The sequence below is a fragment of the Ranitomeya variabilis genome, chromosome 5, assembly GCF_051348905.1.
Source record: "Ranitomeya variabilis isolate aRanVar5 chromosome 5, aRanVar5.hap1, whole genome shotgun sequence".
NCBI lineage: Eukaryota > Metazoa > Chordata > Amphibia > Anura > Dendrobatidae > Ranitomeya > Ranitomeya variabilis.
The window spans coordinates 673818281-673878854 of record NC_135236.1 but is presented as its reverse complement, the minus strand read 5'-3'; the positions used below and the strand labels follow the sequence as shown (position 1 = coordinate 673878854).

Sequence of the window (60574 nt, the reverse complement as noted above, 5' to 3'; positions counted from 1 at the left end):
TTTCTATCAGTGAATCCCACTCACGTGGTGGGTACCAGTGCTGAGCGCCAGTGGTAGTGTTTTATTTAACTCATAGATCACTTGGTTTCAGTCATTTGGGGCATGAGCATCTCAGAAGGTTGGGTCCACACCTTAGTATGTACATTTGGCATGGTGAACCACACTCGTAGTGGCATAGCATTGCAGCCATATCAATCAAATTGGGTCTAGCACCTCACCTCTCTCTCTAGACGAATTGTCCCAGCCACTATGGCAACTCCTCCAGCCTGTTACAATCTTGAGACCTGCACATGCACAGTCATAACAGCTCTTCGACCAAATAGGAGCAGAACTGCAGTTCTTGGCAGTGACCTCTACCTGGTGTTTTTAGCTGTGCAGTTCTGCTACATTTACATCCAGCGGCGCTGACAACAGATGATCAGTAGAACTGATGGACCCCTACTGTTCTGATATCAAGAACTTATCCTAAGGATAGTATTTAATATTATAATAAGGTGTTTTCCAGGTTTGGGATAAATGTCTGCAGTCACTCTCTATTCCCGGGGGTTTTCAAGTGTCAGCATGTATGCGATTTGCTTACTTGCGGTCACCTGCCAACTAGATACTTTGGGCTTTTCTCAATATAAGTGAATTGAGAAGCTGGATGAGACTAGTTGGCATGTGACCGCAGTCACAAGACCGCCGGCTCGTACTGGCAATACCATGGAATTATCACAACATGCGCACTATAGAGTGACTGCAGATTTTTACCCCAATTCTTGACAACCTCTTTAAGGCTGAAACCCCCTTTAACTATTTCCACTTTTTCTTTCCTGGCCCAGATACAAGATGTCAGTATATTTCTGCAAGGGCCACAAACAGAACCAGTTCCAGACTTCGCTCTGCTATAATCTTAGAGATAAGATTTGACATTGAATTGTGCTGGGATCTACTATACAAAAGTCACGCAAAAGGCGTTTCCTGTTGAGGTTAATAAAACTACTAGGCAAACAAAAAAGAAATCAGCTCTCCGTGCCGTAAGCAAACAATGTACAGAGGAGGACCAGATCAGCTGAGTACACCATGTAGTGAGCGAATAGGAGCGACTAGTAGATGAGCGGCAGTATCCAAAAACAGCCACTCGACAGTGGATGGCGCTGTGATATCCGTGCACCGTACACTCCGTCCAAACACCGGTGGACTCGACAATAGCTAAATGGGGTGGCGGAACCCAAGTGATTTGATATCTATAACCTATCATCATCAATATCGACAGTGATTATTATAGCTAAATTATGCAAATTAGCTAAACTATTGTAATATTTGCATATCGTGTTAAAATTAATGTTCTAATTTTCATATGCTTTGACCCAAATAAGCGGTTTGGATGGTATGTGGAGCGCCCCCACACCGCCGCTGGGCCGAGGGGTACCCGGTACCGGGCCTCTGAGTCTCTGCTCTGGGATTGTCACGGTGGCTAGACCCGGTCCGTGGCCCTGCCGGTCAGTGGGGGACGTCCGGTGTAAATGAGTGGTGATAGTGGTGCAGTTGTGGGGTGCAGGTCGCGGTAAATAACGAGGACACCAGGTTGCAGTCTCTTTACCTCTTTACTGAAGATCTCTGGGTCCTCAATCCAGAATACGGTTCACCAGGCTGCGCAAGTCCGGCCGGTCCAATGGCACCTCCAGAGTTCTCTTCACAGGTGGAAATCTGTGCCTTCCTGCTTGCGCTATGTGTTGTGGTCCTTCCCTGCTGTGCTTACGGAAAGTCCCCACGACTGTTGTGTCTGTTTCTTAAGTTCCCTCACAACTCGATTAGATGATGTTCTGCTAATCCTCCGTCCCTCCCTGATGTGCTGGTTGGGACGGCACCCGTTTGACGGGTAGGCTCGGAGCTCTTCCGGGACCCTAGAGTCGCCCCTCTCCACAAGTTGCCCCCCAAGACTACATAGGTGATTTGTGTGAGACAGCCCGCCTGAGACTGACTGTCCTGCCGCTGTTTAGAGTATTGCTTGAAGCTGAACGGTATAATACTCTCTCGGCGTTCCGGCCACCGGTTGTGCGCCTCAGTAGGATGTTGCCTCGATCTTGCAGCACGACTCCTACTGGTATTCTCCTATCGCTTTGATCTCGTTTCTCACTCAGCACAATCCATCTCGCTTCTGATCCTTCCTTGGGCACCGCCGCTATGCTGAGCAGGCACGGTCCCGTTACATTCGCTCCATTTTGCCAAGCCTCTGTCAGGATCCCACCCCTGACAGAGACCCTACTGTCTCTTCCCCCACAACACCCTCTGCCACAAGGTGTTGTCTGGTCTAATCCAGTCAGCTTTCTCTTCTAACTTCCTGCCTGACCCCCAGTTTACCCACAATGGTGGGGAGTGGCCTAGTGAATAGCACCCTTAGCTCCCCCTGGAGACCCGGCTGTGAAATGTATTGGTGTCTGTGATACCTGGTCAGATGAACTCCTTCAGTGCCATCAGACGTACCATAGCTCCCCTTAGCGGCGGAGCCACAGTACTGCAACGACCAGGACTCTGGGGCGCTGCATATGAAAAGATGATAAATGAGTAAACTAAACATCATCATTTGACATGGTGTACTTCTTCTGATTCCGGCAATTACTTTATTCACCTCCTCTTACGGGCCACCAGGGCTTCTGCTCTCTTCTTTCCTATCCAATTGCCCCACTTTCATGTGGTCCCGCTGCTGCTGCTGCTCGTGGATGATTGTGAGTCCAATTTTATTGCAGCTTCCACACCAACTGGTCTAAGGGGCAGGCTAACAAATGGGCAACCAGGTAGGTGTAGGGCTAACAGGAATTCCTCTCTTCCCTCACTGGTGGCTGGCAAGAGAAGCTGCAAACTTCTGCCTGAGGTGAGATGCTCATCTTGCCTAATGGAAGATGTCCTCTTGCTCAGCTCTCTTGCTGAGGTCCTGAGAGTTCATTGCGTGGCAGCAGGACACATCCTAACTGAGCCCAACTTACACAGCTTACACAGCCTCTATACAGTGAAGAAAATTACAACTATTGATGTGTCAGCAAGTCATGTTCAGGGGTATCACACTTTACAGGATGGTCAACGTCTCGGTCCTCCTGGAGCTGTTAGGAGAACTGTGGTGGTTGCTTGTTGCTCAGTGGAGAGGTTCACGGCACACTCAATGTGAATGGTCTCTCCAGACCACATGACATAATAACATAAAATGTAAAAAAATAAAGACGCGTAATACTCCTATCTCCACGACCCTCGTCTTTTCTGCTACAGTTTTCTTTCACACACCACTGCTCTTTGATGTGCCGTGTGTCCAATAGACCTCAAAATATCATGACGCCTACAGGACTCACAAAGTGTAGTAAGCGCTGGGTCATGTTGGTGAAAGGCGAGGGCTAGGAGAGGTGAGTACTAATATTTTTACATTTTCTTTCTTACACTATTGTGTCTGGAGAGAATGCAGAGGATAATCGGAAACAATTGATTTGTAGATCAAATTTCTTGGCCAAATTTGAGCAAATTGACAAAATTGAAATTTGGAAACATCCAGATTCCTGCAGCTTCTTCTGCCAGGTGAGGACATTCTGGTGGCTCAGCCTCCGAGTGTCTATGAAGCTTCTACTGTGTTACTATCTGATGAGATTTATTGCCGCAGGTGCAGGAAGGAACGGCGCTCCATCAGGTTGCGTGCACCCACCGAATTTTCATTTTGACTCCCCAACATATTGGTTAAAATAAAGATAACGCTGCCATACACTTTATTGTTTTTCTTCTGGTAGGTCGTACAGTATATCTCCCACACTCATGTATTCTAGATGTAGTGCTTCCTTTAGTACATTTTCACCATCTAAATACTTTCTCGTCCTTCATGTAGATAAGTCGGAGGATATTTTTATGGCCTTCGAATCGCCAAATAGATGTGTTTTAGTATTCTTCATGGAATGGAAATTTGGGGTGATCTTTCCACCTGCGAAATCAGAAAGAATAAAGTTACAATTGTAGATGTTTGAACTCTACTAAAGCTTCTTCTATGATCACTTAATTCTATATTCTAAGTTAGCGCCGAATGACAGATTGTGTGTCCAGGAGACGTGTACGCCGAGGTTCCTTACACATGACAGGAAACGCACCCCCAGCAAGAAATGGACATGGGCCCTTGTGCCTTAAAGGGAAACATGACCCACACACTGCTGTCAAATCACACACACACCGAACACATGCCGTTTACAAATCACACCGAACACATGCTGGATACACATCACACCGAACACATGCCGTATACACATCACACCGAACACATGCCGTATACACAACATACCAAACACATGCCGTATACACATCACACCGAACACATGCCGTTTACAAATCACACCGAACACATGCTGGATACACATCACACCGAACACATGCCGTATACACAACATACCGAACACATGCCGTATACACATCACACCGAACACATGCCGTATACACAACATACCAAACACATGCTGTATACACATCACACCGAACACATGCCGTTTACAAATCACACCGAACACATGCTGTATACACATCACACCGAACACATGCCGTATACACATCACACCGAACACATGCCGTATACACATCACACCGAACACATGCCGTATACACATCACACCGAACACATGCCGTATACACATCACACCAGTAGGTAAGAGATTCGCGAACCTCCCGTCCAGCGGCCAGAGACTACTGACCTGACCAATGGGCCATTGTCCTGCTAATCAATCCAGCGAAAGCTAAGTTGTATTGCAAAATCACGGTTTTATTTTTCCAAGCTGTTAATCTTTGCGACACAGATTTAATAATACTTCGAGCCGAAAGCAAAAATAAGGAAACAGAAATCCGGATTTGGCAGCCTGATTTTTTCCCACTGGCAGAAACCCTTATACTTCTCACAGTCACAAAAGATCTTCTCATTACTGCAGAAGCTTCTGGATGGAGGAACGCCAAAGCCATCCTCTCCTCGTCCCTTCTTTATCCCCCTCGCCCTACTTTCTACTAGACCCTTCCAGGCGATATATGGCGGTATTATTTAGCCTGTTCACTTACTTGTGATCCACGAAGCGTCTGTTTTGGTTCAGTCCATTCAGAGTTTTCATTTCCTCCTCGCTCAACTGGAATTTAAAAACCTAAAATATCAATCACCAAAGACAGAAGTCAACTTTTCCAAATGCCAAAAGGACGATTAAAAGGTCACAATTGTTGAAATACGGCAAGAAACTAAAAAAAGAAAAAAGAAATATGGCGAATCTATCATTTTATGTATACAGCTCCCATGCCGAGTTATGTGTGTTCCATGGCTATAAATCACAAACCCTGTATAAATGATCAAGGAAAGAGACACAACGCTACGGCGTACAGCTCCACGGCTCTTGTTGACGGCTGTACCTGCGTCTGGGTCACTGAGACCTCGATGTGGTCTGAACCTAAACATCTTTTTGAGAATTTGAAAGAGAACCAGACCCCACAAAACAACTTGATACGGCTCAGTTTTGATGTTGAGGAATTCATCGGCAGATAACGGCTTGGGCTATGTGCACACGTCAGGATTTCTTGCAGAAATTTCCTGAACAAAACCGGACATTTTCTGCAAGATCTCCACATGCTTTTTTTTCCGTTTTTCTCACATTTTCTTGCGCGTTTTTTTGCGCATTTTTTTGTGCATTTTTCTCCGGAGCTTTCCAATGCATTAAATAGCGGCAGAAACGTGAAAAATCCGCTAAATTAATGAACATGCTGCGTTTTTTACCGTGATGCCTTTTTTCTCGCAGGAAAAAAAAGCATCATGTGCACAAAAATTGCAGAATGCATTAAAAATGATGGGATGCTTATGTATGCGTTTTCTAAGTGCTTTTTCCGCGGAAAACGGCTGAAAAAAACGTGAGAAATCCTGAACGTGTGCACACAGCCTTAAAGTGTAACCGTCGCTTTAATTTTTATTTCATAAATCCATTGTACACATGAAGACAAGAAACTTTGTGATACATTTTATCAGAGAAATCAGCTTCTTTCTTTCTCCTCCTGGAATGATCTTTCATTCTCAATTCAGAGGTAAAACCTGTATTCAGAAGAGACAGGAGATAGGAGATGACGGTTGGTGCTTTTAAAATTTTATGGAGAGAGGAGGAGCTTAAGACAGAAACAGACATTCTAGGGGGAGCTAGAGACAGACAGACATTCTAGGGAGGAGCTAGAGGCAGACAAGTGCATTCTAGGGGGGAGCTAGAGGCAGACAGACATTCTAGGGAGGGGCTAGAGGCAGACAGACATTCTAGGGAGGAGCTAGAGGCAGACACAGACATTGTAGGGAGGAGCTAGAGGCAGACACAGACATTCTAGGGAGGAGCTAGAGGCAGACAGACATTCTAGGGAGGAGCTAGAGGCAGACAGACATTCTAGGGAGGAGTTAGAGACAGACACAGACATTCTAGGGAGGAGCTAGAGGCAGGCACAGACATTCTAGGGAGGAGCTAAAGGCAGACACAGACATTGTAGGGAGGAGCTAGAGGCAGACACAGACATTGTAGGGAGGAGCTAGAGGCAGACATAGACATTCTAGGGAGGAGCTAGAGGCAGACACAGACATTCTAGGGAGGAGCTTGAGGCAGACAGACATTCTAGGGAGGAGCTAGAGGCAGACACAGACATTCTAGGGAGGAGCTAGAGGCAGAACAGACATTCTAGGGAGGAGCTAGAGGCAGACACAGACATTCTATGGAGGAGCTAAAGGCAGAACAGACATTCTAGGGAGGAGCTAGAAGCAGAACAGACATTCTAGGGAGGAGCTAGAGGCAGACACAGACATTCTAGGGAGGAGCTTGAGGCAGACAGACATTCTAGGGAGGAGCTAGAGGCAGACACAGACATTCTAGGGAGGAGCTAGAGGCAGAACAGACATTCTAGGGAGGAGCTAGAGGCAGACACAGACATTCTAGGGAGGAGCTAGAGGCAGAACAGACATTCTAGGGAGGAGCTAGAGGCAGACAGACATTCTAGGGAGGAGTTAGAGGCAGACAGAGACATTCTAGGGAGGAGCTAGAGGCAGATACAGGCATTCTAGGGAGGAGTTAGAGGCAGACACAGACATTCTAGGGAGGAGCTAGAGGCGGACACAGACATTCTAGAGAAGAGCTAGAGGCAGACACAGGCATTCTAGGGAGGAGATAGAGGCAGATACAGACATTCTAGAGAGGAGCTAGAGGCAGATACAGACATTCTACGGAGGAAGTAGAGGCAGACACAGACATTCTAGAGAGAAGTTAGAGGCAGACACAGACATTCTAGGGAGGAGCTAGAGGCGGACACAGACATTCTAGGGAGGAGCTAGAGGCAGACAGACATTCTAGGGACGAGCTAGAGGCAGACACAGACATTCTAGGGATGAGCTAGAGGCAGACACAGACATTCTAGGGAGGAGCTAGAGGCAGACACAGACATTCTAGGGAGGAGTTAGAGGCAGATACAGACATTCTAGAGAGGAGCTAGAGGCGGCCACAGACATTCTAGAGAGGAGCTAGAGGTAGACACAGGCATTCTATGGAGGAGTTAGAGGCAGATACAGACATTCTAGAGAGGAGCTAGAGGCAGATACAGACATTCTAGGGAGGAGGTAGAGGAAGACACAGACATTCTAGCGAGGAGTTAGAGGAAGATACAGACATTCTAGAGAGGAGCTAGAGGTAGACACAGACATTCTAGGGAGGAGCTAGAGGAAGACACAGACATTCGAGGGAGGAGCTAGAGGCAGACACAGACACTCCAGGGAGGAGCTAGAGTCAGACACAGGCATTCTAGGGAGGAGCTAGAGGCAGACACAGACATTCTAGCGAGGAGTTAGAGGCAGACACAGACATTCTAGGGAGGAGCTAGAGGCAGACACAGACATTCTAGGGAGGAGCTAGAGGCAGACACAGACATTCTAGGGAGGAGTTAGAGGCAGATACAGACATTCTAGAGAGGAGCTAGAGGTGGCCACAGACATTCTAGAGAGGAGCTAGAGGCAGACACAGGCATTCTATGGAGGAGTTAGAGGCAGATACAGACATTCTAGAGAGGAGCTAGAGGCAGATGCAGACATTCTACGGAGGAAGTAGAGGCAGACACAGACATTCTAGAGAGGAGCTAGAGGCGGACACAGACATTCTAGGAAGGAGCTAGAGGCGGGCACAGACATTCTAGGGAGGAGCTATAGGCAGACACAAACATTCTAGGACCGAGCTAGAGGCAGACACAGGCATTCTAGGGAGGAGCTAGAGGCAGACACAGGCATTCTAGGGAGGAGCTAGAGGCAGACACAGACATTCTAGGGAGGAGCTAGAGTCAGACAGAGGCATTCTAGGGAGGAGCTAGAGGCAGACACAGACATTCTAGGGAGGAGTTAGAGGCAGATACAGACATTCTAGAGAGGAGCTAGAGGTGGCCACAGACATTCTAGAGAGGAGCTAGAGGCAGACATAGGCATTCTAGGGAGGAGCTAGAGGCAGATACAGACATTCTAGAGAGGAGCTAGAGTCAGATACAGACATTCTAGGGAGGAGGTAGAGGCAGACACAGACATTCTAGGGAGGAGTTAGAGGCAGATACAGACATTCTAGAGAGGAGCTAGAGGAAGACACAGACATTCGAGGGAGGAGCTAGAGGCAGACACAGACACTCCAGGGAGGAGCTAGAGGCAGACATAGACATTCTAGGGAGGAGCAAGAGGCGGACACAGACTTTCTAGGGAGAAGTTAGAGGCAGACACAGACATTCAAGGGAGGAGCTAGAGGCAGAAACAGACATTTTAGGGAGGAGATAGAGACAGACAGAGACATTCTAGGGAGGAGTTAGAGGCAGACACAGGCATTCTAGTGAGGAGCTAGATTCAGACACAGACATTCTAGGAATTAGCTAGAGGCAGACACAGACATTCTAGAGAGGAGCTAGAGGCAGACACAGACATTCTAGGGAGGAGCTAGAGGCAGACACAGGCATTGTAGGGAGGAGATAGAGGCAGACAGACATTCTTAGGAGGAGCTAGAGGAAGACACAGACATTCTAGGGAGGAGCTAGAGGCAGACACAAACATTCTAGGAAGGAGCTAGAGGCAGACACAGGCATTGTAGGGAGTAGCTGGAGGCAGACACAGACATTCTAGGGAGGAGCTAGAGGCAGACACAGATATTCTAGGGAGGAGCTAGAGGCAGACACAGACATTCTAGTGAGGAACTAGGGGCAGACACCAACATTCCAGGGGGAAGCTAGAAGTAGATACATTCTAGGGAGAACCTAGAGGAAGACACATACATTCTACGAAGAAGCTAGAGGCAGACACAGACATTCTAGGGAGGAGCTAGAGGTAGAATCAGACATTCTAGGGAGGAGCTAGAAGCAGACACGGGCATTCTATGGAGGAGCTAGAGGCAGACACAGACATTCTAGAGAGGAGCTAGAGGCAGACACAGACTTTCTAGGGAGGAGCTAGAGGCAGACACAGACATTGTAGGGAGGAGCTAGAAGCAGTAACAGACATTCTAGGGAGGAGATAGATATTCAGACAAAGACATTCTAGGGAGGAGATAGAGGCAGACACACACATTCTAGGGAGGAGTTAGAGGCAGACACAGGCTTTCTAGGGAGGAGCTAGAGGCTGACACAGACATTCTAGGGAGGAGCTAGAGGCAGACACAGACATTCTAGGGACAAGCATGAGGCAGACACAGGCATTCAAGGGAGGAGCTAGAGTCAGAAATAGACATTCTAGGGAGGAGCTAGAGACAGACACAGACATTCTAGGGAGGAGCTAGAGACAGACACAGACATTCTAGGGAGGAGCTAGAGGCAGACACAGACATTCTAGGGAGGAGATAGAGGCAGACACAGACTTTCTAGGGAGGAGTTAGAGGCAGATACAGACATTCTAGAGAGGAGCTAGAGGTGGCCACAGACATTCTAGAGAGGAGCTAGAGGCAGACATAGGCATTCTAGGGAGGAGCTAGAGGCAGATACAGACATTCTAGAGAGGAGCTAGAGGCAGATACAGACATTCTAGGGAGGAGGTAGAGGCAGACACAGACATTCTAGGGAGGAGTTAGAGGCAGATACAGACATTCTAGAGAGGAGCTAGAGGAAGACACAGACATTCGAGGGAGGAGCTAGAGGCAGACACAGACACTCCAGGGAGGAGCTAGAGGCAGACATAGACATTCTAGGGAGGAGCAAGAGGCGGACACAGACTTTCTAGGGAGAAGTTAGAGGCAGACACAGACATTCAAGGGAGGAGCTAGAGGCAGAAACAGACATTCTAGGGAGGAGTTAGAGGCAGACACAGGCATTCTAGTGAGGAGCTAGATTCAGACACAGACATTCTAGGAATTAGCTAGAGGCAGACACAGACATTCTAGAGAGGAGCTAGAGGCAGACACAGACATTCTAGGGAGGAGCTAGAGGCAGACACAGGCATTGTAGGGAGGAGATAGAGGCAGACAGACATTCTTAGGAGGAGCTAGAGGAAGACACAGACATTCTAGGGAGGAGCTAGAGGCAGACACAAACATTCTAGGAAGGAGCTAGAGGCAGACACAGGCATTGTAGGGAGTAGCTGGAGGCAGACACAGACATTCTAGGGAGGAGCTAGAGGCAGACACAGATATTCTAGGGAGGAGCTAGAGGCAGACACAGACATTCTAGTGAGGAACTAGGGGCAGACACCAACATTCCAGGGGGAAGCTAGAAGTAGATACATTCTAGGGAGAACCTAGAGGAAGACACATACATTCTACGAAGAAGCTAGAGGCAGACACAGACATTCTAGGGAGGAGCTAGAGGTAGAATCAGATATTCTAGGGAGGAGCTAGAAGCAGACACGGGCATTCTATGGAGGAGCTAGAGGCAGACACAGACATTCTAGAGAGGAGCTAGAGGCAGACACAGACTTTCTAGGGAGGAGCTAGAGGCAGACACAGACATTGTAGGGAGGAGCTAGAAGCAGTAACAGACATTCTAGGGAGGAGATAGATATTCAGACAAAGACATTCTAGGGAGGAGATAGAGGCAGACACATACATTCTAGGGAGGAGTTAGAGGCAGACACAGGCTTTCTAGGGAGGAGCTAGAGGCTGACACAGACATTCTAGGGAGGAGCTAGAGGCAGACACAGACATTCTAGGGACAAGCATGAGGCAGACACAGGCATTCAAGGGAGGAGCTAGAGTCAGAAATAGACATTCTAGGGAGGAGCTAGAGACAGACACAGACATTCTAGGGAGGAGCTAGAGACAGACACAGACATTCTAGGGAGGAGCTAGAGGCAGACACAGACATTCTAGGGAGGAGATAGAGGCAGACACAGACTTTCTAGGGAGGAGCTAGAGGCAGACACAGACTTTCTAGGGAGAAGCTAGAGGCAGACACAGACATTCAAGGGAGGAGCTAGAGGCAGAAACAGACATTTTAAGGAGGAGATAGAGACAGAAGCAGACATTCTAGGGAGGAGTTAGAGGCAGACACAGGCATTGTAGGGAGGAGCTAGAGGCAGACACAAACATTCTATGGAGGAGATAGAGGCAGACACAGGCATTGTAGAGAGGAGCCAGAGGCAGACACAGACATTCTAGGGATGAGCTAGAGGAAGACACAGACATTCTAGGGAGGAGCAAAAGGCAGACACAAACATTCTAGGGAGGAGCTAGAGGCAGACACAGGCAGTGTAGGGAGGAGCTAGAGGCAGACAGACATTCTAGGGAGGAGCTAGAGGCAGACACAGACATTCTAGGGAGGAGTTAGAGGCAGACACAGACATTCTAGGGAGGAGCTGGGGCAGACATAGACATTCCAGGGGGAAGATAGAAGTAGACACATTCTAGGGAGGACCTAGAGGAAGACACAAACATTCTACGGAGAAGATAGAGGCAGGCACAGACATTCTAGGGAGAAGCTAGAGACAGAAACAGACATTCTAGGGAGGAGCTAGAGGCAGACACGGGCATTCTTTGGAGGAGCTAGAGGCAGACACAGACATTCTAGGGAGGAGCTAGAGGCAGACACAGATATTCTAGGGAGGAGCTAGAGGCTGATACAGACATTATAGGGAGGAGCTAGAGGCAGACACAGACATTCTAGGGATGAGCTAGAGGCAGACACAGACATTCTACTGAGGAGCTAGATTCAGACACATACATTCTAGGAATTAGCTAGATGCAGACACAGACATTCTAGGGAGGAGCTAGAGGCAGCCACAGACATTCTAGGGAGGAGCTAGTGCAGCGCCCCAGAGTCCTGGTCATGCAGTATTGTCGCTCTCCTACCAGGGGGAGTGATGGTACGTCTGATTGTACTAAAAGAGTTCACCTGACCAGGTATCAACAGTCACACACTACACTTCACACTCCAACCACCAGGGGGAGCAAAGGGTTCTATGTATTAGGCCACTCCTCACACTCGGGTAAAACTGGGGGTTGGATAGGAAGTTAGACAGAAAGCTGACTGGGGAGACCCAGGGAGGACCCGTTAGGGGTGGGATCCTGACAGCGGCCTAGCACGAGATAGAACGTTACAGAGCTGCGCCTGCACTACATTGCGGCACCATCCTAAGAAAGGACACGAAGCGAAGTATATTGTGGAGAAGTGAGAAACGAGATCACAGCACAAGGAGATAACACCAGGAGGAGTCCTGCCTTGAGATCGGCAACATCCTTCTGAGGCGCGTAGCCGGCGGCCGGAACGCCAAGGGAGTGATTGGCTCTATGCATTACTCTGAACTATTGCAGGGCAGTTAATTCCAAGTTGGTTGTCCAACCTTTACACCTAATGAAGACAACGGAGGCAAATTGTGGGAGAGGGGCATCTCTAGGGTGCCTAGGACTGTCCCCGCCGACCGGAAGCGGATCCGATCCCACCGCCGCTGGAGGATCCGTGCCTCTTGGAACCGCGGGCAGAGGAGCCAAGTCAACCTATTCCGGATGCGGAATTGATCACAACAAAGAAATGGAAGTCTGAGCTCTGCAGGAAGGTCGCCTTGGAGGACCCGTGGTCCGAGCCGTGGTCCGAGCCGCAGCCGATTCCAGTGTCCTCGTCAATGGAACAGATCGACATAGTCCCCGACGTCCTGGAGAAGATAGTGCCTCCGCTACCAACCACTATGGGGGAACCACTAGACGTGAGGTGATATTCAGATGGGACACCCCAAAAATTAGACCAGACGGGTCCCGACAGGAAGGGACCTATATTGCTGCGCTCACCTGGGAGCAGTATAAACAATGCTTAATTTCACATTGGAAAAACCGAAAAGAGGCAGAACAAAATGATCCACCAACAGTACCAAAGCCACCGACCGAACGCGGTAATAAGAACTGGGTAAAACAAGGAACTGTACTAGCCTTTCACCCGAAAAGGGGTTGGGGCTTTATACAGGAGCCGGGACTGCCGACTGAAGTCTTCTTTACCAGTTACAACGTGAAGGCTCAGTCCCACGACGGATATGATAACCGAACCTTACGCAGGGGAGACCAGGTGACTTACACTCGCCATCGGAGTGCGCAAGGTTGGTGCGCTCGGAATGTAAAGCGATGCACGCCTACAGTAACGCCACCTGCTGTCCTGACTATGACTAACCCCGAACTGACAAATTCTAACACCACCACCACTGTATATATTATTGCTACTACCGAACTTCCTACCAAAGCTGACATTCGAATCCAGGCTCCTGGTGATTTGACCGCACCTGAGAAACGACCCAATGATATTGACACTGCATCAGACGAGAGCACGGGATCAAAGTTTCCCCGGTCAAAGAGTGTTCATTACCGACTGATGTCTTTCATCCTATTATAAAAGTAAACCTTGGAACTATGAGTATGTATGTAGTTCTTCAAACTGTTCTTGTTTTGCTGCTCAAAAACCCGTCCAGGGTTAATTCTTAAAGGGATCCCTTCGTTTACTCGGGATCCCTATTGTTTGCAGTTTATTGCACAAGTTCACCATTGTTGAAAGACTACCGAATCATGGACGGTGAATGATTCACAAACTGCCTGTAAATAGTTTGCACCTTCTTAAAGGTGCTCCCTACTGGTTTTACAAAGAAGAGCTTTTTGAAGAGACTGTTCCTGATTACAGCGCAGAAGTTTTGCTTTTAAACTGACTTGCAAATTGATGGTTTGCACTACCTCAGGAGAGACATGGTTTCCCTTAAAGGGGATGTTCATTTGTTGCACTTAGTCGAAACCTGATAATGTTGCCTTAAATAGTTAAATAGTGATAATGTTTTACATAGTGATAGTATGTAGCTAGAAATAGAAATGTCTTATAATGTTCTTGAATAAAATCGAAGTTAAAGTGATTATTAGAACTGATGAGAGAAAAGCTGAGGAAAGATGCAGTAGGCCAGTAGGGGTAGTAGACAGATAGTCCTGCATATGTGAAGGTAAAAGTTAAAGAAGAAAATGATGACTTATGCCTTAAAGTTATATAGCATACCTTTAGTGGGTACACGCCCTTAAAGGAGAGGTACCGTTTTGTATTTGCACTTAGTAGATAGTATGCCCGGCTGGGTAATGATGGTTATTTATAGCTAGTTATTTAACAAGTGTTATTTAAAATCTTAAGCACCATGTAAATATGTTCTTATTGTAACGTTCAAGTGTTCTCACCTCCCATAAAGGGAAGCCTTGTTATATTTAATTGTTTACAGCATTTCAAAAATTTTGTATGTCTTTTGCTAACATGTATTGTTGTTCTTCTTTTCCCAGTCCGGGAGTACTAGATTTAACGGGGGGGGGAGTGCAGCGCCCCAGAGTCCTGGTCATGCAGTATTGTCGCTATCCCACCAGGGGGAGTGATGGTACGTCTGATTGTACTAAAAGAGTTCACCTGACCAGGTATCACAGTCACACACTACACTTCACACTCCAACCACCAGAGGGAGCAAAGGGTTCTATGTATTAGGCCACTCCTCACACTTGGGTAAAACTGAGGGTTGGATAGGAAGTTAGACAGAAAGCTGACAGGGGAGACCCAGGGAGGACCTGTCAGGGGTGGGATCCTGACAGCGGCCTAGCACGAGATAGAACGTTACGGAGCTGCGCCTGCACTACATTGCGGCAGCATCCTAAGAAAGGACACGAAGTGAAGTATATTGTGGAGAAGTGAGAAACGAGATCACAGCACAAGGAGATAACACCAGGAGGAGTCCTGCCTTGAGATCGGCAACATCCTTCTGAGGCGCGTAGCCGGCGGCCGGAACGCCGAGGGAGTGATTGGCTCTATGCATTACTCTGAACTACGGCAGGGCAGTTAATTCCAAGTTGGCTGTCCAACCTTTACACCTAATGAAGACAATGGAGGCAAATTGTGGGAGAGGGGCGTCTCTAGGGTCCCTATAAAATAGCTCCAGGCCTACCCCGTCATACGGGTCGTCCTATCCATATCATCTGGGGGACGGAGAGAGAAACAGAAACATACACGACAGTTGTGAGGACTATACCGTGGTGCTCAGCAGGGAAGTACTACAACACACAGGCGCTAGTAGGAAGGCTACTGATTTCCACCTGCAAAGGGAAATCTGGATGTACCTTCGGACCAGCCGGATTCAGCCAGCCCTGTTAGCAGTGCTCTGGATTGTGGACGCTGAAGTCTACAGTAAAAGGTAAAGAGACTGCAACCTTGTGTCCTCGTTATTTACTGCCACTTACACCATTGCCATCTATCTTACTGGGAAGCCCTGGGGACATACTTCACCTGTGGGAAGGTATACCATCTAGCTGTCATAACATCACCTCAGCGGACCCCTAAGCAGCGTCGGTCACCCTGACCGAATACCACAGGTGGCGTCACGAACACTTGACAATCAACACCTTTAATTGGGCGCCCCTTAGCAGGGCCACGGACCGGGTCGGGCCACTGTGATATCCCCAGAACCGAGACCGAGGGACCCGATACCGAGTACCCCACTGCCCTGCGTTTGGGGGCGATCCAACTTTGGCGTCACGAACAGGATCTACTTAAGCCTGAAGAATCAGGTCATGTGTGCCTAAGAACTGTGTCAGAATCATGCTTGAACTGTGATTTATTGCAAGGACTGTGTATCGCCATTTGCCGCCAAAAAAAAATTCCTTCCAAAACCGCCATTACAGCGCCACGAGGAGCGCAGGAGAAGACGAAGGGCGTGACATGGGAGGGAACTACCAAAGTGGCGCCGAAAGTGGTGACTGCCCCCTCCGACTACTGTTGCAAGAGGACGACGTGCCCAGAGGCGGAGGAGATCCACCCCCTTGTTTGCAGCCGCGGGAAGGAGGGGAAGGAGCACCACCCCGAGAAAATGGAGGAGCCATGTGCGAGTGTGGGCACAGACCTCGGAGCAGCGAGGGCGACCAGCGAGTACCTGAATGACGACAAAGTGATCCAGGATTTTCCCCGCCGACCGGAGGCGGATCCGAACCCACCGCCCCTGGAGGATCCGGGCCTCTTGGAACCGCGGGCAGAGGAGCCGAGTCAACCTATCCCGGACGCGGAATTGACCACAACGAAGAAATGGAAGTCAGAGCTATGCAGGAAGGTTGCCTTGGAGGACCCGTGGTCCGAGACGCAGCCGATTCCAGTGTCCTCGTCAACGGAACAGATTGACATCGGTGGAATCACATCAGACGCAGGTATGGAAAATGCCCCTGCTCCACAGATCGATCCTGCTCCCGCGACCGCTCCCCGTCCCAACAATAACCGACCCGCCGCTGAGCTCGTTACGGTAGCCCCCGACGTCCTGAGAAGATAGTGCCTCCGCTACCAACCACTATGGGGGAACCGCTAGACGTGAGCACCGACGGGGTGATATTCAGATGGGACACCCCCAAAAATTAGACCAGACGGGTCCCGACAGGAAGGGACCTACATTGCTGCGCTCACCTGGGAGCAGTATAAACAATGCTTAATTTCACATTGGAAAAACCGAAAAGAGGCAGAACAAAATGATCCACCGACAGTACCAAAGCCACCGACCGAACGCGGTAATAAGAACTGGGTAAAACAAGGAACTGTACTAGCCTTTCACCCGAAAAGGGGTTGGGGCTTTATACAGGAGCCGGGACTGCCGACTGAAGTCTTCTTTACCAGTTACAACATGAAGGCTCAGTCCCACGACGGATATGATAACCGAACCTTACGCAGGGGAGACCAGGTGACTTACACTCGCCATCGGAGTGCGCAAGGTTGGTGCGCTCGGAATGTAAAGCGATGCACGCCTACAGTAACGCCACCTGCTGTCCTGACTATGACTAACCCCGAACTGACAAATTCTAACACCACCACCACTGTATATATTATTGCTACTACCGAACTTCCTACCAAAGCTGACATTCGAATCCAGGCTCCTGGTGATTTGACCGCACCTGAGAAACGACCCAATGATATTGACACTGCATCAGACGAGAGCACGGGATCAAAGTTTCCCCGGTCAAAGAGTGTTCATTACCGACTGATGTCTTTCATCCTATTATAAAAGTAAACCTTGGAACTATGAGTATGTATGTAGTTCTTCAAACTGTTCTTGTTTTGCTGCTCAAAAACCCGTCCAGGGTTAATTCTTAAAGGGATCCCTTCGTTTACTCGGGATCCCTATTGTTTGCAGTTTATTGCACAAGTTCACCATTGTTGAAAGACTACCGAATCATGGACGGTGAATGATTCACAAACTGCCTGTAAATAGTTTGCACCTTCTTAAAGGTGCTCCCTACTGGTTTTACAAAGAAGAGCTTTTTGAAGAGACTGTTCCTGATTACAGCGCAGAAGTTTTGCTTTTAAACTGACTTGCAAATTGATGGTTTGCACTACCTCAGGAGAGACATGGTTTCCCTTAAAGGGGATGTTCATTTGTTGCACTTAGTCGAAACCTGATAATGTTGCCTTAAATAGTTAAATAGTGATAATGTTTTACATAGTGATAGTATGTAGCTAGAAATAGAAATGTCTTATAATGTTCTTGAATAAAATCGAAGTTAAAGTGATTATTAGAACTGATGAGAGAAAAGCTGAGGAAAGATGCAGTAGGCCAGTAGGGGTAGACAGATAGTCCTGCATATGTGAAGGTAAAAGTTAAAGAAGAAAATGATGACTTATGCCTTAAAGTTATATAGCATACCTTTAGTGGGTACACGCCCTTAAAGGAGAGGTACCGTTTTGTATTTGCACTTATTGGATAGTATGCCCGGCTGGGTAATGATGGTTATTTATAGCTAGTTATTTAACAAGTGTTATTTAAAATCTTAAGCACCATGTAAATATGTTCTTATTGTAACGTTCAAGTGTTCTCACCTCCCATAAAGGGAAGCCTTGTTATATTTAATTGTTTACAGCATTTCAAAAATTTTGTATGTCTTTTGCTAACATGTATTGTTGTTCTTCTTTTCCCAGTCCGGGAGTACTAGATTTAACGGGGGGGGGGAGTGCAGCGCCCCAGAGTCCTGGTCATGCAGTATTGTCGCTATCCCACCAGGGGGAGTGATGGTACGTCTGATTGTACTAAAAGAGTTCACCTGACCAGGTATCACAGTCACACACTACACTTCACACTCCAACCACCAGAGGGAGCAAAGGGTTCTATGTATTAGGCCACTCCTCACACTTGGGTAAAACTGAGGGATGGATAGGAAGTTAGACAGAAAGCTGACAGGGGAGACCCAGGGAGGACCTGTCAGGGGTGGGATCCTGACAGCGGCCTAGCACGAGATAGAACGTTACGGAGCTGCACCTGCACTACATTGCGGCAGCATCCTAAGAAAGGACACGAAGCGAAGTATATTGTGGAGAAGTGAGAAACGAGATCACAGCACAAGGAGATAACACCAGGAGGAGTCCTGCCTTGAGATCGGCAACATCCTTCTGAGGCGCGTAGCCGGCGGCCGGAACGCCGAGGGAGTGATTGGCTCTATGCATTACTCTGAACTACGGCAGGGCAGTTAATTCCAAGTTGGCTGTCCAACCTTTACACCTAATGAAGACAATGGAGGCAAATTGTGGGAGAGGGGCGTCTCTAGGGTCCCTATAAAATAGCTCCAGGCCTACCCCGTCATACGGGTCGTCCTATCCATATCATCTGGGGGATGGAGAGAGAAACAGAAACATACACGACAGTTGTGAGGACTATACCGTGGTGCTCAGCAGGGAAGTACTACAACACACAGGCGCTAGTAGGAAGGCTACTAATTTCCACCTGCAAAGGGCACTCTGGATGTGCCTTCGGACCGGCCGGTCTCAGCCAGCCCTGTTAGCAGTGCTCTGGATTGTGGACGCTGAAGTCTACAGTAAAAGGCAAAGAGACTGCAACCTTGTGTCCTCATTATTTACTGCGACTTACACCATCGCCATCTATCTTACTGGGAAGCCCTGGGAACATACTTCACCTGTGGGAAGGTATACCATCTAGCTGCCATAACATCACCCCAGCGGACCCCTAAGCAGCATCGGTCACCCTGACCAAATACCACAGGTGGCGTCATGAACACTTGACAATCAACACCTTTAATTGGGCGCCCCTTAGCAGGGCCATGGACCGGGTCGGGCCACCATGACATCCCCAGAACCGAGACCGAGGGACCCGGTACCGAGTACCCCACTGCCCTGCATCTGGGGGCGATCCACTAGAGGCGGACACAGCATTATGGGGAGGAGCTAGATGCAGACACAGATATTCTAAGGAGGAGCTAGAGGCAGACACGGACATTCTAGTGAGGAGCTAGAGGCAGACACAGACATTATAGGCAGGAGCTAGAGGCAGACACAGACATTCTAGGGAGGAGCTAGAGGCCGACACAGACATTCTAGGGAGGAGCTAGAGGCAGACACAGGCATTCTAGGGAGGAGCTAGAGGCGGACACAGACATTCTAGGGAGGAGCTAGAGGCGGACACAGACATTCCAGGGAGGAGCTAGAGGCGGACACAGTCATTCTAGGGAGGAGCTAGATTTGGACACAGACATTCTAGGGAGGAGCTAGAGGCCGACACAGACATTCCAGGGGGAAGCTAGAAGTAGACACATTCTAGGGAGGACCTAGAGGAAGACACAGACATTCTAAGGAGGAGCTAGAGGCAGACACAGACATTCTAGGGAGGAGCTAGAGGCCGACACAGACATTCTAGGGGGAAGCTAGAAGTAGACACATTCTAGGGAGGACCTAGAGGGAGACACAGACATTCTAAGGAGGAGCTAGAGGCAGACACAGACATTCTAGGGAGGAGCTAGAGGCCGACACAGACATTCTAGAGAGGAGCTAGAGGCAGACACAGACATTCTAGGGAGGAGCTAGATGCCGACACAGACATTCTAGGGAGGAGCTAGAGGCCGACACAGACATTCCAGGGGGAAGCTAGAAGTAGACACATTCTAGGGAGGAGCTAGAGGCAGGCACAGACATTCTAGGGAGGAGCTAGAGGCAGACACAGACATTCTAGTGAGGAGCTAGAGGCAGACACAGACATTCTAGGGAGGAGCTAGAGGCCGACACAGACATTCCAGGGGGAAGCTAGAAGTAGACACATTCTAGGGAGGACCTAGAGGAAGACACAGACATTCTAAGGAGGAGCTAGAGGCGGACACAGTCATTACAGGGAGGAGCTAGAAGTAGACACATTCTAGGGAGGAGCTAGAGGCGGACACAGACATTCTAGGGAGGAGCTAGAGGCGGACACAGTCATTACAGGGAGGAGCTAGAGGCAGACAGAGGCAGTCTAGGGAGGAGCTAGAGGCGGACACAGACATTCTAGGGAGGAGCAAGAGGTGGACACAGACATTCTAGGGAGGAGCTATAGGCAGACAGAGACATTCTAGGGAGGAGCTAGAGGCAGAACAGACATGCTAGGAAGGAGCTAGAAGCAGACACAGACATTCCAGGGAGGAGCTAGAGGCAGACACAGTCATTCTAGGCAGGAGCTAGAGGTAGACACAGACATTCTAGGGAGGAGCTAGAGGCCTACACAGACATTCTACGGGGAAGCTAGAAGTAGACACATTCTAGGGAGCACCTAGAGGAAGACACTGACATTTTAGGGAGGAGCAAGCGGAAGACACAGACATCCAGCTGCAATTTCTCCTGAGGCTACAGTTCTTCATTGAAGTTTATCAACACCTACTGTCAACTTTGATCTCCGTAATGAGAATGTCTGTAATTCACTAAAGACAGACTAAAACCTGAGAATTGAGAATTTTGATAATGAAAGATTAGTACAGGAGAAGAAAGAGGTGGATTTCTACAATAAGACATATTACAAAGTTTCTTATTTCTTACTAGATGGTGGCCCGATTCTAACGCATCGGGTATTCTAGAATATGCATGTCCACGTAGCATATTGCACAGCCCACGTAGTATATTGCCCAGTGACGTAGTATATTGCCCAGCTATGTAGTATATTGGCCAGCCACGTAGTATATTGGCCAGCCACGTAGTATATTGCCCAGCCACATAGTATATTGGCCAGCCACGTAGTATATTGGCCAGCCACGTAGTATATTGCCCAACCACGTAGTATATTGCCCAGTGACGTAGTATATTGCCCAGCCACGTAGTATATTGCCCAACCACGTAGTATATTGCCCAGCGACGTAGTATATTGCCCAGCCACGTAGTATATTGCCCAGTCATGTAGTATATTGCCCAGCCATGTAGTATATTGCCCAGCCACGCAGTATATTGCCCAGTGACGTAGTATATTGCCCAGCCATGTAGTATATTGCCCAGCCATGTAGTATATTGCCCAGCGACGTAGTATATTGCCCAGCCACGTAGTATATTGCCCAGCCATGTAGTATATTGCCCAGCCATGTAGTATATTGCCCAGTGACGTAGTATATTGCCCAGCGACGTAGTATATTGCCCAGTCATGTAGTATATTGCCCAGTGACGTAGTATACAGCACAGAGCCACGCAGTATATTGCCCAGCGATGTAGTATACAGCACAGAGCCACGTAGTATATTGCCCAGCCACATAGTATATTGCCTAGCCACGTATGTCACAGGTTAAAAAATAAAAAATAAACATACTCACCTTCCGATCCGAGGGCCCCTTGTAGTTCTAACATACTCACCATACTTCTAGTTCTGTCACCTGTGCGAGGTACAGGCGGCAGCTTCTGGTCCCAGCCTGCTCGCCCAGGCGCGCAGGGCCTGTGATGACGTCGCGGTCACATGACCGTGACGTCATGGCAGGTCCTTCCGCCATACGATAATTGGCACCGGAACCTGCCGCTTGCACAGAGCAGTTACCGGAGGGTGGCGAGGAGCGGAAAAGGCAGCGGAAGGTGAGTATACAATGATTTTTTATTTTTTTTATTATTTTTAACATTATATCCTTTTACTATTGATGCTGCATAGGCAGCGTCAATAGTAAAAACTTGGTCACACAGGGTTAATAGTGGCGGTAACGGAGTGAGTTACCCGTGGCATTACGCGGTCCGTTACCGCTGGCGTTAACCCTGTGTGAGAGGAGGGGTGCGCCGTGCAGTGAGTGCGGGGAGTAAGGATCGGCCATTTTCTTCCGGACTGTGCGTGTCACTGATTGGTCGTGGAAGCCATGACAGGCAGCTGGCGAGACCAATCAGCGAACGAATAACCGTTACAGACAGACAGAAGGACAGACAGAAGGACAGACGGAAGTGACCCTTAGACAACTATATAGTAGATTTTTATTTCTTAAGAAAACAGGCTTCATTTGTAAAATAAAAACACCTTGTACTCATCTCCCAAACTGGTGAAGTTCCAGCGATGTCACTTAAGCCCTGCAAGCAGCCCACTAGTGGCCTCTGATTGGCTGCAGGGCTCACGTGACATAACAATGTCATGTGAGTTCTGGGAGACCTGGCGCCGATATTGGGATTATTATTTGTATGAAGGATTATATTTAAAAAGGAATTGTCCAGGTAGTGGACAACCCCTTTATCTGCGAATATCTCAGGCTGGGTAGACAATATTGTAAAACTCTTGGTGAGGCGCACACCTGGTTGTACCCAGGACACCATGAATATTTTCTACAAACTCTCAGCCCTGCATCCACTTCCTGAGGACACAATATTAGCCACCATGGATGGGGATCCTCTTTATTCTCACACTCCCCATGAGGATGGGATTGCTGTATGCCAATACTTCCTTAAAAAAAATAATCAGGTCACAGAGCAACTGATAAGGTCTGTGTGCCATCATAATTACTTCTCCTTTTGGGAAAAATTTCTACCTGATGCGAATGGCCGGCAAAATGTTTCCACGATATGTCAACCAGTTCATGGCTAAACTAGAGGAGGAGCTTTTATCATATTTCAAATATTTCCAGAACAACCACAATTCTCATATAAACATCCACCGAACTTAAGGAATCTCTTTGTCAGAAGTGTCCTGTCATTACCATCAGAGCCGGACAAATTCCCGTGTAAAAGCAAAATATGCAGGACTTGTACCCACATTTTATCAACAATCATAGTCCACACACTCAAAACAAAACAAGACTATAAAATCCTTCTCATATACATCCTCCAATGTGGGGTACATGATACAGTGTACAAGGTGCCCCCTGAAGGAGCCTATGCTGGTGAAACTAAACAAAAACTGAAAATGAGGATGAGTCTTTAAGGAATTAGATGAACATATCTGATTTTTGTTTCCAAACCCATAGGTGAGTAATGAGAAAAAACAAACCCTACATGCCTTAAGCTAAAATATGTGGTTATTGTGGGCCGTGGATTTTAATGGAAGTTCAACCTTCAAGTCTTACATTATAGTAAACAAGGGTGTGAAGAATTTCCAAAAGGAAAAAAAACTAAATATTCCAAGGAGGAGATTGGGGGCAAACAAGCCCATATAATGGATCCATCAACTGAGATTTTCTGAGAATGGTCTCTTTTTTTTTGCGTTGGGTACCATTTTGGTTGACCGATAGGGTTGTTTTTGAGGGTGGAAAAGCTTATGTATGAACACAAAGATGGAGAGATATTGTAGTAAACCATCTTCACTGGACCACCTTCTAACTTCTCGAGACTATGACTCTCTTACCTCAAGATTCTGCTTGATCCTTTCAGGATTAAAACTCTTAGCAAGAATTGCAATCCCTCTCTGCAGCAAGTGTCTCATTGCCACTTGGGCAGGAGTTCGGCCAAGTTTTTTTGCAATTGCATTGAGCACAGGGTCCTCCAACAGGAATGGAGCAGTCTGGTCAATCCTGAAAGAGTGAAGGTACAACAAAGATAATCGTAGACATCAAGCTAAACTGAGGATGCTAAACTTAAGGCCACATGGTGCCTTCTGGTTCTGTTTTGGTATGAAGCCAAGGATTGGAGCAAAAGGCTACAAACTTTTGGTAAATGTGACTATGGATTGATCAATTCTCAGAGATTGTTTCCTTCAAGAAGGTGATGTGTCACTTCTTACCAGTTCACATCACGAGTAGAGCCCAACACCCCGAATGCCACAAGGACTATGTTGTGCGACTTGCAGAACTCCAGGAGTTTAGACTGATTCAAGTAGATGTGACACTCAACCTGAAAATGGACAAAACGTCTCTCATGTGAGGGAGGGCACAGGGTAGAGATCCAGGGGAGACAGAATATTTGTTCGTTACCTGGTTGCACACAGGTTTGTATCGCAGTCCTGGCATATTAAGAATAAGCTCCAGTTGCTTGTGGTTGAAGTTGGAGACGCCTATAGATCTGACCAGCCCGGCTTGCTTACAATCCTCCATAGCCTAAAAGTAAAAAAAAATAATGTGTCGCCTATTCCTGAATTATAAGAGTGAGGGATTGAAAATTCCCAATTGTCTATACAGCCCCTATACAAACCTACCTGTCTCCATGGCTACAGACTACAAACACATTTTGTGTAGTCGGATCACATTTCCCTTTGTCTGTTCCTGCGTTTTGCTAACATACATTCACTAGATTTAAATGAAGTTAGAATCAGATGGAAGGGAACTTAACTGTAGGATAAGATTGGAAAGGGTTTGTGATATGTTACCTTGGTACAAGATTTTTAATGAAAGATGTTTACAAAATTGCTTTATTTTTCATTTAAGATGCTTTGGAACAGAAGGAAAAGGACTGTAAAGTTGAGAATAGATTACGAGTCTACGAGTCTATATGTACAGCTCTGGCAAAAATTAAGAGACCACCACATCAAAACCCTGTTGTGGGCAGCCCAATCTCCAGACCTGAACCCCATTGAAAACCTCTGGAATGTAATCAAGATGATGATGGATAATCACAAGCCATCAAACAAAGAATTGCTTAAATGTTTGTGCCAGAAGCAGTTTGAAAGATTGGTGGAAAGCATGCCAAGACGAATGAAAGCTGTGACTAAAAATCATGGTTATTCCACAAAATATTGATTTCTGAACTCTTCCTGAGTAAAACATTAGTATTGATGTTTCTAAATGATTATGAACTTGTTTTCTTTGCATTATTTGAGGTATGAAAGCACTGTTTGTTTTTTTAAATTTTGACCATTTCTCCTTTTCAGAAAAAAAATACTAAATTTATTGCTTGGAAATTCGGAGACATGTTGTCAGAAGTTTATAGAATAAAATAACAATTTTTCATTTTACTCAAAAATATACCTATAAAGAGAAAACTCAGACAAACTAAACATTTTGCAGTGGTCTCTTAATTTTTGCCAGAGCTGCATATATATATTTGCTTGCCTTTAATACAAAGGAAATGTGTCATCTTTGACTTTAGGCCTTTAGGAGATCATTTCACCTTCAACTTGCTTAACTGTTCACAATAACAGTAATTTTGACCAGGGGTGCCCAAACTTTTAGATGCCACTGAATATGATAAAAAACACAATCAGATGGGCATTAAACATTTGATTTCAGCACGTAAGGTGGTGAAATTATCACTCAAGAAGAAATAAATCAATACTAGAGCCATTAGTAAATGCTGATGTCACCAGTGTTAAACAGAAGGTCTAGGTGGCTTCAAAGACAGGTTGATTCCTTTACAAAGTTTAGGTACCCGTTTTAGAATTTTAGGATAAGTCTCCATACCTTCCAGGTGTCTCGAATATCAGTATTGTGATAAATCACTTTTCCATTTTCATCTGTTGGAAGTAAATCATCACCGGGCTTAAAAACGAGAGAAAGAAAGTAATGGTAATTTAGTAGACCAAGAGACAAGCTAGACCGTCCTTCTAGCCTCACAGAAAATTTAGGCTGTGTGGTGAAACGCTACCTGAGTGTGTTGGGGGACACTCGCTTGGCATGGGATTTAAGCACTCAGGCACGATTTCTCCACTTTAACAGTCTATTCCGGTTTATTAAACGTCATAAACCATAACACAAACAGTTCATTATACCGCCATATCAGCATATCACATACGGTTTTACATTGCCTTCAGTGGTCACACTGGTATCTCTCTCCATTACAGTTCATTACATGCATCAACGGAACATATTAAACCCCGACAGTCTGTTCCAATGGCTGATACGTCTCTGCAGTATATCACAGGTTTTTTCCATACCAGGGATTACCTCACAGGAACTTCGGCTCCACACACTGACTCCTGCTAGTGCTGGTTCACAGGGGAAAGCTGCCTCACTGGGATCCCCATCCTTGTGACCAGGGCACCTCAGATAGTCCAGACCCACAGTAGGAACTGTAGCCTCCCCAATACAGAAGCCGTCACAGGTTCTGTAGTTGCAGCCTCTCCATGTGCTTTCAGGAAGTCCAGTCACAGGCACTTTCAACACACAGGCCATCAGTTCATGATCTACCAAGTGCTTACAGGACTCCAGTCCATCCGCGGACAATCCAACACTCTGACCATTCCAGGACTCACACTCTTACCGGGTGCTTGCAGGACTCCAGGCCATACCAGGACAATCCAACACCTCAAGCATTCAGTCCATAGCCTCAGCAGTGCTTCCAGGACTCCAGTCCATCCCAGGACAATCCAACACACGGGCTATTGCAGGACTCACTCTTACCAGGCGCTTGCAGGACTCCAGTCCATACCAGGACAATCCAACACCTCGAGCATTCAGTCCATAGCCTCAGCAGTGCTTCCAGGACTCCAGTCCATCCCAGGACAATCCAACACACGGGCTATTGCAGGACTCACTCTTCCCAGGTGCTTGCAGGACTCCAGCCCATACCAGGACAATCCAACACCCTTGAGCATTCAGTCCATAGCCTCAGCAGTGCTTCCAGGACTCCAGCCCACTTCAGGACAATCCAACACCCAGGCTATTGCAGGACTCACGGTCTCAGTGCCTCCAGGACTCCAGCCCATACCAGGACAATCCAACACTGACCGTACATCAGGTCCACGGTCTCAGTGCCTCCAGGACTCCTCCAATACCAGGAGCCTCCAACACCGACCGTCCAGGACCTTGCACATGGACCAAACGGATCCATACACAGGAACCACACAGGCACATGTGACCCACACCCTGGTCACATTACATACCTGTAACCACTCCCCTGGGTGGGAGTGTGGGTGTGTGTGGCTAGTTTGACCCTCCCATCTCTCATAACTAGCCCTGCCAATCTCCCATTAGCATTACACAACTACTTGTGGGACTACAGGTCCCAGCACACCAACCAAACTTCAGATTGACAGCAAAGAGTGTCTTCCTCTGCAACACACACACCGGCCATTAACACTCCTGCCGGACTTAGTCTCATCACATTTATGCCTCCAAGCGCATCTTGAAGCACACACACAGCGCCCCCTGGCTGTAACGTGGGTCACTGCACCACATGTGTGACCTTATTATAAAATGTTGTTGGGGGTTATATACTGACCTTCAATTCGACAGGAGTATGAATAAGAAAGAGATCTAAGTAATCCAGACCTAGGTTCTTCAAGGACTTCTCCAGAGCAGGACGGACCAATTTCGGGGACTGATAGGTGCTCCACAGCTAGAAGAATAGAAAACCCCAAAAATGTAAACTAAATTACAGGCTATTTGAGGTGCTTTGGAATGGAAGATGATGGATAATGGTGGGGTGGCAATTAGTGGTTGCCACCTGGCATCTGTTACTTGTTACAAAACACCAAGATAAGGGTTGGAAAAGACAACTCAACTAATGTCGCAAGCTTTACCAAGACCAGTGCCTCTACATGGAAAGAATATCAACACAATTACCTTGGTAGTGCAAAAGACGTCTTCTCTCTTGACTGTCCCATCTGCGATCTTCGCATTAATCGCTCGTCCGACCTCCACCTCATTGCAGTATACAAATGCCGAGTCGATGTGTTGATATCCAACCTCAAGAGCAATCTTCACGGACTCTTCCACCATAGATTTGGGGAACTATAAGCAAAGTTATAAAATAATGACACTGTGCATTTCATGGCTGAAATGGCCACTCTAGACTTATAGCCACTTACCTCCTCTGGGGCATAAGTACCCAGTCCAACCACTGGTATCTTGTGCCCATCATTCAGTGTAATTCGTGAATGTTTTGTCAGCGCCATAATGCTAATTGTAGTTCAGATCTGACCTCAGGTTCCTCCAGATAGCGTTGAGTTGCCCAGCAGCTCTCCTCTACCTTTTGAAGCTCACAAAGAAAACTCCAGTTATATTCAGTTCTCTATGATTGCATAGTGGACTAGAAAGGGGGTGGAAACATAGCGTTCAGAAAAAGATTAGAAGTGTCAACGTGCCAGGGTGACGCCCTGTTAAAACATGCTATTCATGCTGTACTCTACCACTTTCAACTCTCCAGAAATTATAATGGGACAGGGAGACATCTGCAGATGACTGTGCATTTTGCTCAATTGCTAGATGAATTGCGACATGTTTACAAGGGCCGATGAATGGGAAAGAAAGAGTGTTTTTTGTGAGTTCTCATTTGTCAATCATCAGCCAGTAATAGAAGGAGCAGGCAAACAGGGGGAGAGGGTTGTTTGGCAGGTGCCACATGGTGATTGTCCATGGTTAGGAGAATATCTCTGGTCTAGAAGGCTGGTTTGAGTGGGCATGTATCCTACACATAAAGCTCACACTGCTGCAACGAGAACTGATGGGTAAACTGACATTCATCTCTTTTTCATCCTCTTACCTAGTTGCCTGTTGAAACTGAATTTGAATAATGAAATATTGTGCTCAGAAACAATATTTGTGGAGATCTTAAAGGCAGGAGGAAAAAAAACTGTTCTTGCTCTCCTCTCACTGAGCCGGCCGGGAGGCAGAGCGTACACTGTGAAGACTCTGCTCTTGCTTTCTCCTCACTCTGGCTGCCAAGGAGGCAGAGCGTACACTGTGAAGACTCTGCTCTCACTTTCTTCTCACTCTGGCTGCCAGGGAGGCAGAGCACACACTGTGAAGACTCTGCTCTTGCTTTCTCCTCACTCTGGCTGCCAGGGAGGCAGAGCACACACTGTGAAGACTCTGCTCTCACTTTCTTCTCACTCTGGCTGCCAGGGAGGCAGAGCACACACTGTGAAGACTCTGCTCTTGCATTCTTCTCACTCTGGCAGCCAAGGAGGCAGAGCGCACACTGTGAAGACTCTGCTCTTGCTTTCCGTTTGCCGTGTTTCTTTTTTTAAGCTCTTTGAGTAATAAGCTTCTAGTCTTAAAAAAAAACTTTTTAAGATTGAATTGTGTATGTTGCCATTGCCCTACTGGAACTATGATAAATAGAGGTGGTGCTCACTTCTGACCCAAAAACAAAGAAAAAGAAAGGAACTAATTTTAAAAAATTATAATAATTAATACATTAATGCCCCACGACTTGTATGATGTGTGTGCCAGTGGTAGCAGTCCTACTCCTTCTTTCCATTGGTACATTCTGCATTCTGAGCTGGGTATTTTTTGCTATGCGGACTCCATAAATCATGATAATATTTGCTCTCCCCTTCCTTTATTTGCAGATCATGTCTACAATGAGACCATGTCTTCCACCCACACCAAGTCTCGGAGAGTGGGACACAACTTGCAGTTGCAGTTCCGAGAGAAGCCAGTCCCAATCCAGCCCCATGGGCTACTGCAACATAGTTTTGTTTTCCCACTAACTCTGCCATCACTCATCAGACAAATGGGGTGATGAGTCCCCAAAATATGTTATTGTCAGACAATCAAAAAGGCTACACACTCTCTGAAAGGCTATGGATTCTTTAGAGCTTACAAGGATCAAACTGATTAAAGATTTTAAGCTTTAATATAAAAATATACAGTGCTTACAATAAAAAGTAAAAATAAAATGACACACAAATATGCAAAATAGTCACAAATTAAAAAGAGAGAAATAACAGAAAAAAAATAAACCTGTCTACCGTTATCTTATGTTTCCTTGAGGGAAGGGGAAATGAATTATGGATCACATCTGCACAATGCAGAACCTCACATGCAAACCACTTTTCTATTGTGTCACCCATATTTATATGCCTGGTCATGACTCATATTTCCAGGACGGCCTGGATTGGACTATTTAAAAGTTGCTGGTCTGTGACCAGACGGTGGGATAATTTAAAAAATATCCTGTTTCCCCCCTCTCCTCTCTACACAGTAAATGGGAATATCCAGCCTGGCTACAGTCACCATCTGCCCACACTTTGAAGCTTGGCTCACTAGACCGAATTGTCACGATTGCCACCTCTCAGTATTCTTCCAGGAGACCCCCTTTGGTTCCGAGTTCCTGCAATAAGAGTAGGCAGGAGTGACACCGGCTGTACTCTTCCGTGGCTGGACTCCAAGATGTTAAATAAAGAGTCCAGGAGAGCAGTTCAGCCATCAGGACTCGAGTTCACAAGCTTTAGTGCACAAACCTTTGTGGATACAGTAGATTCAGGTACACTGGATGGTGCAGGGCTTATATCTTATGCAACATCTGCTTCATCCAGTTCCAAAAATGGTCTGCTCCCCTTGGGAGATCCATACCCCAAGAGAGTATGTAGACAAGGAAGCTACGTGGCTATCCAATCACATACTTCCGGGAATAACGTATGGGGTTTAGAAGGCATATAGCAGGGGTTGGCAATTAAATTTACTAATTTATTCACAAAAATTAAACTTTTAAAGGGGTTGCCACCTTTATATGCCCTCAGACTGCTGCATAGGTGTTTTCCACTTATAGGTTTTCTGGATTTTAATGGTCTACTTTGGGTTAAAATAATAAAATCAGATATTACTTACCCTCACCAAGTCCAACGCTGCCTCTGCGCCACTGCTACGGTCAACTGGCTCCAGCAGGGACGTCACAACTACAGCTCTCATCAATGCTGCAGCCAATCGTTAAACTTATAATAAAGGATATTTGGACCTCATGTAGCAAATTGGATCCATGTATGTGGAATAAATAAGTCTTGCGTTCGTTCCACATGCATGGAACTACGAGTTACATGTGCATGAGGTCCGAATATCCTTTGATCCGACCCAAAGTGTGATTTCTGGAGCAGTATAAGCCTTGTTCTGTTTCAGAATTCCACTTTGGGCCGATTTGCTGATGTGTAAACGTATCATAACTACATATGGCCGAATAAAAAAGCAGCAAACGTAACCTTCGGCCTTCTTGAACAGAATTCGGGTCTTTGTCTTGGCTGGACAACTAATGAAAATTGATTGGCTCCTGCTGGACAGAAAGCATTGTTACTACCTGGAATCATACCGTCCCGGTGATGTCCAGGCCAAAATATTAAGGTTCTTAATCATTTCAGTGGAGCTATTTTATATTAATACATTTCCATAAAAGAATAAGTAAAAAAACAAAATACAAACTAAAATTAAATAAAATACTTTTCTTGTGGTTGATAAATCCATAAGAAGTCTTAAACATGAATCTACAGGGTGGGCCATTTGTATGGATACACCTAAATAAAAATGGGAATGGTTGGTGATATCAACTTCCTGTTTGTGGCACTTTATATATGGGAGGGGAAAAACTTCTCAAGATGGGTGGTGACCATGGCGGCCTTTTTGAAGTCGGCCATTTTGGACCCAACTTTATTTTTACCAATGGGAAGAGGGTCATGTGACACATCAAACTTATTGAGAATTTCACAAGAAAAACAATGGTGTGCTTGGTTTTGACATAACTTTATTCTTTCATGATTTATTTACAAGTTTATGACCACTTATAAAATTTATTTAAAGTGCTGCCCATTGTGTTGGATTGTCAATGCAACCCTCTTCTCCCACTCTTGACACACTGAGAGCAACACCGCAGAAGAAATGCTAGCACAGGCTTCCAGTATCCATTGTTTCAGATGCTGCACATCTCGTATCTTCACAGCATAGACAATTGCCTTCAGATAACCCCAAAGATAAAATTCTAATGGGGTCAGATCGGGAGACCTTGGTGGCCATTCAACTGGCTCACGACAACCAATCCACTTTCCAGGAAACTGTTCATGTAGGAATGCTCGGACCTGACACCCATAATATGGTGGTGCACCATCTTGTTGGAGAAACTCAGGGAACGTGCCATCTTCAGTGCATAAAGAGGGCAACACATCATCATGATGGTCATCGTGGGCCAGTTGAATGGCCACCAAGGTCTCCCGATACGATCAGTGCATGGCAGCAATATCATGAGCCAACGGTAACGGCCATGCCAAGGTCAGCTATTGGCTTATGCACCAGTTATATAATAAGATGCTCGTGAAGTGAACTTTAAAATGTTGGAGAAGAGCGGAACAGTGGACATTGCTACAAGAATGGACCAGGACAGAGGACACTATTATAGGAAAATGGCCAGGATGGGGAACATTATTAGATGAAGGGGCAAGGACAGGGGACATTATATCAGGATGGGGGGCATTATTATGGGAAGGGGTCAAGATGGAGGACATTATTACAGGTAGTGGCCAAGATGTAGGGCTTTATGTTAGGACGATATCTGGATGAGGGACATTATACCATGAAAGGCCCAAGATGAGGGACATTATTGCAGAATGGGGTCAGGATGGGGAAATTATTAAAGTGAGGCAAATATATATATATATATATATATATATATATATATATTTATAGAATATTGAACACTACAGGGGCCCATACATCTGACCTATATAAAGGTTGAGGCCCAGTCAATATTTTGCACCAAGGCCCATTGGACTCTAGTTATGCTACTGGTTGTAGGATCCAATAAGTTGAAAAAGTCCAAGTTCGTTTTTTATTTTGTACAATACAGAGAACTTCCACCATGTTATCAAAATCATAATGTGACCTTCAGCATATGCCCTACAAAATGAATTATGTTTAGCAGGCCCTTCCGACCTAAATACTGTTGTGTTTTCCTGGGTAGAAGTAGAATTCGGAATGATGTGTGATGATAATATTATTGTAACATCTCCCCAAACATGTGATAATTGTATTTTGACCTGGGCAAGAGTCAACTCTGTGCTTCAGAAGTCAATACTGTACATTCATTATGTAGCTAAACGCACTGACATCATGGGCTCAGAGTGAATTTGAATTTGCAGAACATGTTTTTTTTTCCACCGGTCGAAGGCGTGGTTCTTGTAGTAAAGAATTGAAAACATTCAGCCTCTCACTTTTCATATGTTATCTCTGACTGCCAAGAATTTGAATGCCTGCAAAACAAATGGCACAACTAGCACGGAGGGAGTGAGACACGCTCTACATACAGAATATATAAAAAACTACAAGAGAAAGAGACGATCATTGACGTGTCAGAGCCCAGACTTAAGATGGAGCTCCGAGAAGATTCCTACGTTACGCTGACTGATGGCCATAAGATGCCAGTAATTGGTTTTGGCACCTACGCACCACCGCAAGTGAGTGAATGCACGGATGAGGGTGGGATGATGTTATGGTATTGACTTGTTGGATGGAGGGTAGACATTGGAAAATTAATGCTTCAAAAGGGTTGTCTGCCGTCATCTAATTCACCCCTTTAGAACATGATGTCCTTCTAGAGGGTGATGGGCTACAGGATCCCATACTTCTAGCTAGAGCCAATAGATTCTTTGAGACCTTTCTATGGATCAGGATGACCAATCTCATCTATGATTTCAATGAAAAATTACGCACCAGCTCTGACCATTGCTGCTCAAGATCATGGCCAAAAACTTGAGGGTCCTACATCACTAGATGGACTCCTTATTATGTCCATCAACCTTTATTTTGAACTCATTTACATTTTGGGTTGGATTTTGGGCTCCACATTTATTTGGACCCAATGATGTAAATTGAAGCCTGTTGGCTCCATTTCAAAATCTCCGACAGGGTCCCTAACATGTCTATATGTTATGTCTATAGAAGAAGAGATTAGGACCGATTCTGAAACTTAAGGATATGGAATTTCATCCTGTGCAATCCATTGGTATGAGAAATATAGGGTACTTCATGGCTACCAGTTTTAGTCAGTATGTATAGGGATCTTCCACCTCTTAATGGTTTACTCCAATGATCTTTGGCCTTCCGGCGCTTGGTATCTTTGGTGTCTTCTGGCACCTGGCTTCTTTAGCTTCATCTTTGCTGACTTGGCCTTGACCTCTTGGTCTAGCCATTGCAGGAAACACCAAAGATGCCAGGTGCAGGAAGATGCCAAAGATGGCCACGTAAAGACTAGTGACAACACCGAGGAAGACAGATAGAATGGAGAAGGTCTATGCATTGGTACAGATGAGGTCCCAGTGACTACGTTTTTTTTTCACATGTATTATCCTCAGAGCATAGCACAGTACATTCAATAAATTCAATGTAAATCTAATTTGATGGCAAAATTTAAGCAATTCTGAATAATTAGAACTTTGGTACATTCACTGAATCACTAATAAAATTGGTGAAATTAGTTAGTATGAGTTGAACTGTAAAACAAAGTTCTTTTTAGTTTCCCAAGAACTTGGCAGAAGATGGGGTAAAGGTTGCCCTGGAAGTTGGGTATCGTCACATTGATTGTGCCTTCATCTACGGGAATGAGGCTGAGGTTGGCCGAGCCATCAAGCAGAAGATTGTGGATGGGACGGTGAAGAGAGAAGATGTTTTCTACACTGGGAAGGTATGGAGATAACTTACTTTAAAAGTTGCTCCTCATAGAAACCAGACGTTAAGGTGGGGGGGTGGGGGATAGGAAGGGGATGCAGCTGCAATTTCTTAATGAGTGAAACAGCCAAAATGAGGAAATGATACATTTAGCCTTTGGTGGTTTCGATGTTTTCTTTCAGCTCTGGTCCACTTTCCAAGCTCCGGATAGAGTCCGTCCAGCTCTTGAAGAATCCCTGAAAGATCTTGACCTCGATTATATGGATTTGTTCCTAATACACAACCCGATTGAACTCAAGGTCAGTTAAAAGAGGACGGAATGCAAAGAAAAATATGGAACCAAGTAATATATATCATCTAATAAAAATACTGTATAATTCAGCAAGGCATAGAGGAAGCCTTCTCCACTGCTACGGGGCAGGTAGGTGGCACTTGGAGATTTAAGAGCCGGTTGGAAACCCTATACCTTGTCGCACTACATAAATTACTACAGTCAGTATAGGATCTCTAGACTGCTTGATTGTTTTAATCGGGTCTTTATAAGATCATAACAATTATTATAACAATTATTATAGTGCCGGAAGGCAACATTTTTCTAGACTGTTGGATACCGTATTAGCGGTCAACCACTCTACTGGTTGTAGAACGCTTTCGGAAAGTCCAAGAGGCTTCCCATTTCTTTGGAAATTGGCAAATCTTGGCCTCATCGAAAATGCCCAAGGCCTCCTGGAAATCAGTGATCTGAGAAGGTATGTTGAGTACCAGCATCCAATCATACATTTGGGGAGGAGGACTTAGAGTAATGGAGGGGTAGTAAATGGGCATGGCTTCTTGAGGCTAGACATTATCACCCTACGAAGGCAAACATTTCCTAGACCAAAATCTGCAAAACTTGGATATAGATCATCGGTTCTCCTCATTAGTCTTCGTAGTCCTTAGGCTAGGGCTTACTCCCTGCAGTCACCACTAGTATCATTATTTTCCACCATCTTTTTGAACTTTGTATTATACTGTAAATTGGTCGACAGTTTCTGTGTAAATGTCATTTCAGCCTGGAGACGATCTCTTCCCAACTGATGAAAATGGAAAATTAATTTATCATAACACAGACATTCGAGAAATTTGGAAGGTGCAGTGCTGAGTACATTCCGGTATGGTTTGGCAGTGGTCGTACTGACTTTTTACACCAAAAGCAATTGATTCTTGATCATTTCTTAGGCTCTGGAGGAATGTAAAGATGCCGGGCTGGTTCGGTCCATAGGAGTTTCCAATTTTAATAAGCGTCAAATAGAATTGATCCTTAACAATCCAGTACTAAAATATAAACCAGTCTGCAACCAGGTAACTCATTAGTGGAAATGACTTTATAACTTTTTCAATACTGTAAGGCCTTTTTTCATGATTCAAATAACTTTCTTAGATGAAAAGTTTCTGTCTGCAGTCACCACTAGGGGGAGCTCCCTGAATATAGAGATACATGATAAGATCCTGTCTGCAGCCGCCACTAGGGGGAGCTCCCTGTATACAGAGATACATGATAAGATCCTGTCTGCAGCCACCACTAGGGGGAGCTCCCTGTATATAGAGATACATGATAAGATCCTGTCTGCAGCCACCACTAGGGGGAGCTCCCTGTATACAGAGATACATGATAAGATCCTGTCTGCAGCCACCACTAGGGGGAGCTCCCTGTATATAGAGATACATGATAATATCCTGTCTGCAGCCACCACTAGGGGGAGCTCCCTGTATACAGAGATACATGATAAGATCCTGTCTGCAGCCACCACTAGGGGGAGCTCCCTGTATACACAGATACATGATAAGATTCTGTTTGCTGTCACCACTAGGGGGAGCTACCTGTATGCAGAGATACATGATAAGATTCTGTTTGCTGTCACCACTAGGGGGAGCTCCCTGTATACAGAGATACATGATAAGATCCTGTCTGCAGTCACCACTAGGGGGAGCTCCCTGTATACAGAGATACATGATAAGATCCTGTCTGCAGCCACCACTAGAGGGAGCTCTCTGTATACAGAGATACATGATAAGATCCTGTCTGCAGCCACCACTAGAGGGAGCTCTCTGTATGCAGAGATACATGATAAGATCCTGTCTGCAGCCACCACTAGGGGGAGCTCTCTGTATACAGAGATACATGATAAGATTCTGTCTGCAGTCACCACTAGGGGAAGCTCCCTGTATACAGAGATACATAAGATCCAGTCTGCAGCAACCACTAGGGGGAGCTCCCTGTGTACAGAGATTCATGATAAGATCCTGTCTGCAGCCACCACTAGGGGGAGCTCCCTGTATACAGAGATACATGATAAGATCCTGTCTGCAGCCACCACTAGGGGGAGCTCCCTGTATACAGAGTTACATGATAAGATCCTGTCTACAGTCACCACTAGGGGGAGCTCACTGTATACAGAGATACATGATAAGATCCTGTCTGCAGTCACCACTAGGAGGAGCTCCCTGTATACAGAGATACATGATAAGATCCTGTCTGGAGACACCACTAGGGGAAGCTCCCTGTATATAAAGATACATGATAAGATCCTGTCTGCAGTCACCACTAAGGGGAGCTCTCTGTATACAGAGATACATGATAATATCCTGACTGCAGCCACCTCTAGGGGGAGCTCCCTGTATATAGAGATACATGATATGATCCTCTCTGCAGCCACCACTAGGGGGAGCTCCCTGTATATAAAGATACATGATAAGATCCTGTCTGCAGCCACCACTAGGGGGAGCTCCCTGTTTACAGAGATAATGATAAGATCCTGTCTGCAGCCACCACTAGGGGGAGCTCCCTGTATACAGAGATACATGATAAGATCCTGTCTGCAGTCACCACTAGGGGGAGCTCCCTGTATACAGAGATACATGATAAGATTCTGTCTGCAGTCACCACTAGGGGGAGCTCTCTGTATACAGAGATACATGATAAGATTCTGTCTGCAGCCACCACTAGGGGGAGCTCTCTGTATACACAGATACATGATAAGATCCCGTCTGCAGTCACCACTAGGGGAGCTCCCTGTATACAGAGATACATGATAAGATCCTGTCTGCAGCCACCACTAGGGGGAGCTCCCTGTATACAGAGATACATGATAAGATTCTGTCTGCAGCCACCACTAGGGGGAGCTCCCTGTATACAGAGATACATGATAAGATCCTGTCTGCAGCCACCACTAGGGGGAGCTCCCTGTATACAGAGATTCATGATAAGATCCTGTCTGCAGTCACCACTTGGGGGAGCTCCCTGTATACAGAGATACATGATAAGATTCTGTCTGCAGTCACCACTAGGGGGAGCTCTCTGTATACAGAGATACATGATAAGATCCTGTCTGCAGCCACCACTAGGGGGAGCTCCCTGTACACAGAGATACATAAGATAAGATCCTGTCTGCAGCCACCACTAGGGGAGCTCCCTGTATACAGAGATACATGATAAGATCCTGTCTGCAGCCACCACTAGGGGAGCTCCCTGTATACAGAGATACATGATAAGATCCTGTCTGCAGCCACCACTAGGGGGAGCTCCCTGTATACACAGATACATGATAAGATCCTGTCTGCAGTCACCACTAGGGGAGCTCCCTGTATACAGAGATACATGATAAGATCCTGTCTGCAGCCACCACTAGGGGGAGCTCCCTGTATACAGAGATACATGATAAGATTCTGTCTGCAGCCACCTCTAGGGGGAGCTCCCTGTATATAGAGATACATGATAAGATCCTGTCTGCAGCCACCACTAGGGGGAGCTCTCTGTATACAGAGATACATGATAAGATCCTGTCTGCAGCCACCACTAGGGGGAGCTCTCTGTATACACAGATACATGATAAGATCCTGTCTGCAGTCACCACTAGGGGAGCTCCCTGTATACAGAGATACATGATAAGATTCTGTCTGCAGCCACCACTAGGGGGAGCTCCCTGTATATAGAGATACATGATAAGATCCTGTCTGCAGTCACCACTAGGGGGAGCTCCCTGTATACAGAGATACATGATAAGAACCTGTCTGCAGCCACCACTAGGGGGAGCTCCCTGTATATAGAGATACATGATAAGATCCTGTCTGCAGTCACCACTAGGGGGAGCTCCCTGTATACAGAGATACATGATAAGATCCTGTCTGCAGCCACCACTAGGGGGAGCTCCCTGTATACAGAGATACATGATAAGATTCTGTCTGCAGCCACCTCTAGGGGGAGCTCCCTGAATAAATATCGATACATGATAAGATCCTGTCTGCAGCCACCTCTAGGGGGAGCTCCCTGTATATAGAGATACATGATAAGATCCTGTCTGCAGTCACCACTAGGGGGAGCTCTCTGTATACAGAGATACATAATAAGATCCTGTCTGCAGCCACCACTAGGGGGAGCTCCCTGTATATAGAGATACATGATAAGATCCTGTCTGCAGTCACCACTAGGGGGAGCTCCCTGTATACAGAGATACATGATAAGATCCTGTCTGCAGCCACCACTAGGGGGAGCTACCTGTATACACAGATACATGATAAGATCCTGTCTGCAGTCACCACTAGGGGGAGCTTCCTGTATACAGAGATACATGATAAGATCCTGTCTGCAGCCACCACTAGGGGGAGCTCCCTGTATACAGAGATACATGATAAGATCCTGTCTGCAGTCACCACTAGGGGGAGCTCCCTGTATACAGAGATACATGATAAGATCCTGTCTGCAGCCACCACTAGGGGGAGCTACCTGTATACACAGATACATGATAAGATCCTGTCTGCAGTCACCACTAGGGGGAGCTCCCTGTATACAGAGATACATGATGAGATCCTGTCTGCAGCCACCACTAGGGGGAGCTCCCTGTATACAGAGATACATGATAAGAGCCTGTCTGCAGCCACCTCTAGGGGGAGCTTTTTGTATACAAAGATACAAGACACGACTTGTAGACAGGTATGGCGTTGTTGTTTCTAGAAGAAAAATGTCTCTAATTCTAAAAATATCTATTATTTTTTCTTCTTCAAGGTGGAATGTCACATTTACCTAAATCAAAGCAAACTCCTGGAGTTCCTTAAGTTTCATGGTATTGTACTGGTGGCGTACAGCGTACTGGGCTCAAGCAGGGATGAGAAATGGTAGGATATAAACTATGGTGAATTTTCCTTCTTCTTACACCCAGGGTGTACAATTGACATCTATCAATATATGTGCAAATCCGTAGTATTCACCAAAAACTGGCTACTGCACTTCCTGCTTCTGCTTTTATACTGGCTCTTATTCAGCAAATTACTGGAAATCCAAGACTTGTTTGATTTGCATTGAATCAATTCACTCATCTCTAATGAACTGCAGTGCCTTATGGTCATTAACTATAGTGTCCCGTAGGGCGAAGGCAGGTCTACCTGACAAAATTTTTTAACCCCCTATCCACCCCTTGTACTTTAAAAATCTAAAGTTTTGATTGGAGAACCTCCACTCATATAATGTCTTACAGGACTGACCAGGATTCTCCAGTTCTTTTGGAAGATTCCGTGCTGAACGCTATAGCAAAAAAGCTCGTCCGGACCCCCGCTCAGGTGGCCCTGAGATACCTACTACAGAAGGGGATCGTTGTCCTGGCAAAGAGCTTCACCCCAACCCGAATCAAACAGAATTTTCAGGTGAATGGGCACAGATACGATCCAGGTTAGCTAGATGCACCCCGTACCTCCCCCATGCTTTACACTGCATCTCATCCATATTTCAGGTCTTTGACTTCCAATTAAGCGATGAAGAAATGAAGACCCTGGACGGCCTGAACAAAAATCTGCGTTATATAAATACTCAACAGTAAGTAAATGTTAATTAGGGGAAGTAACTATATCCGCCTTCGTTAGTCCAGCTTCTAACGACCCTTTATTATATTCTGCAGATGGCAGGATCATCCTAAATACCCCTTCCTCGATGAATATTAAAGGACGTATCTTGTGCCAGGAGCCCCCAATAGGATGGACCCTGATTATGTCGCGTGGGAAAAAAAACAATAATTAGTCATAATAAATATAAAATAATAAAATTCAGATTATTTTAAAATGAAGGTTATTTTATTGTTATTGATGTACAGTACATATAATAGAATTTTACTTATTATAAAACCCTAAAAAAATTGGTGCCGACCAAATGCATAAAAAAAAATGATGAAAAGGCGCGAACAATTTATTTCTAGCAGTATATGACTGCACTGATGTGTCTGCACTGTATATAGGGTAGCATTACTGCTCTGTATATACGTTTATGTAATTATATATATAATTTTGTGTGGCTGTACTGTATATAAGGTCATGTGTCATCATCACTGTAGAGGAATGTATCTGGCACTGTGGATGGTGGTTGATAAATGAGGATAGTCTTCCCAGACACAGAACATGAACTTAATATAAACTAATCAATGAAATATCCATCATGTGCCCAGAGGAGATTTGGCCTTTGTACTAAAGATCTCTGGCACATAAAGGAGCCATTATAATCTAGATGTGCAAACAACATTCTCTTAAATGGATTATCCATGAATAAGATAAAATAGCCCTCGTGATGTCCTTCAAACTTCAGCCCGTCCTAGTCACATGCATGGACAGACAGCAGTATGAAGAAATACTGCTCCCCGTGACCTGTGTCTCAACTGACAGAGGAGCTGTATCACAAGCACACATACTGTTACTGCTGGAGAAGAAATAACTCTTCACTAGTGATGAGCGAATATTCTCGTTACTCGAGATTTCCCGAGGGGGTCCTCCGAGTATTTTTTAGTGCTCGGAGATTTAGTTTTTCTTGCCGCAGCTGAATGATTTACATCTGTTAGCCAGCATAAGTACATGTGGGGGACACCTGGTTAACAGATGTAAATCATTCAGCTGCGGCAAGAAAAACTAAATCTCCGAGCACTAAAAAATACTCGTAGGACACCCGAGCGTGCTCGGGAGATCTCGAGTAACGAGTATATTCGCTCATCACTACTCTTCACCTCTGATCTTTGAGCACAGAGGACTGAGGCTGGTAAAAAAAAAATACATTGAGATCATTGAATATAGGAGAGATTTATTTCTTCTCATGTTATAGCCCTTCTCCTCTGTCAGTTGAGACACAGGTCTCGCGAGCTGTATTTCTTCATACTGAATTAACCTTTCCTGACACATGACAATGACGAGCTTCCATTTAAATTATGTGACAGGGACCCATTTTATCAGAATCAATGTCAGCAGAACCAATAATTTCCACTGGATTAGCCCACCACTTAATCGTTATGGAGGTCTTCTGACTGTCCCCCCGACAGATGTCTTAGGTGAGTAGGGTGAGGCAAGTTAAATGCCAATCATTTTGTTCTCACAGATTATGAGAAGCATTGACTTACACCGCTTTCCCAAATGGCAAAACATCAGCTGACCTCAAAAGGGGCAAGGCTTAGTAAAGCCACTCCCAGAGTGGGCGGACCTCTCTATTTAAAGGGAAGAGCTGGCGAGGCTTAAGAATCCTATATTTTATGATGTAAGTTTGCTAAATGTTCCGGATGTCTCTTCTGATACAAATTTCTCTAGAGGACTAGATTTATAGGGTGAATCCAGGGTGACTGTCCAGTGAACCTAGTACTCATCGTGAAAGGGATAATTGGGCTGTTCTTTCCAACTAAAATGAAAAAAAAAAAGTTAAATAAATAAAAATTAAAAGACATTTAAGTTAACATAACTACTTTAGGTTTTTTAATTTTGTCAAATATCAACCAAAACTGGATATAATAAAAGAAGCTTACGAATCAAGAGTCAGGTAACGCATGTCGTTATGGATTCCATCTAGAGTTTTCATGTCTTCATCACTTATTACAAAATCAAAAATCTGTAAAAAAAAATAAAAAAATAATAGAATGCAAAAAAATCTTAAAATATTTACGTTTATCAGTAAAAAAATTAGATTTTTTTAGATTTCAGACCCCGAATATGTGCAATGATGAGGCCAAATGTGGTCAGTTATTATTTCTATTTACCTGGAAGTTCTGTTTGATCCTCTCAGGGCTGAAGCTTTTTGCAAGGACGACAACTCCCTTCTGCAGAAAATGTCGCAAAGCTACCTGTGCCGGAGAGCGGTGAAGCTTATTAGCGACTGTATTCAGCACAGGGTCATCAAGAACTCTGGGGGAATTCTGATCATAGCTGTCAGGAAAAATAAAAGGAATGTGACATTCCAAAACACTACTGCATGTATTATTACACATAGGAGCAGTATTATTGTAGTTATATTCTTGTACATAGGGGCAGTATTATAGTAGTTATATTCTTGTATATACGGGCAGTATTATAGTAGTTATATTCTTGTACATAGGAGCAGTATTATAGTAGTTATATTCTTGTACATAGGAGCAGTATTATAGTAGTTATATTCTTGTACATAGGGGGCAGTATTATAGTAGTTATATTCTTGTACATAGGGGCAGTATTATAGTAATTATATTCTTGCACATAGGAGCAGTATTATAGTAGTTATATTCTTGTACATAGGAGCAGTATTATGGTAGTTATATTCCTGTACATAGGGGCAGTATTATAGCAAATATATTCTTGTACATAGGGGCAGTATTATAGTAGTTATATTCTTATACATAGGTGTATTATAGTAGTTATATTCTTATACATAGGGGCAGTATTATGGTAGTTATATTCTTGTACATAGGGGGCAGTATTATAGTAGTTATATTCATGTACATAGGAGCAGTATTATAGTAGTCATATTCATGTACATAGGAGCAGTATTATAGTAGTTATATTTTTGTACATAGGGGCAGTATTATAGTAGTTATAGTCTTGTACATAGGGGCAGCATTATATTAGTTATATTATTGTACATAGGAGCAGTATTATAGTAGTTATATTCTTATACATAGGGGCAGTATTATAGTAGTTATATTCTTGTACATAGGAGCAGTATTATAGTAGTTATATTCTTGTACATAGGGGGCAGTATTATAGTAGTTATATTCTTATACATAGGTGTATTATAGTAGTTATATTCTTGTACATAGGGGGCAGTATTATAGTAGTTATATTCTTGTACATAGGAGCAGTATTATAGTAGTTATATTCTTGCACATAGTGGCAGTATTATAGTAGTTATATTCTTGTACATAGGGGCAGTATTATAGTAGTTATATTCTTGTACATAGGGGGCAGTATTATAGTAGTCATATTCATGTACATAGGAGCAGTATTATAGTAGTTATATTCATATACATAGGTGTATTATAGTAGTTATATTCTTATACATAGGGGCAGTATTATAGTAGTTATATTCCTGTACATAGGAGCAGTATTATAGTAGTTATATTCCTGTACATAGGAGCAGTATTATAGTAGTTATATTCTTGTACATAGGAGCAGTATTATAGTAGTTATATTCTTGTACATAGGGGCAGTATTATAGTAGTTATATTCTTGTACATGGGGGCAGTATTATAGTAGTTATATTCTTGTACATAGGGGGCAGTATTATAGTAGTTATATTCTTGTACATAGGGAGCAGTATTATAGTAGTTATATTCTTGTACATAGGGGCAGTATTATAGTAGTTATATTCATGTACATAGGTCCAGTATTATAGTAGTTATATTCTTATACATAGGGGCAGTATTATAGTAGTTATATTCTTGTACATAGGGGGCAGTATTATAGTAGTTATATTCATGTACATAGGAGCAGTATTATAGTAGTTATATTCATGTACATAGGAGCAGTATTATAGTAGTTATATTCTTGTACATAGGGGCAGTATTATAGTAGTTATATTCTTGTATATAGGGGCAGTATTATAGTAGTTATATTCTTGTACATAGGAGCAGTATTATAGTAGTTATATTCTTGTACATAGGGGCAGTATTATAGTAGTTATATTCTTGTACATAGGGGCAGTATTATAGTAGTTATATTATTGTACATAGGGGCAGTATTATAGTAGTTATATTCTTGTACATAGGAGCAGTATTATAGTAGTTATATTCTTGTACATAGGAGCAGTATTATAGTAGTTATATTCTTGCGCATAGGGGCAGTATTATAGTAGTTATATTCTTGTACATAGGGGCAGTATTATAGTAGTTATATTCTTGTACATAGGGGCAGTATTATAGTAGTTATATTCTTGTATATAGGAGCAGTATTATAGTAGTTATATTCTTATACATAGGAGCAGTATTATAGTAGTTATATTATTGTACATAGGAGCAGTATTATAGTAGTTATATTCTTGTACATAGGAGCAGTATTATAGTAGTTATATTATTGTACATAGGTGTATTATAGTATTATATTCTTGTACATAGGGGCAGTATTATAGTGGTTATAGTCTTGTACATAGGGGCAGTATTATATTAGTTATATTCTTATACATAGGGCTGATTTTATTATGTCCTCCTCTATTACATACGGTGAATAAATGTAGTTTTTCTTACCAGGTCTCATCTCTGCTGGACCCCAGTATGCTGTATCCGACCAGTGTAATGTCATGAGATTTACAGAACTTCAGTAATTTGCTCTGATTCAGGAATATGTGACATTCTACCTGTATATAAAGATTTATACATCCTCTTGTTAACGTCTTAAGTTTGATAGTCAACCATAAAGATGTCATTACGTCACACCAAGAATTGGAGCACGACAGAAAGTATTATATTTTTTGACGTGGGAGAATTAATTTTAATGAGAAATCCATGGTAATTACCTGGTTGCACGCTGGTTTGTACTTGAGTCCTGGCATGTTGAGAATCAGCTCCAGTTGCCGGCGGTTAAAATTGGAGACTCCGATGGATCTGACGAGGCCGGCATCTTTGCATGCTTCCATGGCCTAGAAATTGCCAAATTTGATTTTTTTCTTACAGTTTGTGGTCATTTTAGAAAAAAAAAACGTGCAAAAACTGTGAAAAGTGTAAACACTTACTGAGTAATACCGAGGCTTCAACGCAATAAATTTTCATGGGGTAGGAACATTTTCCTTAAGCCAATTTTCTATATCCAGCCCTATATTTACCTTCCATGTATCCCGGATATCTGTGTTATGAAAAATAATTTTCCCATTTTCATCCACCGGATAGAGATCATCTCCAGGCTGGAGGAGAAAAAGGACAAAAATGAGACTGTGATTTCCTCTGTTCCAGCTGGAGTTTGCAGAAAAGTTTCCTAATGCTGCAAAAACCATGTACTGCTCCATAATTGTCCTAACCTTAAATGCTACGGGTGAGTGGATAATGAAGAGATCCATGTAATCCAGCTGTAGATCCTTCAGAGATTTTTCCAAGGCCGGTCGGACCCTCTCGGGAGAGTGGTTATTATTCCAAAGCTGCAAAAAAAAATATTGAAAATGAACACACCTGCAACTAAACATCGCCCCCTAAAGGACACTTCAATGAGAAAAATCTAGAAAAGTTTTAATCAAAGTTTATAAAGCTTCCTTACCTTCCCGGTGTAAAAAATATCTTCTCTTTTCACCGTCCCATCAGCAATCTTTGCTCTGATGGCTTGGCCGACCTCAACTTCATTCTCATACATATCGGCACCATCGATGTGCCGATATCCAACCTCAATGGCTGACTTGACGCCATCTCTGGCTTGTTGTTTGGTGTACTGCGAGATGTAATCGTGATCATATTTTTATATGCATCGCTCATCTTTTTTCTCCGGTTTCTGGAGCGGAGAAACTTCCGAAAATAATATCAAGGCTGCAAACAAGGGTAGAATTTTCTACAAGGAGTGTATCGCTTTACCTTCTGCTTACTCACCGTTTTGGGGGTGTAGGTGCCAAACCCAATCACCGGCATTTTATGCCCATCGTTCAGAACAACACAGGAGTCCGACCTGAGAGCCATGGTGCAATGTGTCCTGTGTCTTCTTCTGCGAGGCTGCACTTCCTATATCTCGTGTGCTGTTTTTCATGAGTTCTCCCTCCCTCGATCATGAAACCTTAGCCGGAATTGGAGTCTCTCCAACCAATCCCTCTGAACAAAGTCCAGGCTGTCACTGTGAGGTCCAGTCAGGGGAAAAGCTGTTTCGATAGAAGTGTTGACGAGATGCACAGGCATCTCTGGTTTTGGAAGCAGAACAGAGTTGTTTTCTGACAAACTTGCGGGTGGGAAGACATGTCAAAAATTTCTGGAGAAGTATAAAAATAAGAAGAAGTTACGATTAGTGTGTGAAACCCCATAAAGGGGTATTTCAGCCTAAACAAGTTATAACCCAGATGATAACTGTTCGATTGGCGTGAGTCCCACCAGTGTTGGACTGGAGTACCTGGGCAAGGAAAAGAAACAAGACAGTGTCTGGACTCATCTTTACCATGTGGACCATATTGGATTGGGTGAGCTGTGAATACAAGGCCAAATACAATTAAAAATGGATGCACAAGATATGGAACCCTTATATCATGTGTTTGTCTTTTCACACCCACTGAGTCTAATGGGCGAGTCAGATCCCAAAACATTTTCAGAGTAATGGTTGATACAATTTTTTTTCTCCAAGACGACCAACAGTTCATTGGAACTAGCCCTTCAACTTGCATCGGTCCGTGCTTCATTTGTTTGGTGCATAGACAACCTACAGACTGAAAAAACTCTCATCTAAACAAGCTCTAAACTAGAGGGATGAAAATGCTTGAGGGCTCGTACACTGGAGAATACTTTTACTGTCTTTACCGGCTCCCTGGTGGGAAACCGAACTATAGCTTGATTGACAGCCATCCAATATGGAGGCAAGAATCTTGGAATGTTGCAGAACATGAACTCTGAAAAGAACAACTTTAGCAAAATGTGGTGTGCCTGAGCCGGCACCTCTACCTCCTTCCTGGTCCCCGAGGCCTAGTTTTCACACACTCAAACCAACCACACTTCTGGTTCCTCAAAGACAGTCCCAATAGGTGCTGCCAACCTCACATGGTTGAAGGATGGCCCAGCTCTGGAAACCATCTCCTCCCAGACTGCCACGTTACTTCTCTGGGTTCCCCATTAAGCCTGACCCAACTTATCTTCCTGCTATCGAGCTCACGCTCCATGGAGTTGCCACAGGGCTATGACTAGCATCACTCCCTCTCATGCAGTTGGCTAGTGCTCACCTGACTTTGGCTATGATAGATATTTTAGGTAGCACATGTTTGCACTCTCTATCTGCTCTGCTCACCTGGAGTTTGGCCATTACAGCTACTTTAAGCAGCATGCATTTGCCTCCTAGCCCAACTCCGATCAAGGGGACCCTTTCAGAGCAGTCCTTTCTTCCTCGCTAACATAAGTAGCCGGTTTTCCATACCTGGGTCAGATCCAGAGGCTATCTTCTTGAGATATCTAACTTGAGATGTTTCTACCACTCATTTTCTAGCCCCCACTCAGCAACATGGTTCCTGCTCACCACATATTCCCTCTGCAATTGACACTGTCAGCAGTGACCTCTGTCTGTCATTCACTGACCGCCCAACCTCTCTTGGTCTCCACAAGACATAGTTTAACTCATAAGCTTTTATAGCATTATCATCCTTACAGGCACACGGCACATAGAATGGATTCCTGAAAATGGATAGACAAGTGCACTGAACATAAATTCACATGAGATCTGGAAACACACAATTTTTACAGGCCGTCATCTTCCTCTGGCAGAGCTGTGACTGTGCAATAAAATATAAAGGCATATTAACACAGTGAAAGAAGAATGTAAAATCATAGGTGAGACATTAATTAGCACAAATGTACATATTAATGAGAGGTGATTATAGTGTACGAGGAAGCGCCCCAAAGTCTAATCTACCGCTATGATCTCTAGTTTTGACTACAAGATAAATTTAGTGGAAAAAAATCCAGAAGTTGGAAGTTCATTGCACCAGAAACTGGTTAAGGTTACTTCTTGTAATCAGTTCCTTCTGGTCTCATCACAACTTCCTAGAACAATCACATTCTCCAAGTGTCGGAAACTAAGGTTTAACCCTTTCTCACACCAGTACAACAGCAACCTTATCGAAGAAGACTCCTCGTGGTTAGTTCTGGTATGGCGTCCACAAGCTCAGGGACCGAACCTGCATCAACTGAATTTTTTAAATCCTTTTAAATGTGACATTTTTATTGTGCAAAAATAAACATTAAAACACTATAAGAATCTGGTGTTATTGTAATAGTGGAAATCCAGCGAATTAAGTTACCAAGTCACTTACACTACAGTAGTCGTATCTGTAGCCACCAGTTCAGTATTTCTCCTACTTCCCACCAGTCTGGATTATGAGCAAATCTCTGTAAATACATGTGGTGGATATTTCATACTTCTAGAAAGAATTCTGAAAGCTGTCACTAGAGGGCGCTTCCCCCATATAAAGTACAGGTTTCTGGTGATTCACTGGGAGCTGAGTTGTTACTCTGCTGTCTGTCTCAGTTTCAGAGGTTTGAGCTGCATCTCTTCTCCAATAACATCCTGTCTACTGATTATTCAGCTACATCTGTGTACACGATTTAGAAGCTCAGCTCCGCTTTATCAAGACTCTAGCACCCTGACTCTGCTGTTCCAGCTCTATTTTATCTCCGCTCACCACTGCCACCACTCCACTGCTCCAGCTCTGCTTTGCCAACACTCCAGTGCTCCAATTTAGCTTTTTCTGGTCTCCACTGCCACCACTCCACTGCTCCAGCTAATTTTTTTCTGATCTCCACTGCCACCACACCACTGCTCCAGCTCGGCTTTTTCTGGTCTCCACTGCCACCACTTCACTGCTCCAGCTCGGCTTTTTCTGGTCTCCACTGCCACCACTTCACTGCTCCAGCTCGGCTTTTTCTGATCTCCACTGCCACCACACCACTAATCCAGCTCTAGTTTGCCTGGTCTCCACTGTCACCTCTCCGCTGCTCCAGCTCATTTTTTTCTGATCTCCATTGCCACCACACCAGTGCTCCAGCTCATCTTTTTCTGGTCTCCACTGCCACCACTTCACTGCTCCAGCTCGGCTTTTTCTGATCTTCACTGCCACCACACCACTAATCCAGCTCTAGTTTGCCTGGTCTCCACTGTCACCTCTCCGCTGCTCCAGCTCATTTTTTTCTGATCTCCACTGCCACCACACCAGTGCTCCAGCTCGTCTTTTTCTGGTCTCCACTGCCACCACTTCACTGCTCCAGCTCGGCTTTTTCTGATCTTCACTGCCACCACACCACTAATCCAGCTCTAGTTTGCCTGGTCTCCACTGTCACCTCTCCGCTGCTCCAGCTCATTTTTTTCTGATCTCCACTGCCACCACACCACTGCTCCAGCTCGTCTTTTTCTGGTCTCCACTGCCACCACTCCAGCTCGTCTTTTTCTGGTCTCCACTGCCACCACTTCACTGCTCCAGCTCGGCTTTTTCTGATCTCCACTGCCACCACACCACTAATCCAGCTCTAGTTTGCCTGGTCTCCACTGTCACCTCTCCACTGCTTCAACTCATTTTTTTCTGATCTCCACTGCTACCACACCACTGCTCCAGCTTGTCTTTTTCTGGTCTCCACTGCCACTACTTCACTGCTCCAGCTCGGCTTTTTCTGATCTCCACTGCCACCACACCACTAATCCAGCTCTAGTTTGCCTGGTCTCCACTGTCACCTCTCCGCTGCTCCAGCTAATTTTTTTCTGATCTCCACTGCCACCACACCAGTGCTCCAGCTCATCTTTTTCTGGTCTCCACTGCCACCACTCTGCTGCTCCAGCTCAGCTACTTCTGGTCTCCACTGCCACCACTCTACTGCTCCTGCTTGGCTTTTTCAGGTCTCCACTGCCTCCTCTCCTCTTGCTTGTGTTTTTCTGATCTCCACTGCCACCACACAGCTGCTCCAGCTCGACTTTGCCAGATCTCCACTGCCACCACTCCGCTGCTCCAGCTCGGCTATTTCTGGTCTCCACTGCCACCACCCCACTGCTCCAACTCAACCTTTTCTAGTCTCCACTACCACCACTCCACTGCTCCACCTCGTTTTTATATGATCTCCACTGCCACCACTCCCCTGCTCCAGCTCAGCTTTTTCTGGTCTCCACTGTCACCACTCCACTGCTGCAGCTCGTCCTTTTCTGGTCTCCACTGCCACCGCTCCGCTGATCCAGCTCAGATTTGTCTGATCTCCACTGCCACCACTCCTCGGCTCCAGCTCGGCTTTTTCTGGTTTTCACTGCTCCAGCTCGACTATTTCTGGTCTCCACTGCTCCTTCTCATTTTTATCTGATCTCCACTGCCACCACTCCACTGCTCCAGCTCAGCTTTTTCTGGTCTCCACTATCACCACTCCTCGGCTCCAGCTTGTTTTTACCTGGTCTTCACTGCTCCAACTCGACTATTTTTGGTCTCCACTGCTCCAGCTTGACTTTTTCTGGTCTCCACTGCCACAGATCTGATTCTTCAGATCTCCACCATGCTGTTCCAGCTCTGCCTTGCATGGTCTCCACTACCACCACTCCGCTGTTCCAGCTCTGCACTGCTACAACTCTGCTCTTCCAGCTTGGCTTCATATTGTCTCCACTCCTACAACTTTGCTTCAACTTTTTTCTACTGCAATGACTCTGCTGTTCTAGTTCTCCTTTATGTGGTCTCCACTGTTTCACCTTTGCTATTCCAGCACATCTACACGTAGCCTCCACTACAACACGTCCACTGTTCTAGCTTTGCTGCACTTTTCTCTCTGCCACAGTTCTGCTACTAAGCTTGACTTCAGTACATTTTTTGCACATACTCTTCCCTTCTACACCAGAGTGGCACCTGTCCTTGCTATTTAATATCCTTGTCAACCGGCATAGGTGAGATGTAACATGAGTAAATGGGTATGTAGAGAGCTCCCCCTAGTGTTTGCTGCAGTAAGCCAAAATCGTATACCTATGCTGATCCCCCTGTATTTTGGAGGCCACTCTTTTAATAGAGCATTTTTATGGCATTATTTTCAGTGGAGAACAGTTTGGCACTTTTTATTACCTAATATTATTCTGCCGCTTGTAACCTGTGCAACTCGTGTTCACCGTCAGCTTTTTTGCAAAAACAAAATTCAGATTCTGAAATGCAATAATGAAATGCTGCAAACCAAAACCTGCACAAAACCTTAATGTGTTAAAGATAAAAAATGTGATATGTTTGGATTTTCTTCAAACTCAATGTTTAGGTTTTCATTAGCTAGTCACTGCTGGAAAACTGAGGTGAGAACACGCAACCCATAAAACACGATACAGTCCGAGGTCACAACCTATGGGAAACAGCAGTACAAATAATAGAAGGTATGAGCTAAATAATAAAGATGGAAAATTATATATAGGGCAAGTCAAGAGAACCAATTCCCCCCATCTTGTGTTATACTCCAGAGCTGCACTCACTATTCTGCTGGTGGAGTCATTGTGTACATACATTACTGATCCTGAGTTACATCCTGTATTATACCCCAGAGCTGCACTCACTATTCTGCTGGTGGAGTCATTGTGTACATACATTACATTACTGATCCTGAGTTACATCCTGTATTATACTCCAGAGCTGCACTCACTATTCTGCTGGTGGAGTCACTGTATCCAAAAATGTGGTAAGTACTAAAAGAAATGGAGAGACACACACACATACACAAAACCCTTACAATTATCAGCCAGAATGTAGGGAAAGAAAGGAACAAGATCTTCAGGAGCAGAGATTACTGTTGGGAGATTAGTGAGTAGAACTAAAGTCCTTCTTTATTTGTGCTGCTGGGTGATAAGTCTCATCAGATACTGTTGGGTGCGGTGATATCCACACGTTTCATTCTATACTTCTGCTATATTCTATTGTGCATTCTACTGAGGTGTAAAGGCCCCGTCTCACACAGCGACGCTGCAGCGATACAGACAACGATGCTGATCGCTGCAGCGTCGCTGTTTTGTCGCTGTGTGGTCGCTGGGGAGCTGTCACACAGACAGCTCTCTCCAGCGACCAACGATCAGGGGAACGACTTCGGCATCGTTGAAACTGTCTTCAACGATGCCGAAGTCCCCCTGCAGCACCCGGGTAACCAGGGTAAACATCGGGTTACTAAGCGCAGGGCCGCGCTTAGTAACCCGATGTTTACCCTGGTTACCAAAAAAAACAAACACTACATACTCACCATCTGTTGCCCGTCAGGTCCCTTGCCGTCCGCTTCCCGCTCTGACTGTGTGCCGCCGTACACTGAGAGCAGAGCGCAGCGGTGACGTCACTGCTGTGCTCTCACTTTACGGCGGCAGTCAGAGCAGGAAGCAGACGCCAAGGGACCTGACGGGCAACAGATGGTGAGTATGTACTGTTTTTTTTTTTTTACATTTACGCTGGTAACCAGGGTAAACATCGGGTTACTAAGCGCGGCCCTGCGCTTAGTAACCCGATGTTTACCCTGGTTACCAGTGAAGACATCGCTGAATCCGTGTCACACACACCGATTCAGCGATGTCAGCGGGACCTCAACGACCAAAAAAAGGTCCAGGCCATTCTGACACGACCAGCGATCTCGCAGCAGGGGCCTGATCGCTGGCATTTTAAAATGCGCGCGTCTCCTGCCTCCCGTGACGTCACGGCTTGTGATTGGTCGCGTCGCCCATGTGACTGCGACGCAACCAATCACAACGCCGGAACGTAATTTTAAAATCCTGAAGGACCTGAAATTACGTCACGGCTTGCTGTGATTGGTTGCGTCGCGGTCACATGGGCGGCGCGCGACCAATCACAAGCCGGGACTTCGCGTAAGGAAGTTAAAGCGCGAATTTTAAGCAAACAACGCTGCCGGTTCCCTCGGTAAGGTGCAGGCTGCGTCAGAGAGGTGAGTATAGCAATATTTTTTATTTTAATTCTTTATTTTACACATTAATATGGTTCCCAGGGCCTGAAGGAGAGTTTCCTCTCCTTCAGACCCTGGGAACCATCAGGAATACCGTCCGATACATGAGTCCCATTGACTTGTATTGGTATCGGGTATCGGTATCGGATTAGATCCGATACTTTGCCGGTATCGGCCGATACTTTCCGATACCGATACTTTCAAGTATCGGACGGTATCGCTCAACACTAGTTGTGAGCTGGAGCTGGGTACATGTGCTACAGTCGTGATATCCATCGTCTGGACGTGAGGAACTATCTCTAGGACTGCTGTTGCTGGCTGGAGTGGGAAACATGTCCTACGGTCGTGATATCCGTCATCTATAGGAGCATGGACTGTGACTACAGACTATACCAGCAGGAGATACAAAAGCTGTGGGCCAACCAAAAGTTGAGAGACTAAGGGTATCTCCTGGGCAGTGGACCTATCGGCCCCAGGATGGGAGCCTGTGGACTGCAGCCATTGCAATGTGACCATATACCCAGATTTGTCATACGACCATGGATGTAAGGAATAAATATAATTACCTGTCTAGGTGATTATTACAACTCACAACCTCAGATCTTCACAATGCCAAACTGAAAAATGTAAAGGAGAACACAGGACTACAATTTCCAGCTCTGCTTAAATTGTTGAATAGACTAGCAACACTTGAAATAGTTTCTTTTCTGCATCTTGTACTGCAGCTGGGGGATCACACAGAATCCACCACTACTACCACTTTATCACAGCTGACACCAGAGAGATCACAAATTCCACCACTGCCATCGGTTGTCATGAGAGCACAACTCCGCTGCCTCCAATCGTCGGGACAATTACGCAATTGGCTGAAGAGTGATGAACAAGGCAACGGTTGCTTCCACTACTAGGCCGATTATTGGGGAACTCACAGTGAGCGTATGGTATATACGCCTCTGATTCCAAAGCATGGAATATATACATATTTACCCCCTAAGTTACTGCCACCACTAGTCATTTATACAGGCCAATTGAACACTCGTTACATGTAGTGTTTTGCTTCAGGGGTGCGGTTTACAGAGCAAAAGGAACAGAGCTATTAAATTTTAGATATTTAATTCAGAAAGATAGGCAGTGTTTATAAAATATATACAGGAGGATACAGAATGGGAATAAAACCATACTACATATACAGTAACATAAAATAAAAAGGGATACCGAAAGAAACTTACTAAACCTGGTCACAGAAATGTCTCAGAGCTTAGCAAAGGAAAGTACTTTGATTGAGAAAATGGACAGAACCTCCACAGTGAACTATGTCTTCCAAGGGCTGACAAAGACCCAAAACCCAGTTTCTGTTCTTAATTAGCTTTAAATTGCAATCACACACTTCCCCTTGATGACCTCATGTAAGGACTATTTGTGTGATGTTCTCAGTCCTTCAGGATTTTATGAGATCGCCAACTTACAAGATATCTTCGCCTCTGAAGGTCCCAGGCATTAGATATTAACATCATATTCTCTATCACGATGTTACCTTTACATAGAGACCAAATATGACCTAGTTCTCATAATTTATTGGATCAATATTAAGTTGGAGGATTTCTAGTGGCCCCACGGTGATGTAACTGAAAGTGTCACATCCGTCCCATCCTATCTGGACCCCGGAGACGGAGCGTCTACGAAAGATGTTTTGATGACAACAAACGATATCTCTGTGTTTATCAGATCTCATTTTGGTATCTGGTTCCCAGAAGAGATTTTTCCTGTTTAATCACCTGGACACTGCAGAGGGTTGCTGCTTCAAAAGGAGCTTGCATCTTGAGTTTCCTACGTTTTAGTTTTTATCACTTCCCCATATGTTCAATGAGAGATCATGCTTCCAAAAATAAGTTTGGATTGTAAGCTCTTCTCCCTTCTCTGGAGAAGTATTATGGATTTAATTTTTTTCTTTGACACACTACATGAAAAAATGCTTGACAGCACACATAAAGACTTAGAATTCAATAGTTAAGATGTGCGTTTAAGCAGATGCAATGATGTTGATCGGGGCCAGAATCCATGATGCAGTCAAGGTTATCATCCATTGTTCTTAATACTCATCATTAAAGGGAAAATTAGGGCTTTCTTTCCAACTAAAAGACATATTAAAAATAAATAGAATTAGAAAAATTATATGTATATAAAACTTTTGCTTTAGCCTAAATTCACTTAAAATTAAATGTAAAAGACACTTACTAATCGAGACTAAGGTAACGTATGTTTTTATTGACTCCGTCCAGAATTTCCATGTCCTCATCATTTAGTTCAAAGTCAAAAAGCTGTAGGAGAAAAGTGAAATTAAAAAAAAAAATTATATATATATATATATATATATATATATACAACATTTTTTTTACCTGAAAATTCTGCTTGATCCTCTCAGGGCTGAAGCTTTTTGCCAGTGTGACTACGCCCCTCTGTAGCAGATATCTCACAGCCACCTGCGCCGGGGAGTGGTTCAGCTTCTTAGCTACTGAGCTTAAAACAGGGTCATCAAGTAATCGGGAAGTATCCAGATTAAAAAGAACATAGCATAAGCAGGAATTAAAACATAACTTTTAATGTATAACCAAATAAAGGAATATATTAAATAAACTGTCACCCAAAAAAAAAAAAAAAGTGTATCAATAAAAACGTACTACTGGGTATACCCTGTCAGGGGATGTGCCATACAAAATTTAGTACTTATTAAGGATTTTTGTGCAGACGCTGGCAGTGGTCCAGTGTCCTATCACGCAACCCAAGGTACCTGATTAAATGGTGATAATGCCTATAGAAGAAGCATTTATCAAGTGCCAATACAGATAAACAGATAACCTTGGTTGCATTAGTATTAGCAGTTATCACAAAATAAAGGGAGGGGTAAGATCAATTGGAAAAGATATGTACACAAATGTAATATTGGAACAATCTCACCAGTTGCTGAGGATAGGTAAGGTGGAGCCCCAATTCGCTTAGGTGGAGAAATCCTTCAAGCCACAACATCAGGAAACAATTCCCTGTCTCAATCCCCGAGCTCCTGCCCTTATAAGGACAGTCCACATCTACCCCTAAGGTACAACATGCCCTGCACTCTCCCTATTTCCAGGTACCAACGCGTTTCTTTGCAAGCAGGATCGTCAGGAGACTAGCTTGCATGGGAGATAAGGTGCTTCAGTGCTACAAATAGAGTTACCACCCTCTATACTGTCTCTGCAGTTTAGTATAGAGGGTGGTAAGAGAGCAGACTGGTGCCAGAGAGCAGACTGGAGCAGTCTGAGGCAGGAAGAACATATGAGGAGCCATGCAGCCACGAGAAAGTGCTGCAGCTCCTGGACAGAGATAATACCGAAAGCAGAACAGATTGCAGCAAGCGTGTAGGAGAGCGAAGCACAGGAGAGTGACATCAGGGGAGAACAGCTGCGAATGAGTGATCCCCCTCTGAAGTGCAGATAACCGGTAGCCGGAACACCGAGGTTGTAAGGGACTCTAAGACTTACAGCAGAGACCGGCAGGACAGCTGAACTGCAAGTTACCTGTCCGCCTCAATACCCAGGAGACACAGTGACACATAGAGCCCGGGTCATGATAGAGATCCTGTAAAAAGGCTCAAGTCACCTGTCATACGGGTTTGTGTGCTATCCTATACGGGGGACAGAGAGAAGAACTTTGAGGACCTTATCAGAAGCCATAGGCAGTAAGGGACTACAACACCACCGCACTAGAGGAAGGCTTTTAACTCCACCTGGATAAGGGGACTCCCAACTTGCCTCCAAGCCAGCAGCACTCTGCCTATCCTGTGATCTCGTACCCTTGAATATGGGTGCCTGAAGTCTTCAGTAAACCAGGTAAAGAGACTGCAAACCTGTGTCCTCGTTCTTTACTGCACCATTCACCATCTTCCATCTACACACCGGGAGCCGAGGACCCCTTAAAGCAACGTCGGTCCCCACTGACTGAATACCACAGGTGGCATTACGAACGTCAGCTTTATTCAATTTCCCTTTTACATGGGCGCCCAGGGCCACGGACCGAGTCGCCACCATGACTTCCCCCTGTGAACACTGGATCTGGTACCGGGTACTGTTATGATCCGTAGTGGTTGAGGATCACAAATTACTCCAGCTAAGTAACAAACATAGGACAAGCTCTAGGGAGGTGGAAGCTGGACTGACCGCAAATCTGAACCTATCCAAACACACTAGAAGTAGCCGGTGAACGTGCCTAAAAATCCTAGACGTCTCGAGCCAGCCTGAGGAACTAACTACCCCTAGAGAGAAAGAAAGACCTCTCTTGCCTCCAGAGAAATAATCCCCAAAGATATAGAAGCCCCCAACATATAATAACGGTGAGGTAAGAGGAAGGCACATACACAGGGGTGAAAGCAGATTCAGCAAATGAGGCCTACTGAATACTAGATAGCAGAAAATAGTAAAGGGGTCTGTGCGGTCAGTAAAAAACCCTTACAAAATATCCACACTGAGATTTCAAGAACCCCCGCACCAACTAACGGTGTGGGGGCAGAAACTCAGTCCCCTAGAGCAACCAGCAAGCGAGGAAATCACATTTTAGCGAGCTGGACTAAAAACATAATAAATGCTGATAATCAAAAAATGATCAAACAAAAACTTAGCTTGTCTTGGAGAGACTGGGAGCAAGGTAGTCACAAGGAATCTGAAGAGCACTGAATACATTGAGAGCAGGCAAGGAACTGAGTATCCAGGTGAGCTAAATAGGAAACCAACCAAGGATAACGAACCAGCTGATGCTGCAACCTGCAGAAAGACAACACTACACAGTACCGCTTGTGACCCCTAGAGGGAGCCCAAAAACAGAGTTCACAACAGTACCCCCCCCTTGAGGAGGGGTCACCGAACCCTCATCAAGACCCCCAGGGCGATCAGGACGAGCCGCGTGGAAGGCACGAACCAAATTGGCCGCATGAACATCAGAGGCGACAACCCAGGAATTATCCTCCTGACCATAGCCCTTCCACTTAACCAAATACTGAAGCCTCCGTCTAGAGATACGAGAATCCAAAATCTTCTCCACCACGTACTCCAATTCGCCCTCGACCAGCACCGGAGCAGGAGGCTCAACAGAAGGAACCACAGGTACCACATACCTCCGCAACAAAGACCTGTGGAACACATTATGAATGGCAAACGATGCTGGGAGATCCAAACGAAAAGACACCGGGTTAAGGATTTCCAAGATCTTATAAGGACCGATGAAGCGAGGCTTGAATTTAGGAGAGGAGACCTTCATAGGAACATACCGAGAAGACAGCCACACCAAATCCCCAACACGAAGTCGGGGACCCACACCGCGGCGGCGGTTGGCAAAGCGCTGAGCCTTCTCCTGTGACAACCTCAAATTGTCCACCACATGGTTCCAAATCTGCAGCAACCTATCCACCACAGAATCCACCCCAGGACAGTCAGAAGGCTCAACCTGACCCGAGGAAAAACGAGGATGGAAACCAGAATTGCAGAAAAAAGGCGAAACCAAAGTAGCAGAACTAGCCCGATTATTAAGGGCAAACTCGCCAATGGCAAAAAAGTCACCCAATCATCCTGATCAGCAGAAACAAAACATCTCAAATAAGTTTCCAACGTCTGATTAGTTCGCTCGGTTTGGCCATTAGTCTGAGGATGGAAGGCCGACGAAAAAGACAAATCAATGCCCATCTTAGCACAAAAAGTCCGCCAAAACCTGGACACAAACTGGGATCCTCTATCAGACACAATATTTTCAGGAATGCCGTGCAAGCGAACCACATTCTGAAAAAATAGAGGAACCAAATCGGAGGAAGAAGGCAACTTAGGCAAGGGCACCAAATGGACCATCTTGGAAAAACGATCACACACCACCCAGATGACAGACATTTTCTGAGATACCGGAAGATCCGAAATAAAATCCATGGAAATGTGCATCCAAGGCCTTTTCGGAATAGGCAAAGGCAAAAGCAAACCGCTGGCACGAGAACAGCAAGGCTTAGCCCGAGCACAAATCCCACAAGACTGCACAAAGGAACGCACATCCCGCGACAAGGAAGGCCACCAGAAGGACCTAGCCACCAAATCTCTGGTACCAAAAATCCCAGGATGACCCACCAGCACCGAAGAATGAACCTCGGAAATAACTCTGCTGGTCCATCTATCCGGGACAAACAGTCTCTCTGGTGGACAACGGTCAGGTCTATCCGCCTGAAACTTCTGCAGCACTCGTCGCAAATCTGGGGAAATGGCAGACAAAATCACTCCCTCTCTGAGAATACCAGCCGGCTCAGAAACTCCCGGAGAGTCAGGCACAAAACTCCTAGAAAGTGCATCAGCTTTCACGTTCTTCGAACCAGGCAGGTATGAGACCACGAAGTTGAAACGGGAGAAAAACAACGACCAACGAGCCTGTCTAGGATTCAGGCGCTTGGCAGATTCAAGGTAAATCAGATTTTTGTGATCAGTCAAGACCACCACACGATGTTTAGCTCCTTCGAGCCAATGTCGCCACTCCTCAAATGCCTACTTCATAGCCAACAACTCCCGATTACCAACATCATAATTCCGCTCGGCAGGCGAAAACTTTCTTGAAAAGAAAGCACATGGCTTCATCACAGAGCCATCAGAGCTTCTCTGCGACAAAACAGCCCCTGCTCCAATCTCAGAAGCATCAACCTCGACCTGGAAGGGGAGAGAGACATCTGGCTGACATAAGACTGGAGCTGAAGAAAACCGGTGCTTCAGCTCCCGAAAGGCCTCCACGGCCGCAGGAGACCAATTAGTCACATCAGAACCCTTCTTGGTCAAATCCGTCAAAGGTTTAACCACACTA

General features: G+C 45.2%; 3 protein-coding genes and 1 long non-coding RNA gene across 4 annotated transcripts; 1 reads left to right on the top strand and 3 right to left on the bottom strand.

The window, feature by feature from the left end:
- Positions 1 to 3015: 3015 nt before the first annotated feature.
- On the bottom strand, positions 3016 to 28731 carry LOC143776968 (dihydrodiol dehydrogenase 3-like). Its single transcript, XM_077266850.1, has 9 exons — positions 28331 to 28731; positions 28086 to 28253; positions 27742 to 27858; positions 25983 to 26060; positions 24561 to 24683; positions 24371 to 24480; positions 23996 to 24161; positions 5047 to 5126; positions 3016 to 3937 (listed from the first exon to the last, which is right to left on the bottom strand). Exons 1-9 carry the CDS (start codon positions 28415 to 28417, stop codon positions 3895 to 3897), a joined length of 972 nt encoding a protein of 323 aa, XP_077122965.1. The 5' UTR covers positions 28418 to 28731; the 3' UTR covers positions 3016 to 3894.
- Positions 28732 to 33449: 4718 nt separating this feature from the next.
- LOC143776967 (aldo-keto reductase family 1 member C3-like) lies at positions 33450 to 40981 on the top strand. The gene is made up of 9 exons (XM_077266849.1): positions 33450 to 33679; positions 34738 to 34905; positions 35072 to 35188; positions 35941 to 36018; positions 36108 to 36230; positions 39931 to 40040; positions 40400 to 40565; positions 40652 to 40734; positions 40817 to 40981. The coding sequence occupies exons 1-9, from the start codon at positions 33593 to 33595 to the stop codon at positions 40857 to 40859; spliced, it is 975 nt and encodes a 324-aa protein (XP_077122964.1). The 5' UTR covers positions 33450 to 33592; the 3' UTR covers positions 40860 to 40981.
- Positions 40967 to 46867, bottom strand: LOC143776965 (aldo-keto reductase family 1 member C1-like). The gene is made up of 9 exons (XM_077266847.1): positions 46697 to 46867; positions 46374 to 46541; positions 46141 to 46257; positions 45949 to 46026; positions 45643 to 45765; positions 45374 to 45483; positions 42920 to 43085; positions 42689 to 42771; positions 40967 to 42564 (listed from the first exon to the last, which is right to left on the bottom strand). Exons 1-9 carry the CDS (start codon positions 46781 to 46783, stop codon positions 42522 to 42524), a joined length of 975 nt encoding a protein of 324 aa, XP_077122962.1. The 5' UTR covers positions 46784 to 46867; the 3' UTR covers positions 40967 to 42521.
- Positions 46868 to 55612: 8745 nt separating this feature from the next.
- Positions 55613 to 56496, bottom strand: LOC143776971 (uncharacterized). The gene is made up of 3 exons (XR_013215955.1): positions 56119 to 56496; positions 55958 to 56040; positions 55613 to 55854 (listed from the first exon to the last, which is right to left on the bottom strand). It is a non-coding gene; the product is annotated as an uncharacterized LOC143776971 (long non-coding RNA).
- Positions 56497 to 60574: the final 4078 nt, after the last annotated feature.

What these genes read in the sequence shown, in the direction of transcription:
- LOC143776968 (XM_077266850.1), bottom strand. Translation starts at nt 28,417, where the DNA reads ATGGCGCTGACAAAACATTCACGAATTACACTGAATGATGGGCACAAG. An exon ending in ATACTCCTGTCGAATTGAAG is followed by an intron (nt 26,061 to 27,741) that starts GTCAGTATATAA and finishes CTCGTTTTTAAG; the next exon opens with CCCGGTGATGATTTACTTCC. An exon ending in ACAAACCTGTGTGCAACCAG is followed by an intron (nt 24,481 to 24,560) that starts GTAACGAACAAA and finishes GTCCATTTTCAG; the next exon opens with GTTGAGTGTCACATCTACTT.
- LOC143776967 (XM_077266849.1), top strand. Translation starts at nt 33,593, where the DNA reads ATGGAGCTCCGAGAAGATTCCTACGTTACGCTGACTGATGGCCATAAG. An exon ending in GCACCTACGCACCACCGCAA is followed by an intron (nt 33,680 to 34,737) that starts GTGAGTGAATGC and finishes AGTTCTTTTTAG; the next exon opens with TTTCCCAAGAACTTGGCAGA. An exon ending in CGTTATATAAATACTCAACA is followed by an intron (nt 40,735 to 40,816) that starts GTAAGTAAATGT and finishes TATATTCTGCAG; the next exon opens with ATGGCAGGATCATCCTAAAT.
- LOC143776965 (XM_077266847.1), bottom strand. Translation starts at nt 46,783, where the DNA reads ATGGCTCTCAGGTCGGACTCCTGTGTTGTTCTGAACGATGGGCATAAA. An exon ending in ACTCACCCGTAGCATTTAAG is followed by an intron (nt 46,027 to 46,140) that starts GTTAGGACAATT and finishes TTTCTCCTCCAG; the next exon opens with CCTGGAGATGATCTCTATCC. An exon ending in ATATCCGGGATACATGGAAG is followed by an intron (nt 45,766 to 45,948) that starts GTAAATATAGGG and finishes GGCAATTTCTAG; the next exon opens with GCCATGGAAGCATGCAAAGA.